This window comes from Silene latifolia, chromosome 6 (genome assembly GCF_048544455.1).
Source record: "Silene latifolia isolate original U9 population chromosome 6, ASM4854445v1, whole genome shotgun sequence".
NCBI classification, from domain to species: Eukaryota; Viridiplantae; Streptophyta; class Magnoliopsida; order Caryophyllales; family Caryophyllaceae; genus Silene; species Silene latifolia.
The window spans coordinates 83,627,011-83,699,099 of record NC_133531.1 but is presented as its reverse complement, the minus strand read 5'-3'; the positions used below and the strand labels follow the sequence as shown (position 1 = coordinate 83,699,099).

Genomic DNA, 72,089 nt, shown 5'->3' with positions numbered 1-72,089 from the left:
CTCCTGTTTTCTATATTTCAAAACCTGAGCATACCCGTTTCCCTCGCCAATAGGCTCGCGCCCCTATTGGGCTGCCTGGCACTATTCTTCCTCGTTTTTAGCACTTGTCTAGGACGATCCCGATTATGGTTAATCCGAATACATGACGGATCAGATTGACAAGCTTACAATTTTACACTTTGTCATTTGACACCCTATTTCAAATAATGGATCGTGTTAAGCATCATAACCCGAATTTGGTAAATGGATGTTTAATTTCCATTTTCACATGCAAATCAATCTAAATCCAACTCGACATTGTAGATACCCAGTATCTGCTGAGACTCCAACAAACACCCGATGATTATCGGACTATAACATGCTTCGGAATTGCGGCGTTTGATCGACAGTTTGTGTACAACTTTACGTCGGAAAACTTAAAACGATTTCGAAAATAAAACATTTCAAAACTTTTCAAAAGTACATGGAGTATTTAATGCACGACGACGGGGTCGCAATGACACTAACTAGTGTCAAAACCGACACCGGACCAAAAACCGACTCAAAAATTCAGATCCCGACTCCAACAACGAGTCAAACCGAGTCAACCACCAAAAACAAAACATTCAAAGCCTTCTATGTTAAGGTTTCCCGGAATCTTACATAGTCAAATATCAAACATGTTCATCTAAAACCTAGGATAGAACAAATCATGATTGCTCTTGTGTGAAAGTGACAGGACAACTCGAAGAACCGCGATGTGGCTCGCGCCTCTTTGAGCAGCCCAAGTGGCCACGTCGCTCAAAACTCACACAACCACTCTGATACGGTCGTTTTGTACCAAAAATAAATACCTAAGTTACTACTAACAGAAGTCAGCGGTAAGTAGGGTCGATCTCCACAGGGAAGCTAAATTGCTATCTATCTGTTTAATTCGGTCTGTCAGGGTGTCACAGAAATGAGGGTTTTAATTGTTGAACTAAGCTAATGAAGCTAAGGCAAGAGAGAAATGAATGTAAGAAATTAACAGAAAGAGAAAGGAATATGCTAGGAGTCGGTCTACCGTGGCAGCTACACTGTCGGGTCAACTGAGTCGATTAAACTATTGATAAGAAGAGCTATAGTCGTCACCTTTCGGTCCTTAAACCGCCCTAGGGTCTCCTAACTTAGCTTTCGCCCTAATTAGGTATTACCCATTGTAATTAAGCAAGCCTTCCCTTCCAATCTTTCGATCCAGGTCGGGGTTAACTAGATAAATTGGTTTCCTGCATGCATACATTCAACCGAATAACAATTAAATTGCCTAATACAATTCTTATCGCAAGACTAATCTAATCAAGTCAAACCTATCATATTACTACCACGGCTTCCCTAATCCTAACATACAAAGGGGATTTAGCTAGACATGTAAATAAGGAGAACTAGAATAAAAGAAATGAGAACAATAAACATTAAATTAAAGAGAGAAGGGAAGAAAGAATTACTAAATTAAAAGATCCGGAAATGAAGAACAAAAGTAACAGTAGCCAAAGTAACGTAATAAAAATGTCAGGGGAGAAAAAGAGAGAGTTTTTTTTGTCGTCCTAATCTTCCTATTTATAAGAAAATAGGATTTGTTAAACCTAATTAACGGAATTAAAGCTAAAAAGCCCAGCCCATAGCGAATCCACTCGATCGAGTGGAATAAAACCACTCGATCGAGTAAACTCACCTATAACCTGCTCGATCGACTGAATTAGTTACTCGATCGACTAAAGGCTATTATTGAACTGGTCGATCGACCAGAAAAACTACTCGATCGACTATTTATTCATCCTAAAACCACTCGATCGACTAGAAAAGCACTCGATCGAGTGGATCTTGACTTCAGCAGCTCATAATTCACGTTAGCTTGACTTTGACTCGTCCTTTTAGCTCCCGAAACACCTTCACGCAACCCAAGACAGCTATAATTCCCGCTCCAAATCCACTCTTCCTCCAAATGCATGCAAAACGGACGGTAAATGGCTTGATTTCTTTACTTTATGGTCCATTCCTGCAATTAAGACAAAATACACCAAAGTAGCATATTCGGGGCATTTCGTAGCATAAAACCACGATGAAAGCATAGAAATACGTGCATAAAATAGGCTAAAAAGACTATATAAAATGCACGTATCAAATCTCCCCAAACCAAACCTTTACTCGTCCTCGAGTAAACTAAAATGCAACTAATGGAACGGAAAAAGATAACTCAGAGCTAGCTACAAATGCCCACTTAAGCCAATTTAATCCAGACAAACTAACACTTATAGCTAAATAGTCAAATGCAAACGAGTTGTATGATGTTTATAATAAAGCTGAACCGTCGACCTTGCAAGACCTTTAACAATGGACTCTCACGGGTCACTCTTCTCTCATGAAGCAAAGGGTGAACATATATATGTAAGAGAGAAAGAAAAATAGTCGCTCACCTAGACTACGACCCACATAAACATGCATGCAACTAATATGATAAACAATTCTAGCTACCGTACACACATTCCAACCCAACAAGGTCCTGTCACAGCCGAGGGCTTACAAAAATATGGTAAAGTGAGGCAATGGGTAAGAAAAGACAAAACATTTATGGGAATGTGGAGGTATAGGCGGCCAAGCTAGTACCTAAACAAAACCATATGAAACATATCCAATTCCAACTCAATTATGAATTAAGCACATGCCCTTTGTTTGGCAAAAAATCTCACCAAACCAAACTGAACTTACTCCTCAAATGATATAAGATAGATCATAGGAGCAGAAACCGTCAACCAAACAACATTTTTTTCAAATTTTTTTTTTCTATTTTTCGGTTTCTTTTCTTCACATTTTTTTCGAATTCTTTTTCATTTTTCATGTCTTTTTTCATCAAATAATTCATCCTCCTTTTTTTTCTTTTCTACCAACTCCAAATCAACAGAATAAGCGCCAAAATTTGATACGAGAGACAATATACCGCAGAACAATCTAAACTAGCTTGACAAGGCAGGCTAAATTTGGAATGTAGCTAAGGGTCAACAGACAAATTTGGCTAATGTGGAGTTTATGGGTAAAAACGAAAGAAAAGGGAAATGTAAGCACCTCCCTGCATGTGACACCAACCACTAACCCGAATGTATGACGGCAAAAAGCAATTGAATTTCATATATGTGCAAATTAATGATACATGATATGCAAGGAGTAACTACTCACAATCCTACATGAAACTGGTCACAAATGACACCAGTTTATAAGGCTCTAAATCTTAGAAATTATAAGTAGGTTGCCAAAATTTCAGGTCGAGTCTATTCGTTCAGCTAAATTAAACATTAACTCGTAGATATGCAATAAGACAAAGCTAAAAAGTTAACAGTTTAATGCAAGGCTTTAAGCAAAAAGACACACATAGTGCAGTTTCATCATGGAAATCTTCCGTTCCGACTCAACCTATATGCTGAAATAAACGTGAATTTTTTTTGAATTTTAACAAATTTTCAATTTTATTTAATTTTTTTTTGAATTTTATAATTTTTTTAAGAATAAAAGACAATGCATACATAAATTAGACGTGATAACAGAAATGCAATAAAAAACAATATGCAGACACAGATATGGATGCATAACCTCCCCAAACCAAACCGTACAATGCCCTCATTGTACCAAAACATGGAAAGGAAATGCAAACTGAAAGAAAAAGAGAGTAAATGCGGAAAACTTACAAGATACACGAATAAGGGGACCTCCCCAAACCGACCATGAATATGGGAGGTTGCTAAAAGGCCCGGAAAACCGTCTCAGGAAGCTAATCCAAGTCAAAAACACTCGATAGCAGATGAACAGTAGTCGATCGAGTGAAAAGGGCATTCACAACTGCTCGATCGAGAGGAAAAATAGTCGATCGAGTAGTTCTCTTTTTGCAGTTGCTCGATCGAGTAGAAAAACTACTCGATCGAGTGGGTTTATCAGCAACAGTGCTCGATCGAGTAGAAAAACTACTCGATCGAGTGGTTCTCAGCGTATACCTGCAAAACGCAATGAAAAACAGCCCGCAAACTAACTAAACAAGCATACTTAGAAAGTCTATGGTATAAAAACCATTTATTACAACTAAGATTAAATAAAATGCAAAAAAAAATTCTCCGGGTTGCCTCCCGGTTAGCGCTAGCTTCAGTTAGGTCCCAGCTCGACCTTCTTTTTCTCATCCAACACCACAAATCATTGGCCCACTACTAGGCCTCTGACTGGACGCGGTAGCTTCAGCAATCGTCAAGCGGACATCCGGCCTCCACAGCTTGGCAATGTAAGAACAACAGCTTCCCACAGCATTTGGGTCCCAAACTATTGTCTCATTACGCAGCTTCCTCCTAGACGGTGTAGCCTTATCAACACCTCCTCCTGGGTCGTCTATCCTGGCAGTTCCGGATTCCAGACTCGGAGCCCCCATCTCACCTCCCTGGTCTTTGAACTTGTCGCGACCTGTAGAAAGAGAAACAAACAAATGTTCCTCCAATTTGCTCCCAGAATGGGGTGGAGGTGTCATAACAGCTGCAATAAGTGACACACTAGGAATATCAGACAGAATATCAATGGAGTCTACAAGGGGAATATCAATGCAAGGTATGATAGGTATGGATTCCCTAGGGTCATCGAACTTAGTAAAAACCAAGTCCTCTCCTCCGACCTGAAAGGTAAGTGTCCCAACCCCGACATCAACAATTGCGCCAGCAGTGCACAAAAATGGTCGTCCCAAAATAACGGGAACATTGCGGTCTTCGGGTATGTTTAAGACAATGAAATCTGCGGGAATATAGAAATTCCCGATCCTAACAGGTACGTCATGTAAAGCTCCTTTGACCCGTACATAAGAATGGTCAGCTAGCTGAACAGTCATTTTAGCGCGTGTGAAATTAGTCAACCCAAATTTCAAGGCAAGAGACAAAGGTAAAATGTTGACATTAGAATTGAGATCACGTAAAGCATTATCAAACGAATGGGTCCCTATTAAACACGGAATAGGAAAACGACTTGGGTCAGACATATTAGGAGGGGTCCCATTCCGAAGAAGTGTGATACACTCTTCAGTCATAGCTACATTCATTATCGTCTCACTAGCATCCTTCTCGGACCAATCAATTTGAGAAATAAAATTAGCATAAGTAGGTACCTGAGTGATCATCTCATCGTAATGAGCAGCGACATTGAAAGCTCGTATGCGGTCCAGAAATCTACGGTGTGGCAGCAATCGTTGTGGATAAGGAACTTGAACAGAATAGGAGTTGACCGTATGTTCCTTTGTATCGTCACTTGGAATAGGCGTTGGTGACAATTTAACAGTTTCCGCAGCTTCTGGGGTTGATCGAGCATGTCTATTGGTCGATCGAACTGTTTCCCCTTCGTCTTCAGTCGATCGAGCAGAATTGTTGCTCGATCGACCACTTTCCTCCTGAATTCCACTCGATCGAGCAGATTTACTAATCGATCGAGCACCTTCTCCTGGAAAATCACTCGATCGACCAATGTTAGTCACTCGATCGAGTGATCCCTCCTGTACAAGGCTTAAATCTTCGCATAAACTCTTGAAGTACGATAGGAATTCGTCATCCGAGTCATAGAAATCATTCTCAACATTGGGTGACACGGGTTCTTCATGAGACGGAATGGTGTCGGTGTTGATAGCATACACCGTCTCACATTGCTCTTGCTCGGTAATTAATTGATCACACCGAGCTTCTAGCTTCTTCATACGGCTATCAATTTCCGCACCAGAATTATGACACTGTAGTGCAAGTGCCAATATCAGTGACTTAACTTCTTCAGCCTCATCATTCCTAGCAAGTGGGGGAATTGGTTGCGGTGAGAAAGAATAACAAGGTGGTGGGTAACCTTGTTGCAGCAACGGTTGTGGTCTAGGCCTCGTTGGAGGAGCAGCGTCGTAATGATTACCACAACCCCAAGATTATTTCCTCTCCTAATTAGTAGATCTTTCAGTTTGAAGCTCAAACTGGGCAATAAGTCGAGAGACGGACGTCATCTTGGCAAAAGAGTCGAAGGTACTCAAGCCTTCCCTACGACAATCTCTTTCTAAAATCTGTCAAATAGACCTGTAGGACCTATCAAAACAGCACTAAAGAAAAAGATAAGGATGGCCTCAAGGTACGTAGTCTTCCCTTGAGGTGAAAAACAAACAAAATAAAACAGATAAAAAGTGTCGCCTCCCCGGCAACGGCGCCAAAGTTTGATACGGTCGTTTTGTACCAAAAATAAATACCTAAGTTACTACTAACAGAAGTCAGCGGTAAGTAGGGTCGATCTCCACAGGGAGGCTAAATTGTTATCTATATGTTTAATTCGGTCTGTGTGGGTGTCACAGAAATGAGGGCTTTAATTGTTGAACTAAGCTAATGAAGCTAAGGCAAGAGAGAAATGAATGTAAGAAATTAACAGAAAGATAAAGGAATATGCTAGGAGTCGGTCTACCTTGGCAGCTACACTGTCGGGTCAACTGAGTCGATTAAACTATTGATAAAAAGAGCTATAGTCGTCACCTTTCGGTCCTTAAACCGCCCTAGGGTCTCCTAACTTAGCTTTCGCCCTAATTAGGTATTACCCATTGTAATTAAGCAAGCCTTCCCTTCCAATCTTTCGATCCAGGTCGGGGTTAACTAGATAAATTGGTTTCCTGCATGCATACATTCAACCTAATAACAATTAAATTGCCTAATACAATTCTTATCGCAAGACTAATCTAATCAAGTCAAACCTATCATATTACTACCACGGCTTCCCTAATCCTAACATACAAAGGGGATTTAGCTAGACATGGAAATAAGGAGAACTAGAATAAAAGAAATGAGAACAATAAACATTAAATTAAAGAGAGAAGGGAAGAAAGAATTACTAAATTAAAAGATCCGGAAATGAAGAACAAAAGTAACAGTAGCCAAAGTAACGTAATAAAAAAGTCAGGGGGAGAAAAAGAGAGAGTTTTTTTTGTCGTCCTAATCTTCCTATTTATAAGAAAATAGGATTTGCTAAACCTAATTAACGGAATTAAAGCTAAAAAGCCCAGCCCATAGCGAATCCACTCGATCGAGTGGAATAAAACCACTCAATCGAGTAAACTCACCTAAAACCTGCTCGATCGACTGAATTAGTTACTCGATCGACTAAAGGCTATTATTGAACTGGTCGATCGACCAGAAAAACTACTCGATCGACTATTTATTCATCCTAAAATCACTTGATCGACTAGAAAAGCACTCGATCGAGTGGATCTTGACTTCAGCAGCTCATAATTCACGTTAGCTTGACTTTAGCTCGTCCTTTTAGCTCCCGAAACACCTTCACGCATCCCAAGACAGCTATAATTCCCGCTCCAAATCCACTCTTCCTCCAAATGCATGCAAAACGGACGGTAAATGGCTTGATTTCACTACTTTATGGTCCATTCCTGCAATTAAGACAAAATACACCAAAGTAGCATATTCGGGGCATTTCGTAGCATAAAACCACGATAAAAGCATAGAAATACGTGCATAAAATAGGCTAAAAAGACTATATAAAATGCACGTATCACACTCATTTCCCTATAAATACCCCTCAAATGCCCCCATTTGAGAAGTTACGCGAGTGTCCGCCCCCTCTTTTCTCCCTTAAAATTCTCGACTCGACTTCTTAAGTCACAATCCGACGCGTATTTACGACCGACCGATCGTAAATACAAGCCTGACACATTGTTTGGTACCGTCATCGTGCATTAAATCACTTGACCGACCACTTCGACCACTACACCGTCACTAATCTTAAAACACTTTTTTTACTTACCAAAACGGTTTTAAACCGAGTTTTTTCCGACCAAACGAGTTGTTACACTTACGTCGGTCACTCGCCATAACCAAACATGTAAGTATGGGGTGTAAAAATCCTTCTTTTATTATGTTTTTATTTGTTTCATGACTATAACATGCTAAAACATGCATAATATGAACCAAAACATGGAATAAACGAGCCAAAACTGATTTTTGGCCTGAGACAGAAGCCCCATGGTTCGCCGGCTTGCCTGCGCCTCAATGGGGTGTCCAGGTCAGAAATCAACCGTGTTTGTTCTCGTCATTTCCCTTTAATTCATTTTCATATTTACAATCGGTTTTTACTATTTCGAATATTTTCGAACCTTTTTATTTCATTTTATTTGTTTTAACCATAATACATTTTTCACCCTTGGTTCCTCATACCATGACGGTTAAATCCGTATTTCGGTGATAATATTTGGTTAATAACATTTAAAAGGTATTTTAAAGCCTTTTATTTCATTTTTGGGAGGTATTTTAAAGCCTTTCATCATTTCTTTACATTTTCAAAACAAGCATATTAGTCACCTAACACAAAGTCATCCTTGGTTCTATATACCATGCCGGATTTTAACCCGGGTACGATGATGAGTATCGACTAATGATATTCAAATGAACTTAAAACAATTAGTTCATAATTTTTTTCAAAACTATTCATGTCAAGCTTGCCAAGTCGAACCCGACACCGAATATCAACAAAATAATGATGATTATTCGAGTCTCGTTCCTCAAATCAACAAATGCGGTCTAAACGACCCTTCAAACCAAATCGGGTCAAATACCCATTTTTCAATACGTTTTATAAACGTTTTTCAAATGGTCAGAACGCGTCTTAAATTGTTGACTGACCCGTGCCTAAACAGGCCCTTTTCCTTATCATTTTCAAAACCAGGGGAGACCCCCTTGCATCGCCAACAGGCTCGCGCCTCATATGGTCGCCAGTGCGGTCTCATTCCCTCTTCCGCATTAGTCAAGGACGATCCCGACTCCGGTTAGCCCGGATATAGGACGGATCAGATGACTATTTACTCATTGCAAAAATCATATTTGCAAAATGCTTTACTAAGACAAATGGATCACGTTATGCACCATAAACCTAATACGGTAAATGGATGTTTAATTTCCGTCTTGCATGCAAATCAACCGTTAATCCAACTCGACATCTTATGCTTGATACTTGGATTAAATCAACCGACTTAGAAAGCTCTCACATGTTAGGTTTAAATTATTGGATGCGCATTCATGCATTTAAACCGTTTTATCAACTTTTGCATTCAACCAACCAAGATCGATCGGTAGAGGCCGCTACATGGCGGGATTGGGTGTCTGATTAAAGGGCTTCCCAATACGTACCTTCACCTCTTACTCAGAAACTTTGGATAGTGGACGACCTTATCCAGGGCGTACGAGAGTCATTCTAGAGGTAGGATGCTAAAGAGGGACGATTCCTTATCTTTCGTACCTATGTCAAACCCTGCTTTGTGCTTCGTTTGACCGAGGTATAATGTGGATTCGAACGGGTTCCAAGCATCCCACAAATGCTTGGTGGCGACTCCGAACATCTCTAATCGTTTCGAGACCCTTACCGAGACGAAACCGACCGATCTAAAACGATCCGGTCGAAAGCATTTTTACGCCGCCGAGCGTGGCTTTCAAAAGACCGTTGTATGTCCATAGATCGGCTGGGCCTGTAGGTGGCTACGTCCACAGATTGGCGACTCCGATGGGGAAAACTAGGACACTTACGTCTTTGTAATCCCTAGATGGTGAGACTCGAACGAGGTCTTGGTTGGAATGCATTAATTGATATTACGGTCACGGTCGGGTTCCTTGTCCGGGCCCACAACCGAACCCTTTATCGACCAATTGGCTCGTCTCGTCGGCATGAGTTTTTCATCCCCGCGTTTTGAATCCCGATTGAGTCAAGCATACCATTGAAGTTAAACATTTTTGTTTCGTCAAAGAGCTTTCATCACTTTCGAGCACGAGGATAGGGCACCCTCCTTACACATTTTGTTTGGATTGGTATCCCTCTCGCAAATCGGGGTTTGATTGCTTGGTGTGTAACCCACCCTCCTAAGCCAAAACCTGTGTCAGCATAATGCATAATATAATGAACTGTGAGTGCTTATAATGGCCGTTATAATGGCCGTTTCAAACCTCGGTCTTTCGCCGACCGTTGCACGCTTCAACACGCCTTTCTAGGCCGTCGTAATGACGATTTTCAAAACCCGGTTTTTATAACCATTTCAACACGCCTTTCTAGGCCATCGTAATGACGATTTTCAAACCCGGTTTCTATAACCATTTCAACACGCCTTTCTAGGCCGTCGTAATGACGATTTTTAAACCGGTTTTTATAACCATTTCAAACACGCCTTTCTAGGCCGTCTTAATGAAAATTTTCAAACTCGGTTTTTTACAACCATTTCAAATCACCTTTTCACGCCGTTATGATCGCCGCGTCTAGACACGGATTTTAACCCATCTCGCGCCGACAATGGCTCTTTCAAAACCCGAGAAAAGCACACACCCTTTTCTCGAGACACTTTCGAGATCCCGAGGACCATGCACCGTCCCCGAGACCTCTTCAAACATTTCAAACTCGATTTTCAAAACATACAATTTTGAATTTCAAAAACCATCTTGGGAAACAATACACTGTTTTCCGAGCCGATTCAAACTCAAAACCGTCTTTTGCAAATAAACTTAAGACAACCCTTTCAATTGACCGACTTACGGAGATCTCTATCTTCGGAAGCCGTCCGCAAAGTGACAAATGAATCTTTTTGAAAATTTCTATTTTCGAAAACTTCAGTCCACCATTCCAATTCCGCCTCGTGTCTATCGAGTCGAAGCAAACGTACTTATGGATCTTTACTTATGAGTCGTCTCGCCACGAGACCCGTCCAATGGCGTCGCGCCGTTATGTTGGACACGTGTTAAAAGTTCAGTCAACACCGTCACGTCATAAATCGAGTCAGCACCGAGGGACCACACACGATCACCCTCGTCTTTTTAAGTCTGATCTTTGTCTCGTCCTTGTGTTATCTGCGTTCAGTCTTTGAACCGTGTCGGATTGAGTTGTAATGTGAGCCCTTTTTCTGCCTCAGAGTCATGGCCCCGTCTTCAACTTCGTCTGTCAATAACAACAACAACAACAACAACAATGATAACAACAGAGATGTCACGACTAATCAGCTAGCCAGCCTGCTCACCGCTCTTAAGGTCACCATGGATCGCGTCGAGACCCGTATCGACGCCCTGAAAAATAAAGAAGCTGGAGAACATAACACTCCACCTCTGACTGAAATTGAGAAGAGGCTAAAGCTCTTGGAAGAACAGCTCCTAGCCCGGGGTAACAATATCCACCTTGAGAACAACCGAAGGTTCGAACCTGTTGGGGATCAATTACCTGACAACTTTACCCTAACTGATGTACCTAAGTTCAAAGGAGTGGAGGACCCGCTTAATCATATTCGTGCCTTCAAAGAATACATGGCCATTAAAGGGGTCAAACAGGAACTTTTCACCCGGATCTTTCCGTCCTCTTTGGAACCGATCCCTCGTCAATGGTACTACTCCCTTGATCCGAAAAACCTTACTACTTGGGATGAGGTCGCAGTTGAATTCGCCAAACAATACGCCGATAATGTTGAAATCCAAGCCAATACCCGTACTCTCGAGGTTCTAACCCAGAACGATAAAGAGGGGTTCACCAAGTTCTTAACCCGTTGGAGGAGGGTAAGTACTCAGCTGGTCAGCAAGCCGAGTGAATCAACTTTGGTGGAAAAGTTCGTCAACAATCTCCGCCCGGTGTATGCCAACTTAATGAGGTACCAAAATATCAAGACCTTCCAGGATCTACAAATTCTGGGGACACGCATTGAAGTGACCTCCGAAAGGGTGTCTTGGCCAAGACCACTGGCAGAGGCTACCAAGGATCCACCTCAACCGGGTCTCACCCTTACGGCCAAACGAACAAAATTGATGAAGTCAACCTCGTTGAACCATCTGCTAAGAGAGATGAGCGCCCCCAGAGAGTGTTCACAAATATAGGGTCAACTTATGCAAGTGCCCTGAAGAGGCTCATGGACCAGGGAAAGTTGCAACCAATCGGACCCACCCCGGATCCGACCGATGCTAAGAAATCCCGCTTCTGGAACCCCAATGCCTATTGTCAGTACCATCAAGGGAATTGGCATGATACAGAAACCTGCTTCAAACTCAAACACATCATCCAAGACATGATTGAGAAAGGGGAATTGCCTTTACCCCCGCCGACTAAGCCAAACAACAAAACAAATCCTCTGGGAATCCACGCCATCTCCAATGATGAGCCAAATCTGAACTGCTCACACCTCATCCTGCCGGTTGATGATGAGGTGAATGCCTTGGAGAAAGATCCCTCGGACGGGATATTTGTGTTCAGTGCCGCCACTATGCTCACCATGTTCCAACAGGTTGAGGAAGCCATAGCCAGTCTCTCCGAGAGGATCACCCGACTTGACGATGCATACCGTCGACTTATCTTCAATCCTCCACCACCACACCCGAGGGAGAGTCCCCCGAGCGCCCAAAACTCCCTCACCAGGATGGATTGCTCCCGCGACCATTCTGGCATGCACCCCACAATAATCACCCTCACAATAATCAAACCCACAAAAACTACCCTCACAAAAATATCCCTCACAAAAACCGCCCACCAAGAAATACCCCTCCAAGGTGCCTTCGAGATCCTGAAATCAACGGCATCTGGAGAGACAACGTTGAAGATGTCTACCTTGTCCCAGAGAAAGAGAAACGGGCGAAAGAGATCGGACACCTTACCCGGTCCGGACGCCCCTATCAAAACCCGAACAATCCAACGGTCGTTCCAACAACAAACAACAAAGTTGTCCCGGAAGTAGACACTCAACCAAAGGCTCCTGAGAATTCAATCCTCAAGCAGCTTCAGAAGGCAAAAGCCGAGATCTCGATTTGGCAACTGATCGCGACATCCTTTGAGCATCGACAGGCTTTGCTACAGGCTTTGGGAAAATTAACGGTCCCCTCCACCTCTTCCCCTAAAGAAATAGTGGCACATATGACAAGGGATTCCCCTGACTTGAACAACCCAGTCGTCTTCTCTGACGAAGATATCCCTCCCTTCGGAGCCAATCATAACCTTGCCCTGTACATTACCGTACAATGTCTCAAGAAGAATGTACCCATGGTCCTTGTAGATGACGGATTCGCGGTAAATGCCATTCCCCTCAAGACTGCTCACAAGCTGGGTATTAAGGAAGCTGATTTGGTCCCAACAAATCAAGGAGTACGCGCCTACGACGGCACTCGTCGCAAGGTCGCGGGGCTCATCACTCTGACTGTCGCAACCGGACCACTGGAAAGGCAAACCAGTTTTCAGGTGGTCGACATTAACACCTCCTTCAATATGCTCCTGGGACATCCCAAGATTCACGCCATCAAGGCAGTTACCACGACTCTCCACCAGAAAATCAGGGTCCCCTTCAACGGGAAAGCAATCACAATTCCTGCTTCCCCGTTCAGTCGTCATGAGAAAGGGAATAGCCTCCCAAACCATTGAGGAGGATGACAATGAAATGTGGGGTTTCCAAGCTGTGAATGCCATAACTGATAAATAAACACCCTTTGATTGTGACCCATTTGCCAACCTCACAGTCAACCGCATCATGATGCGACAAGGTTACTTCCCGGGTTTGCCCCTAAATCCACTGAAGAGCACCTTACCTCCCTTGAAACAGGCTAAGGTCCCCAACATTCCCTTCGGACTGGGATATGAGCCTACCGATGAAGATATCCAGGAGATGAACCTCCTAGTTCGAAAACGCAAGAAGCACGGAGTTATCCTCTATCCCTATCATCTGACCCTCAATGGATAATTTGTCCCCGAGGGAGAATCAGAGCTCTACCATGGCTTTCCGGAGCCGATCTACGACTCTGTGGCCAAGGCCAGATACCCGGGTGTAGAAGTCTTCCAGGATTGCTACTTCATCCCCGACAACGCCGAAGCTGCATCAACTAAGTCTAAGCCGTCGTCATGCCTCGATGGACAAGTTGTCACCCTCCTCTTTGGAGAGGATAACATTAAGAACCTCGACTATGAGGACATTATCAACATCGCCCTGAAGGACAATCAGTTTGACCCAACTGCCTTGATCTCTGACACTGACCCGGAGAAACCTACGCAATGCTAGAGGAAAACCATCAAGTGGACCGATCGCCAAGGCCGCATTCTCAAGATCACAACTGGAGAAGGTCCTATGTTCAAAGAAGGAAGTGGAGAAGAATCTGAATCTGAGTCGGAGTCGGAGTCAGGGTCTATCATAGCTCCTAACACTCCTGGTGTCCCACTCAAGGTCCCCTTCCCACTGTTTTATCACAAGGTCGTCGCTGATTCAGAGGCTGAGTCTACTAGGGTCACCCCCACTCCCATAAAAGGTGACAACCTAGAGCCTGTTCCAGGGGCCACCTACTCTGTTGCATCGTCTCTGACTGACCATGAGATGTCTGTCCTCTCCGAGCTTTTCGCTCGTGTCAACTTAATGAACGCTAAGTTTGCTTATGACTCGTCTCAATTTAACTGCAATGCAATTCTGAATGATTATGAGGAATTTGACTTGAGTGACTACCCACCTCACCTAGCCAAAGAACTTAACAAACGGGAAACCAGAACCCCCATCATTGGGGAGACCGAGCCTATTAACGTAGGAACCGACAACACACCTCAAGAACTTAGGATAGGGATAACCCTGGACCTCTCGTAAAGACAACAGTTCATTGACCTCCTCCACGAATACAAGGACGTGTTCGCCTAGTCCTACAGAGATATGCCTGGAATTGACAGAGAAATTGCAGAGCACCGGATACCCATTAAGCCCGGAGCTAAACCCGTGAAGCAAAAGCTACGCCGGATGCGCCCTGAATGGGCCCTGAAAATCAAGGAAGAAGTGGACAAACAATTCAAGGCTGGTTTCATCAAAGTGTCAAAATACTCTGATTGGGTGGCCAACATTGTGCCCGTACCAAAGAAAGACGGAAGAATTCGGGTTTGCGTCGACTTCAGGGACCTGAACAAGGCGAGTCCAAAGGACGACTTCCCTTTGCCACATGTTGACATTCTGGTGGCCAATACCGCCGAGCACGCTCTCCTATCATTCATGGATGGGTATACTGGGTACAACCAGATTAAAATGGCTGAGGAAGACATGCATAAGACTGCGTTCACTACCCAGTGGGGTACATACTGCTACACGGTCATGCCCTTCGGCCTTATCAACGCCGGGGCAACCTATCAAAGAACCTCTACCACTCTCCTACATGATATGATGCACAAGGAGGTAGAGGTGTATGTCGATGACATGATTGTCAAGTCAAGAGAACGGGACGGCCACATCAACACCCTTCGGAAATTCTTCGGTCGTCTGCGGAAGTATAACATGAGACTAAATCCTCAGACGTGTGCATTCGGGGTCACCTCCGGAAAACTCTTGGAACATGTCGTCAGCAAAAGAGGCATTGAGATTGATCCAACCAAAATCAAAGCCCTTCAACAAATGCCTCGGCCTAGGAACGAGAAGGAGATTCAGGGATTTCTCGGTCAGGTTCAATACATCAGCCACTCCATTGCCAAGCTCACTATGATTTGCGAACCGATATTCAAGAAGCTTCGCGCCTCCGATCACACTAATTGGGACGACGATTGTCAAAAGGCCTTCGACAGGCTAAAGGAAGTCCTATCCAAACCTCTTGTCCTCATGCCACCTCAACCGGGGATTCCTCTATCCCTATACCTGACTGTTACCAACACGGCCATGGGAGCTATGCTAGCACAAACAGTCGGCATCGAAGAACGAGCCATCTACTACATCAGCAAAAAGTTCATCGAATACGAGACAAGGTACACCCAACTAGAAAAGACATGCCTTGCCCTAGTATGGTCAACAAAGAAGCTGCGGCATTATATGCTCAGCTACACGGTCCACATCTACTCCAAGATGGACCCGGTCAAATACATCTTCGAAAAACCCGTACTAAACGGAAGGCTGTCTAGGTGGACACTCATGCTGTCCGAGTTTGATCTCAAGCTTGTACCCCTCAAGGTTATCAAGGGAAGAGCAGTTGCCGATTTCCTAGCAGAGAATCCCGTCAACGAGGATCCAACGACCGACACATGGTCACTTCCTGACGAAGACATCCTTTGTGCCGATTCCGACGCATGGGACCTATACTTCGACGGTGCATCTAATCTGAGAGGCTTCGGGGTAGGAATCCTTCTAATATCACCGAAGGGAGAACATGTTTCGATCTCGGTCAAGCTGGACTTCGCCGTCACCAAGAATGCCGCTGAATATGAAGCATGCCTCAACGGCCTACAAGCAACCATCACACTTGGCATCAAGACACTGAGGGTCCACGGCGATTCCTCGCTCATCATCAATCAGGTGTCCGGATTATGGAAAATATGAAGTGACAGTTTAGCTCCCTACCGAGCAAAGATCAATCAAGAGGCTAAGTTCTTCGACCAAATCGACTATTTCCACTTGCCACGAGAGGAAAATCAATTTGTTGATGCCCTGGCAAAACTTGTCGCGCTCGTCAACATACCTGACGACATGACATCGATGCCCCTATGTGTCGAGAGAAGGAGTGAGCCAGCTCACATTTGTGCCATCAACGACGACGAGGAAATCCATGATGAACCTTGGTACCAAGCCATCCTTAACTACAAAACCAAAAATGAATTCCCTCCCAACTCTGATCAAAGAGGACAAAGCGCCATCCGTTTACTTGCATCACAATTCGTGATAAACCAAAATCAACTCTACAAAAGAACACCCCAAGGGATTCTCCTCCTTTGCATTGACCATCACAAAGCCAAAAAAGTCATGGGAGAGGTCCACGACGGAGAATGTGGCCCTCACATGAGCGCAATGATGCTTACCCGGAAAATCATGCGGCTAGGTTACTACTGGATCACCATGGAAGCAGATTGCCGTAACTACGTCAAGCATTGCCACAATTGCCAAATCTTCACCAACATACAACACATACCGCCATCCCTTTTATACACAATGACCTCACCCTGGCCTTTCTCAACCTGGGGCATCGACATCATCGGGAAAGTCAACCCGGTAGGCACCAAGGGGCATTGTTTCGTCCTCTTCGCCATCGACTACTTCACCAAATGGGTGGAAGCGCAGTCATATGCAGTCTTGACCACCAAGCCAGTGGCCAAGTTCATCCAAAACAACATCATCTGCCGATATGGGGTACCCCATGAGATCATCAGCGATCAAGGCTCTCACTTCCGGGCGGAAACTCAGGCCTTGCTGGACAAATACAAAATCAAACGACATTGATCATCCCCCTACCGTCCCCAAACCAACGGAGCGGTCGAGGAAGCTAACAAAACTCTTGTCACCATTATCAAGAAAATGCAAGACAATTACCACGATTGGCCGAGCAAGCTCCCATTCGCACTCTGGGGATACCGAACCTCCATTCGAACACCGACACGCGCCACACCCTTCTACCTAGCATATGGTATGGAGGCAGTTCAACCGGTAGAGTTAGAGGTCCCTTCTCTACGCATCCTACTGGAGAGTCAAGTCCCCGAGGAGGAATGGACCTACCGAAGGTACGAGCAACTCACTTTTCTAGACGAACGACGGCTCAACGCCTTGCATAACGTCCAGCTATACCAACGACATATACAACGAGCATTCAACAAGAGGGTCAAACCCAGGAACATTAAGGAGGGAGACTTGGTCCTTAAGTCGGTCCGAGCACCGCTACCCGTCGATCCGAGGGGAAAATTTAAACCCAACTGGGCCGGGCCATACCTGGTCAAGAAGATACTTTCGGGGGGCGCAGTGAGACTGAGTGACCTAGATGGGGAGGATTTTACAAGCCCGACCAACCTAGACCAACTCAAGAAATACTACCCTTGAACCGTAACAACCAACATCCTAAGCCTAGTTCTACAACTAGGAACCACCTCAACCTTTTTCAAGTCAAGTTCCTCAACGCGTTCTGATTTGATATTGCATGTTTTATCGAGTCTAAGTTGCGGCACCTTGCCCGTTTCAAAGGTCCTTTGATCTGTCAAAAGCAACATCCATTTGCACTAAAACAAAAAACCCCTGAACTATGAGCATGGTTTGATTTCACCTCTTAAGGTGGATACATAGGCAGTCCCTCTTATGCATGAGGGATACAACCACAAAATCCAATCAAATCTACAAAACATTTCGAACTACGATCATGGTTTGATTTCACCTCTTCAGGTGAATACGTAGGCAGTCATTTCTTACACAAGAAGGATACAACCATCCCCATAACCAAAAAACAACCATCCCCATAATAAAAAAAAATATCACCCACATACAAAACATCATCCCCATCAAAAAAGAAAGGGAAAAGCATTCCCCTTTCCCATAAAATAAAACAATAAGCCTTTCTCCCTTCCTACAAAAATCCCGCTTTCCCAAGTGCAAACGTTTAGGACGATTCAAATCGAATTGCCTTTACAAAATGGATGGGAGAAACGAGCGTTCACAATTTTTGACACGAGTAATCCTCTTATTTAATTAATAATGGGAGGGATTACAATTTCAGCAACAAATAAAGCTCGACGAGTCTACAACTTGTCAAACCTAAGGTGTCGACTAAAACACCTCACATAATAAAACTAGCACAAAACACACAATAACTAGCTAGTACAACATAATAAAAATTCACAACAATAATACAACTTAATAATAAAATGGGTAATGGAGGTCTTCACTCTTCCATTTTACCCTTGCCTTTTCCCTCGGGGTACATCTTCCCCTTGTTCTTCTTGTTGGCCCGCCTAGCATGGATTTCCTCTTTGAAACGGATCTACAACGGCAACGGCCTCCGGTCTAGTGCAAGACCCCATGTTCGGCCCAAAACGAGCCCATGCACGGCCCACCATGTTCTTGGGACCCGAGCTTCTCCTCTTTGGTGGTCTCATCACATCAGGGCTAGCTCCATCAACATACTCCTCAAAGAAGGCACGGTTGGCCTTGCCAACCTCTCGATACTTCAAGTCGACGACCTCGTCCTTACGAATTTGGACCTCTCTTCCAAGGACGGAGCTTTTGACCACTTGACATAAGCGAGAGTCACCCATGTCGTGGCAACGGGGTCCGATACCTCCCAAAGCGGCCGAGTGGCCCACCATCTTTCGAAGACCTCCACAAGCTCGGAGTTCCGGAAAACATTCTCTTGGACAAGGGTATCTTGAGCGGGCACCTTTTGTTGACGCCCCATTTGCCTCATGAGCCTTTCGGGATAAATGAAGGAAGCAACCTTCAAACCCACCACCATCAAAGAACGAGGACTAGCACCCGAAGCGGGCAACCTCGTGAAGGACCTCAAGTGCCACCATGGCACCACCCAACGGAAGTGAGGACCACCCTCCTCCGCCAATCTTGCGGCCCAATAAGCCTCGGTAGAAGCAAAACTATCCGAGTACAATTTCTTCCTCATGGTGAGGTGACGGAAGGAATGAGAAGAAGAATCAACCGGAGGCTCTACATACCTTAGCCTCTCCAATAGCCACACTTGAAGGATCCTTGGGGATCCGAACGAAGGAGCTTCTCCACAAGAGCCTTCCTTGTCCAAGGCTTGGATGATCTCGCCAAGCACCAACCACGATGGATCTCTACCATGCTCCATTTGCTCAACCACATGAATAAGGGTCATGCTACCATAACATGTTGGCCCCTCCTTCTTCAAAACATCAACAAAGAGGTACACATGGACAAGGCAAAAGGCAAGAGCCCTTCTCCTAGCCACCTCCAAAACATTGACATCTAATCGGTTTGAAAATATGTTGATAAGAGCCAACATATCCACACCATGAGGAGCAAGGAGGAAGTTGACTTGACTCGTCGACAAACCCAACATGGAACGGAATTTCTCCTTATAGCACAACCGAGTAGGAGGAAGCACCGGAACACAACCCGGCCACCCACCAATGGCTCCAACTTCTTCGGCTAGAGGACAAATTTCACCCTTCGGGAAAACGAAAACATGGTGTTTCGAATCCCAAAACCGAGAACATGCTTCGAGAAATGAGGGTAGCACCTTGACTTGACGGAGCACCAACAATTGACCAACTCCCATGCAAACGATTTGATACTTTTCGGGAGGCGACAAATCCCGGCACCATTGTCGCAATGCATTCTCAAAAGCATCCATGAAATATTTTCGTGGAAGAAGAAGAAGAAGAAGTTTTGTAGAGATGTTTTGTGTTTTGGATGATGAAACAATGAAGCGCAAACATCACTATTTATACAAAAATGATCAGCGCGTTTTTCAGAAAAAGGGGAGAGCTGGCTTCCATCGCCAGACAGCCTGCACCTCTTTAGGCCTTCCCTAGGATTCCCGCTTTTGACTTGTCTCTTTCAAGTTGTGTTTTATCCTGACACCTCAAACCTCCCGGCAGGACGCTCGCGCTTCTTCGGGATAATCCAGGACATTTTGTGTTTCCTCACACTCACATTTCCTTATTTTCGCGCTTTACGAAATCCAACACGGTTTCCATGACGCAACTTTAAACATACGGATTTTTCTTTCTTATTTTTAAGGGGGGAAGGGCTAGTCGCCCCGATCCGTGACGGATCGTTTCCATGTCAGTCGAAATTCCGAAAATGTTTCGCTTTTTTTTCAAAAAAAAAAAACGAAAATTGATAACACGACATCAGTTTTCCTCAAAATTCAAGCACTCGCAAATTCGAGTCTTGACCTTAAAAATCAAATACGCTCGTAAAAATATTTTCTAAAAATTCATCCCTGACGGTTTGAGTTTGAATTTTTCGAGTCAGAAATCAATTTCAACATTTCGATGCAATTTAATTCACGACACGAGTTAATTGCTCAATGTTCAAATTAATTCCTTTTATCTAAAGTGACGACTTGTCGCGGAATTTTCAAATATCATATCATTTCAAATTTCAAATTTTAACTTCAAGTCATCTTGGTTAATTTTTGTTTTTCAATCAAATGCTTTTACGTGTTTGCGTTTATGTATATGTGCTATCAAGGAGTACGCGCCTACGACGGCACTCGTCGCAAGGTCGCGGGGCTCATCACTCTGACTGTCGCAACCGGACCACTGGAAAGGCAAACTAGTTTTCATGTGGTCGACATCGACGCCTCCTTCAATATGCTCCTAGGACGTCCCTGGATTCACGCCGTCAAGGCAGTTACCTCGACTCTCCACCAGAAAATCAGGGTCCCCTTCAACGGGAAAGCAATCACAATTCTTGCTTCCCCGATCAAAGCCGTCATAAGAAAGGGAATAGCCTCCCAAACCATTGAGGAGGATGACAATGAAATGTGGGGTTTCCAAGCTGTGAATGCCATAACTGATGAATCAACACCCTTTGATTGTGACCCATTTGCAAACTTCACAGTCAACCGCATCATGATGCGACAGGGTTACTTCTCGGGTTTGCCCCTAAATCCACTGAAGAGCACCTTACCACCCTTAAAACAGGCTAAGATCCCCAACATTCCCTCCGGACTGGGATATGAGCCTACCGACGAAGATATCCAGGAGATGAACCTCCTAGTTCGAAAACGCAAGAAGCACGGGCCTAAATGACCCTTTCAAATCAAATCGGGTTCAAATACCCATTTTTCAACACGTTTTATAATGTTTTCAAAAGGTCAGAACACGGCATATCACCGTAGGTTAACCCTCGCCTAAAACAGGCCTTTCAATTCTCATTTTCAAAACCAAGGGAGGCCCCTTTACACCGCCGGCTGGCTCGCGCCTCATTTAGCCGTCTGGTACAGGGCCTGTTCCCTTTCCAGTATTAGTCTAGGACGATCCCGACTCCGGTTAGCCCGCATATAGGACGGATCAGATGACTACTTGTTTATTCCAAGTCATATTTGCAAAATGCCTTACTAAGACAAATGGATCATGTTATACACCATAAACGTAATACGGTAAATGGATGTTTAATTTCCGTCTTGCATGTAATTCAATAATTAATCCAACTCGACATCTTATACTTGATACTTGGATTAAATCAACCGACTTAGAAAGCTCTCACATGTTAGGTTTAAATTATTGGATGCGCATTCATGCATTTAAACCGTTTTATCAACTTTTGCATTCAACCAACCAAGATCGATCAGTAGAGGCCGCTACCGCGGGCGGGATTGGGTGTCTGATTAAAGGGCTTCCCAATACGTACCTTCACCTCTTACTCAGAAAATTTGGATAGTGGACGACCTTATCCGGGCGTTTAGAGTCATTCTAGAGATAGGATGCTAAAGAGGGACGATTCTTTATCTTTAGTACCTATGTCAAACCCTGCTTTGTGCTTCGTTTGACCGAGGTATAAAGTGGATTCGAACGGGTTCCAAGCATCCCACAAATGCTTGGTGGTGACTCCGAACATCTCTAATCGTTTCGAGACCCTTACCGAGACGAAACCGACCGATCTAAAACAATCTGGTTGAAAGCATTTTTACGCCGCCGAGCTTGGCTTTCAAAAGACCGATGTATGTCCACAGATCGGCAATTATTGTGGGGTTGATTATTGTGGGGTTGATTATGGTGGGGTTGATTATTATAGGGTTGATTATGGTGGGGTGCATGTCATAATGGTCGCGGGAGCAATCCCTTCTGGAATTGGGAGTTCTGGGTGCTTGGAGGACCCTTCCTTGGGCGTGGTGTTGGTGTTGGCGGGTTAAATATCAGCCGGTGGTAAGCATCCTCAAGTAGGGTGATCCTTTCTGAGAGACTGGCTATGGCTTCATCAACTTGTTGAAACATGGTGAGCATGGTTGCGGCGCTGAATACGAACATCCCGTCTGGGGTGTCCTTTTCCAAGGCATTCACCTCGCCCTCAATAGGCAGGATGAGGTGTGAGCAATCCAGGGTTGGCTCATTATCGGAGATGGCGTGGATTCCCAAGGGGTTTGTCTTGTTAATTGGTTTTGTTGGCGGAGGTGAGGGCAATTCTCCTTTCTCAATCATATCTTGAATAGCGTGTTTTAGTTTGAAGCAAGCTTCTGTGTCATGGCCTTTGCTATGTTTATATTGGCAATAGGTGTTAGGGTTCTAGAAGCAGGTTTACCTTGCTTCAGATGGGTCCGAAGTGGGCCTGATTTGATGTAGCTTCCCTTGGTCCATGAGCCTTTTTAGGGCGCTGGGATAGGTTGTTCCCAAGTTGGTTAATGCCCTTTGAGGACGCTCAGTTTTCTTCGTAGTTGGTTCAAGGAGGTTGACCTCGTCAATTTTTTTGTTTGATTGTAGGGGCGAGATCTAGTTGAAGTAAACCCTTGGTAGCCTCTACCTGTAGTTTTGGCTAAAACGCCCTTGCGTAGGTCATCTTCAATATGGGGTCTCGAGGATTTACAGATCATAGAAGGTTTTGATGTTCTGATACCTCAGCAGGTTGACATAAACTGGACGGAGGTTGTTGACAAATTTTTCCACCAAGGTTGATTCACTCGGCTTACTGACCAATTGGGTGCTCAACCTCCTCCAACGGGGTAGGAATTCGGTGAATCCTTCTCTGTCATTCTGAGTCAAGACCTTAAGAGTGCGGGTGTCGGCTTGGATTCGACGTTCTCGACGTATTATTTAGCAAATTCAACGGCAACTTCTTTCCAAGTGGTAATGCTCTTTGGGTCGAGAGAATAGTATCATTGGCGGGGAATCGGTTCGAAGGATGATGGAAAGATCCGGGTAAAGAGTTCTTATTTGACCCCTTTGATGGACATGTAATCCTTGAAGGCCCAGATGTGATTGAGCAGGTCCTCCACTCCATTGAACTTAGGCACATCAGTTAAGGTAAAGTTTTCAGGCAGTTGATCCTCGACGGGTTCGAACCTTCGATTGTTTTCAAGGTGGATGTTGTTTTCACGGGCTAAGAGTTTTTTTCCAAGAGCTTAAGCCTTTTCTCAGCTTCGGTTAAAGGCGGAGTGTTTTGTTCTCCGGTTTCCATGTTTTCCAGGGTGTTGATACGGGTCTCGACACGGTCCAGAGTGACCTTAAGGGCTGTGAGCAGGCTGGCTAGCTGAGCAGTTGTGAGATCTCTGTTATCATCGTTGTTGTTGTTGGATGAAGTAGAAGATGGGACAATGGCTCTGAGGTAGAAAATGGCTCATGTTACATCCCAATCCGACACGATTTAACGACTAAACGCAGAGAACACAAAAGACGGAAAGACACTTTGGACTCAACGAGACGAGGGTAAATGTGTGTGGTGCCTCTGTGCTAACTCGATTTATGGTGTGACGGTGTTGACCGGACTTTGACTCGTGTTCAACATAATGGCGTGACGTCGTTGAACGAGTCTCGCGGTGAGATGACTCATAAGTAAAGACCCATAAGTACGTTTGTTTTGACTCGGTAGACACGAGGCGGAATTGGAGTGGTGGACTGAAATTTTCGAAAATAGAAATTTTCAAATAGATTCATTTGTTGCTTTACGAACGGCTTCTGAAGAGTAGGGATCTTTAAAGAGTCGACAAGTTGAAAAAAGGTTGTCTTAGGTTTCTTTTAAAAAGACGGTTTGAGTTAGAGTTGCGGTGGCTTTGAAAATGATGTGTTGTTTCCGAAGACGGCTTTTGAAATCCAAAATCGTGCATTTTGAAAATCGAGATTTGAAAGGTGTTGAAATTGTTGTGCTCTCAAGGAGGGTGTGACGTCCTCGAGATTTGAAAAGCCTCTAAAAGGTGTGTTATTTTCAGGTTTGAAAGGGCCATTATGTTGGCGCAAAAGTCCATTATGTCGGCGCGAAACAGTTTAAAATATGTGTCTTAAAACGGCCATTATAATGGCGTAAACAAGTATTTTTGAAACGGTTGTAAAAACCGGTTTTGAAAATTGTCATTACAGGGGCCTAAAAAGGTGTTTTAGAAATGGTTGTGAAAAAACAGTTTGAAAATCGTCATTACGACGGCCTAAAAAGGTGCTTTTTGAAATGGTTGTGAAAAACCGGTTTGAAAATCGTCATTACGACGGCCTAAAAAGGTTCTTTTTGAAACGATCGTGAAAAATCGGTTTGAAAATCGTCATTACGACGTCCTAAAAAGGTTCTTTTTGAAACGGTTGTTAAAACCGATTTGAAAATCGTCATTACGACGGCCTAAAAAGGTGCTTTTGAAACGATTGTAAAAAACCGGTTTGAAAATAGTCATTACGACGGCTTACAAAGGCGCTTTTGAAACGGTTGTAAAAAACGGTTTGAAAATCGTCATTACGACAACATGAAAAGGTATGCAACGGTCGGCGAAAGACCGAGATTTGAAATGGCCATTATAACGGCGCAAGGAGGTGTTTTAAAAGGTTGGAAATGACACAGAAGGACTTAAGATCACACAGCACATAAGCACTCGCAGTTCATTATATTATGCATAATGCTGATACGGGTTTTGGCTTAATAAGGGTGGTTACTGATACGTTCATTTTATATAGTCTTTTTAGCCTATTTTTGCACGTATTTCCATGTACTTTTGTACTGTTTATATTGCATTATGCCCCGAAATGGCTACCTTGGTTCGTCTTGTCTATTTTGCAGGAATGAACGTGGAAGTAGTGAAATCGTACCATTTTCGTCCTGTTTTGCATGCATTTTGAGGAGACGGGATTTTCAGAGTGAGATACTGCATTGGGATGCGTGAAGGAATGGTCTACGAAGCAGTCGGCAATGAGTTTGGAGCTGTTTTGGAGAAAGAACACTCGATCGAAGACTTTTATTAGTCGATCGAGTGGTTTCACAAGCTGAGGAGGTCGATCGAGTAATCTACCTTGCTCGATCGAAATGCTGGAATTCGAGGTTACTCGATCGAGTGATATTTTTACTCGATCGAGTGGTTTGCTTGCTGAAGTCCTCGATTGAGCTATTTCAAACTGCTCGATCGAGTGGATTAGTGTTTCACGGGCCTTAATTAGTCCGTGTTACTTATTTTAGTTTATGGACTTAGTTATTTTCTATTTAAGCGTGTGTTAATTAGGTCATTTAGATCTTCTTATCTATCTTTCACTGCTGAACACTCTGGAACGCTGCTTTCTCTTTTCCCCAAACTCTTTCACTGTAACTTTTGCTTTCGGGGTTATCTTGCTTGGATCTTGTGTTCTTTACGCCGGAATTCTCGCGATTGTAATCTTTTACTCTCCTTTAATCTTAATCTTTCATTTGCTTGCATTAATTCTCTTGTTTAATTCTCTTAATTTCTGCCCTAATCTCTTTTATTCAATTTTATTACAATTTCAATATGTTTGCTATTAGTTCATTCATTATTATTAATCTTGACAATATTGATAGTATGAGTAGCTAATTTAATTCATGTTGGGACTAGGGATCTATGGTAGAATTGTGACGATGTAGTGAATAGGCTAGATTGCTTATTTGTGAGATCCTGTACCCATGGCAATTTAATTGTATTTACCTACTTAGTTGAGTGCACGCTTCTAAGTTACCCTTTAATCTGGTTAAATTTAATCCTGGATCGGAAGATTGGCCTAAATAGACCTGCTATAAACAGTAGACTACCCTGACGAGGACGGAAGTTAAGTTAGTGGAAATCTAGGATAGAAAGTGGACTGGAAGGACCTTTCAACATCCGTCTCATAATGAGTTATCTAGACTATTTGCAGTTGAGTCATTAGGCTACCGTAGTGAACCGAAATCCTGACATGTTCTCTCCTTTTTGATATGCTTATTCTTGTTTTCTGCCCTTTTACTGCTCTTATTTATTTCTCTTTCCCTTAAGCCTTTTTAGTTTAGAAAACCAAATTTACAAACCCCATTTTGTGACCGAATAGATGGACCTTTTACAGATATCTTGCCTCCCTGTGGAGATCGACCCGACTTCCCTAGCTATATAGTTAGTTTAGTTGGTTATATTTGATAGGTATACGAGTGCCCTGTCAAATTTTGGCGCCGTTGTCGGGGAAGCAATAGCCCTATCTGTTTTTGTTTCGTTTATTTTATCCGTCTCAGAGAATTTTTATTCCTTGAGACAGTTCTCATTTATCTTTTTCAGTGCTGTGTATGCCCAGGTCGAACAGATCGGAGTTAGTTTCAGCTGATTCTGAGCCAGAGCGACTGTTTAGGCATAGACTCCGTCTGCAAAGAGAATCACGAAAGGAAGACTTGAGTACTTTCGAACCCGAGCTTCAGCATTTCCTATTTATAGAAGACCAGTCTTTAGGAGAAGACAATCTCAGTTATGTAAACCAACAAGTAAAGATGCCGAATATTGCAAGTCATTCGGTGCCTAAAGCATCTTCTATTCCCAAGGGTTTCAACCTCCAGACTGAGGATGGTAATACTTTTGACATCCGTCCGTCTTATATCAATCTGGTGGAGAGAAATATCTATAGAGGTGTGGCAGGTGAAGACCCGAGGAAGCATATGGAGGTCTTTACGGACTACTGTTCTACTATCCCCGCCACAAAGGGGGTAACTCAAGACAAGATTAAGGAGGTGTTGTTTCCTTTTTCTTTGACTGACTCAGCCAGGGAGTGACTGACTGACTTAGACCGTACGGCCGCGGGTATCACGAATTGGGAGACTCTCGCGCTTGCTTTCTATAAAAGGTATTTCCCCCCGCAACGCACTAATCAGCTGAGGGCAAAGATTACTAGTTTCAAACAGGCACCTGATGAGACTTTTTATGAAGCTTGGTGTCAGTTCAAGAGGTTGGTGAGGTCTCTTCCTCACCATGGTTTTGATCCGTGGTTTCTGTCCAATCAGTTCCACAATGGATTGTACGATGACCACAGAGCTATACTTGACGCCTCATCCAACGGAAGATTTCAAAAGAATACTGGTGATGATAAGGGATGGGCCATTATTGAGGAGATGGCGACCCATTGTGCTGAATATGGGAACCCACGAGACGGTATTCGAACAGTTCACGCGGTTGACACGGCAGTTGTGGCTCAGTTGGAAGCCATGAATGCCCGATTTGATAGATTAGAACTGCAACCTGCTGCAGATCAACAGACGGTTCATCTGTTGACTAGACAGGACACCGTCACATGTGAGAGGTGTGGGAGTAATGACGGTCATACTGCTATTGACTGTCTTACGGAGAAAGAACAAGTCTTGCTTTTCAACAATATAGGCAAGGAGGAGGTTCTTATTATAACAACCAAGGGGCTATCCATCCCAATTTGAGGTGGACAAGTCAAAATGTGCTCAATCCCACTCCTCCACCGCAGCAGCAGCAGCAGCTATATGTCCCTCCTCATAAGGTTCAACAAGGCTTTCAAAAGCCTCCTTCCTTTCCTCCTCCCAATCAAGGTGCATCATCTTCAGGTGGGGTAAGTGAGCTATCTGAGTTGAAGACGATGTTGCAGTCTTTGACAAAGCAGTGGCAGCTAAGTGACCAACAAAAAGACGCATCTATTAAGTCACTTGAAACCCAAGTTGCCCAGTTAGCCGCGAACCAGTCCACGAGGAAGTAGGGTCATTTGCCATCACAAGCCGATAAGAATCCACATGAGACGGTAAATTTAATAAATCTGAGAAGCGGTCGTTCATATGAGGTACCCGAGCTGTTGAATTCAGACCCAAGGAAGAGTATTATTGCTGATGAACGGGTTACTGTTGATGAAAACGAGCTGACAACGAAGAAAATACTCGATCGATTAGTTTCTGGGGGACGATCGAGGAAAACATATGAAGAAAGGACTCGATCGAGTGAAAATGTTGCTCGATCGAGTGAACAGGAAATTGAACAGCTCGATCGAGGAATCCAAACCACTCGATCGAGTGATATTGTTGAAGAAAGAGTTCGATCGAGTGGCATTTTTGCTCGATCGACTATTGCTGATAATGAAGACCTCGATCGAGTGCTTAATCCAGCCGACACGTTGGAAGAAAGAAACAAAGGGCTCGAGATACCTATTACCGTGCCCTTCCCGGGGCGACTACAGAACACGAAGGCCAATCAACAGTTCGGTAAATTTGTCGAGCTCCTGAAAAGCTTGCAAGTCACTGTTCCGTTCGCCGAGTTGCTGACACAGGTACCCTCTTACCTTAAATCTATGAAAGAAATTTTATCACGTAATAGGCATATTAATGATCATGAGACGGTAGCTTTGACCGAGGTAGGGACTGCCCTAGTTCAAAATAAGTTACCTCCAAAACAGTCAGACCCGGGTAGTTTCTCGATTCCGTGTCATATAGGTACCCACGTGATTGATAACGCGTTATGCGATCTTGGCACTAGCGTGAGTGTCTTACCGCTGTCTTTTGCTAAGAGACTTGGTTTGACTAAGTTTAATTGCACGAACATGACTGTACAGATGGCCGACCGTAGTATATCACGGCCGTTAGGTGTCATTGAGGACATACTTGTTAAGATCGGGAGGTTCTTTATTCCCGTTGATTTTGTTGTGCTTGACATCCCCGAGGATACTCACACCCCTATTATTTTAGGGAGACCATTTTTATTCACTGCTCGTGCAGTGATAGATGTCGGGGGCAAGACATTGACTTTCCAGGTTGGGGACGAGGAATTGATATTCCATCAGTCTAAGTCTCGAAGGGCTCCCATGCAAGCTCAGCCTTGCAATGCTCTTTCCTCCACTGACCCTCATATTGACACTCCAGATGGAAATTTGGAATTTTGTGCTGCTATTGTGACCCCTCCGCCTCAGCTTGAGAGCAAAAAGGAGGAGAATTCGTCTGTTTTCCTTGCTGCAGGTACAGATGAAAATGCAGGAGATGTCGAAGGTCATGTTGCGATTGAGATCAATCAAGTTGGGAGTGATAACGTTAAAGCTGGTGAGAAAGGAATAAGGACGAGAAAAGTTTGTGCGTATGTGGACGTCAAATATTCTCCTCCTACTGATTCAAGTACAAGCTCCTGGAGAATGAAGAGGACGGTTAATGTTGCTGAAGTGACGTCCTCCAGTCAGAAGCCCTCCGAGGGGCTACTGATTTGTTTTGATAAGTGAGCGGGGAATGCCCCGTGTAACAAATTGTAAAAACTAATTTTTAATTTCCGTTGAATTTGTTTTATTACGTTTATTAGGACAATTAGAATTTAGACATTTTTAGCGTAGTTAGAAAGACTATAGACTGTTACTTTTTGTATTTCGTATATTGGGATATTTTTGCGACTGTTTTTATGCAGGTTTGGGGAAGTTTTAACGCATCTTGATGACATACGCGAGGAAAAGCACTCGATCGATTACTTTTTGTACTCGATCGAGAGGATATTGCATAAAAAGGGTTCGATCGAGGGTTATGCAGCTGTTCGATCGAGTTGGCAAAATAAGGGAGTTCTCAATCGAGTAGATTTCTACTCGATTGAGTGAATTGGAGCTGGAAGTCCTCGATCGAGTAATTTAAAATCACTCGATCGAGTGAAACTGTTTATAACACGCAGGAAGTGTCCCTTAAACTCCCTATTTTCATTCCTTATTTCATTCTTCTTCATTTTTTCGTCTTCATCATATTAGAACCCCCAAATCCTCCATAATCCTTTGCCCATTACCAAATCAAACACCTACAATTTATTCATTGCTAATTAATCGTCAATTCCCCCTTATTTTCCCTCTGATTATTGTTGATTTTTGCGGTCAATTTGAGGAGTTAGGGTTTGCGGTTTCTTGCTCCAAAATCGCCCAATTTGCTATGTTGTTTGTCGATTAATTTCTTCTTTGTAGGTTTCTCTTATCAAGTAAGTAATTCCTTTACTTCATTGTATTTTAATTGCATTAATTTTGCCTTTTATGATGTAATTTTGGAATTATGGTTTCGGGTAGACGAATTTGGTCGAAATTTTCGACTGTTTTTTGCGAATTCCTATCTACATTGTTGCACTTGATGATTATTGCCCTTACCTCACTGCTTTTTACATGTTTGTCTCGAATTTTTGAGAAAATTTCTGATTAGGGTTCATAACAGTCGATATTTTCGACTGAAATTGGGTTTTTTTTTTCTGCTGTTAATGCTTCATTTGATGTCTGATTACCCTCTACCCCGTCACTGATTATCTGCTTAATTCAAAATTTTGAGGTTAAAATTGGGAATTAGGGCTTGTTCAGTCGACAATTTCGACTGTTTGGGGAAATTTGTAGGTGTTTACTTGTCAATTAATTATCGTTTCCCCTACCTTGCTTGATTAGGATGGACAGTGGCTCGATGCCTTCTTCCAGTTCATCTGTTAGTACGTCCTTATCTGAGACGGTGGTCCCTGCTGTCACCACCGTCTCCACTTCCGCTAGTACCGCAGCTGCTTCTCTTGTGTTCCTTATTCTTCTGCTTTCTCTACCGTTTTGCAAATTCTAGCTCTGTTTCGACCTCTACCTCCGTCACGAATCCACTTTGCTAGCACTGTTGCTAGCTCTTCTTCCTCCGTGACGGTCTCTGCTGCTTCTTATGTTGCAGCTACGCCCGATGCCAATTATGGTGACCACCCTGCTGCGTGGTCACCCGCGATCCTGTTGCACGGCGGCTCTAGTTCCTCGTCCCGTCGGAGGACGGGCTTCTACTTCGGGTTCTAGAGGTCGGGGTCGTGCACGAGCTACACCTGTTACTGGCCGTGTTACCATCCGAGGGGACGAATCCCTCGATTCGCACCCCGAATACCCCCAGGTAATTTTTGTTAACGGTATTCATCGCACAAGATTTTTTGCTTTAGCAGACTGTGACTTTCTCCCGACTCGTTTTTTGTGTCGTTCGTCACTTTAGAGGCTTGGTATCTACGAGCCGGTGTATGAGATTCTGAGGGGTACGGGGATGGCTGGACTTGTGACCATGAGTGCCTACACTTTCAGGGAGCTGACCCTTGAGTTTTTCTGCTCCTTTACCTTCTCCTCCGGGGCACACGACGCTGCCCCTACTTGTGCTTCTGTGTCTTTCCGGTTGTACAACCGGACTTTTTCTATGACTTTGGAGGAGTTTGGTACTCGACTTAGCCTTTCCTTTAGGGGCGCCACTGCCGCCCCTAGGAAGGTCCTCCGTCAGCTTTGGCGGACTTTGGCACAGACCTCTTTCGAGGAGCGACGTCTCGCTCAGGTCCACCTTCCCACTGCCCGTTACTTCCTGCGACTGATGGGAAGTACTATTTTTGGCCGAAAGGAGCCAAACAACATCACTAACACCGAGCTTTCTATTCAGGGCGGATACTTGAACATTGACAGCGAGGGCCCCTTTACCCTCAACATTGCTTACTTGACCGCCCAGTACTTCCAGGCTCAGGGGGAGAAGACCACGGGCACCATTGTCTGTGGTGGCATAGCCACCTTCCTTGCTCGTTCTCTCCTCCCTGCCTTACCTCGTGACTTACAGTACATACCAGGAGATAGGTTCCTGGACCGAGCATCTATGTTGTCCATGACTTGGCTGACTTCTGACCACCGGACTTGGAAGATTAGTGGTTCCTTGTTCGTCGACCTTCCTTACACCACCCTTCCTCGTCTCGTCCCCTTGCCCACTGTCGCACGGGGTGTCTTACCACCACCATTACCCATGTACCACCTATCGCTCCGACCACCTACTACCTTGCCCGCTTCTAGGAAGCGGCGTCGACTTGAGACCGGAGAGGGATCCACACCTCCTACGGGTGGCCAGACTTCCACGGCCACTCCTACCCCGATCCCTACTCCTACTCCTACTCCTACTCCTGCGCCCGACCAGGCACAGCCGGTTCTTCCGGCTAATTTTGTTTGTCCCCCACCCTTTGAGGCGTCTGCGGTCATGGACCAAGGACGCCGTGATGCTTGTTGCTTGAGATGGCAGAGAGACAGACTCGTATGGAGAGGGACATAGCTCTCTCTTTGTTCCCTCTGTACGAGTATCACATGAGGCGACACCGTCCGATCCCAGAGGGTTGGCCACACCCTTCCTTCTACCGGTACCCAGCTGAGGGGTACCCGGAGTCTGCTAGTGAGGAGGACGAGGACCTAGTGGCGGCCACAGCGAGAGCTCAGGAGGAGCAGAGGAGGCGGAGAGAGCAGGAGGCGGACCCGGACTACACTATGACGGTGGAGGACGTGACAGAGGAGGCTGACGAGTAGCCACTGGTCTACTCACTTCCCCAGTTTTCAGGCTGGTTTGGGGAAATTCGTGTTTTGTATGTACATTCTCGCTCTTTTATTTCTTTTGTCTCCTTTTTATTTTATTATTTTTCATTTATTGGTTGTATATTCCCGTTCCCCTGTATACATCTGCTGGTGTATGCTGGAGGACAACGAGGGCGTTGTCCGTTTTGGTTTGGGGAGGGTAATGCATCCTTTGAGTCTGCATTTGCATTTGTTTTGCATTCACGTTTCTATTTTCAACTTGCATTGTATTTATTTATTTCATAAAAATTCAAAAATCCAAAAAAAATAGAAAATTTCAAAAATCAATAAAATATTCACGTTTATTTTTGCATATAAGTTAAGTCGGAACGGTTGATTTCCGTGATGATATTGCACTTTAACTTGTCATTTTACTTGAGCCTTGCACTTTCATTGACGGTTATTAGCTGAGTCTTACGCATAATCTACGAGTTTTTGTTCAAATATAGTTGACTGTTTAGACTTGACCTGATAAATTGGCAACCTACTTTACAATTTCTGAGTTTTAGAGCCTTATAACTGGTGACATTCATGACCGGTTTATATAGGAAATGGGAGTAGTACTCCTTGCATAGCATGTTCATCATTTTTGCACTTTTATGACATTCGATTTCTTGTCAAATGCATACATTCGGGTTTGTGGTCGGTGTCACATGCAGGGAGGTGCTTGCAAATTCCCTTTTTCTTACATTTTTCACCCATTTAGCTCCACTTAAACCAAATTTAGCCTTTTTTACCCATTAGCTACATCCAAAACTGAGCATGCCTAGTCAAGCTAGTTTAGTATGTCTTTTGTGGTATGTTTTTCCGTCTGCAAGTTTGGCATGTGTGTATATTATTGGAGTTGGTGGAGGATGAAGGAAAGGAGTATGAGAGTGAAAAAAAAGAAAAAAAAAAAGAGAAAAGAAAAACGTGAAAAGAAAAAAAAATGAAAAAAATGAAAAAGAAGGTGAATCACGTAAGTCAGAGAAAAAGAAAAAAAAAAGATTGAAAAATTTGTTTAATTTCTTTTATTTTATTCATTAAGACGGTATTAAAAAAGGGAAGTTTGTGACCGTCTCACTCCTCTGTTCTTATTCATACATTTTTTAGAAGATAGTGTAATTGGATGGTGAGTTGTGTGCCAAATGAAGGGCACTCGTGTTTATTTTTCAGTCAGTTGAGATTCGGACGGTCTTATATGGTCCTGTTTAGGATCTAGCTTGTCGCTTTTACCTCCACATTTCCATAAATTGTTTTGCCTTTTCTCACCTAAACCTCATTATTCCTATACTATTTGTAAGCCCTCGGCTTTGACGGACATTGTTGGTTGGAATGTGTGCATTAGCACTCGAATCGTCTTTCATTTTTGTTGCATGCATGCTATGTAGGTCGCAGTTTAGGTGAGTGACTGTTTCTCTTTCTCTCTTTTACATATAATTCACCCTTTGCTTCATGAGAGAAGAGTGACCACGTGAGAGTCCGATTTTGTTGGTCTTGCAAGGTCGATAGGTCGGCTTTATTTCTGAACAACTCATAACTCGTTTGCGTATTGACTGCTGTAGCTGTATCCGTTGGTTTTTGTTGAATTAAATTGGTTCAAGTAGATAAGTTATAGCTAGCTCTGGGTTATCATTTCTGTTCCATTAGTTTGCATTTAGTTTACTCGAGGACGAGTAAAGGTTCGGTTTGGGGAGATTTGATACGTGCATTTTATATAGTCTTTTTAGCCTATTTTTGCACGTATTTCCATGTACTTTTGTACTGTTTATATTGCATTATGCCCCGAAATGGCTACCTTGGTTCGTCTTGTCTATTTTGCAGGAATGAACGTGGAAGTAGTGAAATCGTACCATTTTCGTCCTGTTTTGCATGCATTTTGAGGAGACGGGATTTTTAGAGCGAGATACTGCATTGGGATGCGTGAAGGAATGGTCTACGAAGCAGTTGGCAACGAGTTTGGAGCTGTTTTGGAGAAAGAACACTCGATCGAAGACTTTTCTTAGTCGATCGAGTGGTTTCACAAGCTGAGGAGGTCGATCGAGTAATCTACCTTGCTCGATCGAAATGCTGGAATTCGAGGTTACTCGATCGAGTGATATTTTTACTCGGTCGAGTGGTTTGCTTGCTGAAGTCCTCGATCGAGCTGTTTCAAACTGCTTGATCGAGTGGATTAGTGTTTCACGGGCCTTAATTAGTCCGTGTTACTTATTTTAGTTTATGGACTTAGTTATTTTCTATTTAAGCGTGAGTTAATTAGGTCATTTAGATCTTCTTATCTATCTTTCCCTGCTGAACACTCTGGAACGCTGCTTTCTCTTTTCCCCAAACTCTTTCACTGTAACTTTTACTTTCCGGGTTATCTTGCTTGGATCTTGTGTTCTTTACGCCGGAATTCTCGCGATTGTAATCTCTTACTCTCCTTTAATCTTAATCTTTCATTTGCTTGCATTAATTCTTTTGTTTAATTCTCTTAATTTCTGCCCTAATCTCTTTTATTCAATTTTATTACAATTTCAATATGTTTGCTATTAGTTCATTCATTATTATTAATCTTGACAATATTGATAGTATGAGTAGCTAATTTAATTCATGTTGGGACTAGGGGATCTTTGGTAGCATTGTGACGATGTAGTGAATAGGCTAGATTGCTTATTTGTGAGATCCTGTACCCATGGCGATTTAATTGTATTTACCGACTTAGTTGAGTGCACGCTTCTAAGTTACCCTTTAATCTGGTTAAATTTAATCCTGGAACGGAAGATTGGACTAAATAGACCTGCTATGAACAGTAGACTACCCTGACGAGGACGGAAGTTAAGTTAGTGGAAATCTAGGATAGAAAGTGGACCGGAAGGACCTTTCAACATCCGTCTCATAATGAGTTATCTAGACTATTTGCAGTTAAGTCATTATGCTACCGTAGTGAACCGAAATCCTGACATGTTCTCTCCTTATTGATATTCTTATTCTTGTTTTCTGCCCTTTTACTACTCTTATTTAATTTATTTCTCTTTCCCTTAAGACTTTTTAGTTTAGAAAATCAAATTTACAAACCCCATTTTGTGACAGAATAACCTTTTACAGATATCTTGCCTCCCTGCGGAGATCGACCCGACTTCCCTAGCTATATAGTTAGTTTAGTTGGTTATTTTTTATAGGTATACGACTGCCCTGTCAGTTACACACCAAGCAATCAATCCCCAATTTTCGAGAGGGATACCAATCCAAACAAAATGTGTAAGGAGGTTGACCTAGCCTCGTGCACGAAGGAAATGAATGCTCTTTGACGAAACAAAAATGTGTATCACCAACGGTATGCTTGATGCAATCGGGATGAGAAACGCGGGGATGAGAAAATTCACGTCGACGGGACGAGCCAATTGGTCGGAAAAGGTTAGGTCATGGGCTCGGACAAGGAACCTGACTTATGACCGTAATATCAATTAATGCATTTCAACCAAGACCTTGTTCGAGTCTCACCATCTAAGGATCGCAAAGACACAAGTGTCCTAGTTTTCCCCAGCGGAGTTGCCAATCGTTGGACATGGGCCCACCCGCACGCCAAGCCAATATGTGGACATGCGGCGGTCTGAAATCCACGCTCGGCGGCGTATTAAATGCTTTCGACCGGATAGTTTTAGATCGGTCTGTTTCGTCTCGTCAAGGGTCTCGAAATGATGTTAGAGATGTTCGGAGTTGCCACCAAGCAATTGTGGGATTCTTAGAAACCGTTCGAATCTAATTTATACCTGGGTCAATCAAGGCAAAAGCGGTGTTTGACATAGGTACTAAAGATAAGGAATCGTCCCTCTTTAGCATCCTATCTCTAGAACGACTCTCGTTCGCCCTGGATAAGGTCGTCCACTATCCAAAGTTTCTGAGCAAGAGGTGAAGGTACGTATTGGGAAGCCCTTTAATCGGACACTCAATCCTGCCCGTGGTAGCGGCCTCTACTGATCGATCTTGGTTGGTTGAATGCAAAAGTTGAAAAAACGGGTAAATGCATGAATGCGCATGCACAAGTTTAAACCTATCATGTGAATTTTACTATGTCGGTTGTTTGTCCAAATATCAAGTAATTGATGTCGAGTTGGATTTATTGTTGATTTGCATGCAAGACGGAAATTAAACATCCATTTACCGAGTTAGGTTTATGGAACATAACGTGATCCATTTGTCTTAGAAAAGTGTTTTGTAAATGCAAAGTAAAAGGCAGACTTGTCAATCTGATCCATTCTGTATTCGGGTTAACCGAAGTTGGGATCGTCCTAAACGAGTGCTGGAAAGGGAACAGGACCTGTATCAGACAACCTATTGAGGCGCGAGCTATAAGGCAATACAAGAGAGCCTGCGCAGATTTGAAAACTGGAAACCAAAGGGCCTGTTTAGGCATGAGGCAGACGACGACCCAAAGGGGTGCCTCCTGGTTGTTGAAAATGTTTATGAAATTGTTTGTAAAAGGGTGTCAAAACCCGTTTTGTTGAAAAGGTCGTTGAGACCGTTTTTGTGCGAATATGAAGAACGGAACTTGAATAATCGCCATTATGTTGACAATATTCGATGTCAGGTTCGGTTTTGCAAGTTTGACATGAATAGTTTTGTGAGAAAAAATGCAAAAATGTTTATTATGAACTAATTATGTTAAGTTCAATTTTTTGTGATTAGTCAAAGTTTATCATCATACTCGGATTAAACCTATATGGTATGTAGAACCAAGGATGATTATGCATGTATGACTAATATGTTTGTTTTAAAAATGTAAACAAATGAATAAAAGGTTTTGAAATACCCTTTAAAATGTAATTAACCAAATATTATCACCGAAACACGGATTAACCGTCATGGTATAAGGAACCAAGAGTGAACATAATTTATGGTCAAAAAAATTATCATAAAAATGATTTGAAACGGTAAAAACCGATTATAAAATAAAGTGAAAATGAAAACAATGAACTTAAACACATTTGAGTTCTGACCTGAGCAGCCAGTATAGGCGCGAGCCACCTAGTTGTGACTAGGGGCTTCTGTTTCAGGTCAAAACTCGATTTTGGCTCATTCAATCCGTATTTCGGACCATGTTATGCATGTTTTAGCATGTTAAGGTCATAAAAACAGATAAAAGAACATGAAAGAAGAGGATTAATTACACCCTCATACTTAAATGCTAGGTTGCTTGACGAGAAATCGACGGAAGTGTAAAAACTTGTTAGGTCGGAAAACACGGTTTAAAATCGTTTTTGCAAAGTAAAGACGGTTGCTTTGTTTAGTGATAGTGTAGTTGGTTGAAATGGTCGGTAAAGTGATTTAGTGCACGATGACAGTACCAAACAATGTGTAAGGCTCGTATTTTCGATCAGTAGGTCGAAAATGCGTGTCGTTTGTTGACTCGGGAAGTCGAGGTCTAGAATTTTAAGGGAGAAAAGAGGGGGAGAACACTCGCGTACCTTCAAATGGTGGCATTTAAGGGGTATTTATAGAGGATTGTGTGGTTGTGTGCGTTTTGAGCGACGTGGCCGTATAGGCTACACGAAGAGGCACGAGCCTGTTCGCGGGTCTTCGAGCTGTCTTGTCACTATCACGCATTTGGAATCATTGTTTGTTCTATCTTAGGTCTTGAATGTCATGATTATATTACTTGGCCATCAAGTATACCGTGTATACTTAGCATGGAAGGTTTTGTGATGTTTGTTTTTTGTGTTTGACTCGTTGTTGGAGTCGGGATTTAAATTTCGAGCCAGTTTTTGGTCCGGTGTCGGTTTTGACTCTAGTTAGTGTCATTGCGACCCCGTCGTCATGCATAAAACACTCCAAGTACTTTTGAAAAGTTTTGAAAATGTTTTGTTTTCGAAATCGTTTTGAGTTTTATGACCTATAGTTATACAAACTGTCGATCAAACGTAGAGATTCCTAAGCATGTTGTAGTCCGATAATCATCGAGTGTTTGTTGGGGATTCAAGAGATACTGGGTATCTACAATGAGTCATAATTATATACACATTTATGCCTCCCCTTAGTTGCTTATGACACGGTTTTGTGCTATAATATGTTAATTTTATGCCGTTTATATTAGAAATGTCGATACTTCCGCCTTTTGGTGTTTTAATGCAAATTGGATACATTTGTGGAGCAAAAGAGTAAAATGGAGCAACGCGGAGTCGGCAAGATGAAAACAAGAAGAGAAGAAGACACGAAGTTGAAGTTGCTGAAGATACTCGATCGAGTGTGTCAATAGTCGATCGAGTATGACATACTTTTTACGAAACTTTCCTTAAATCTGGTTAATTAATTATTATGTAATAGTATAAATAGGAAACTCCAACACAATAATTAGGTTATGCTTTCACTATTATAAAATCCCTAGTTTACTTTTAGTTTAGCTTTGCTCTCTAAAACTCTTTTATGTAATTGCTTGCAAGATCGTTCATATCTTTCACCATTGTTCGGTATTTCTAATCTATATTCTTGTGTTTTCTTTAATTATGTTTATCGTTCTTTCTATTGTTATGCATAGTTAATTCTCCTTTTAGGGTGAAAAGGGATCTAGGTTGTTAGAAGGAGGTTTAATTAATGAATTAATTGTTAAATTGTTCTTAATTGTTGTTCAATTGTTATCTTCAATCTAATTGATTATTTACTGATCAGAGTTAATTAACTAGTCTTGCGAACTAGGATTTTTACCGACTGGGTTAAGACTAGTATAGGCTGCAACAATTGAATAGATTGACTTAATGATTGTGACCACATGTTAAGGATAGATCTAAAGGGCGTATTGGAATCGACTGATCATATGACCTTAAACAACATAAATTGTTATGTTAATTAATTAAATCACACCCCCGGATAACCATCTAGTGAACTTGATCCCTAGACTTTTAAATCTTATTGAATTCATCTTTTACTTTACTGCAATTAGTTTAGAAATAAAAAAAAACAATCTTCAAGAAAACTGTTACCTTAAGACGAATTTAAATAAAACAAACTAGATAATTATCACCTCCCTGTGGATACGATACCTGTCTTACCGCTAGCTATTTGTTAATAGTATTGTAGATCTACTTTGATTAAGGTGATACGACTTTGGCCTTGTCAAAGAGTTTAAAAAATAAGCAAGACGTTGAACTAGAGCAGACTCGAGGATACGGTCTCCTCAGCTGAGGGTACCATTCCCTTAGGTTCTGGCAGAGTTCAATATCACCTGAGGTAACAGTGTCCTCAAGACCTCAACTGAGGATATCGTTCCCTCAAGTGTTGTTTTAGGTTGTGCATAGTCCGAAAACCTCTTTTTACAAAGTATGTCCTTAATCTTGATCTTGGACTTTTGCGATGACTTTATAAATATGCTCTTGACTTTGATCGTCGTCTTTATGCTTTCTTTGGATCCGAGCATTAGTACCTAAATAATATACACTACAAAATATACCAACCTCATATAAAGCGATATCTTGACATGTTTCAAAACCTAATAAGACCTAGGGTCAACATATACAATAGGATATACACCTGTCAAATTCTGACCCGACCTGAAAACCCAAGTCGGCCCATTTTTCAGGGTCAAGATCTGAAAATTTTAAGCTGGCGACCCGTTCGACCCAAACTCGAAATGACCCGTTATTTTAGGGTTGAATCCCGATCGACCCAAGTGGGTCGACCCATTAAATCAAAGGTAAACCAAGAATTTTGTTAAAATATTAATATTTATGTATTATATTTGAAATAATACTTAAAAAATATTATTTTTAATACTTAAAATTACAAATACAATTATAAATTAAGATGATATTATAAGTAGAACATGTGTAGGAGATAAACTAAGGATTGGTCATTAATGAGACTCAATTTTCAGGGAAAAATTAGGAATATTGAATGAGAGTATAAGAGCATGTTTGGTATAACTTGTTAAAAGTGAGTTTTTGTTTTTCATGCATAGCATGTTTGGCCTAATTTATTAAAATTGAGCTTTTGTTTCCCATACTTAACTTTTCAAAATTACTTTTCATAAGCTAGACGTACCAAATTGATGCTTCTACTTTTAAGGAGAAAATGTTGGTCGTTGAGCTTTTAAGAAGTTATTTTAACTTTTGGAAATTTGTGTGTTTGCCCAATTTGTGAAACATGCTAGTTATTATGTATTTGGCCTAATTTTCAAAGTGTTTTTTGGTTAAAAAAACACAAATTGGCCAAACATACCATATTCTAAGAAACACTTTCAAAAACTTGGCAAAACATGTTAATTATTGTGTGTCTACCTAACTTTTCAAAGTGATTTTTGGCTTTAAAACAAAAATTGGCCAAATAGACCATTTTCTAAAAGGGCTTTTCAAAAACTAGAAGCATCAAATTAGGAGTTCTATTTTTAAAGACAAAAAGATGGTTTTTGAGCTTTTAAAGAATTACTTTTAACTTTTAGAAAAAGTATGTTTGGCCAATTTGTGTTTTTTTGCAAAAAAAAAACAATTTGAAAAGGTAGGCTACTAATTAACATTTGCCACCTATAAAATACAGTCAATAGCTTACATGTAACGACCATGCTAGTACTTAACAGCAAAACTAATTAACGAATTAGTTTTAATGGTCACCGTGTAGAGTTAGTCACGTAGTTTAGGGGTACAACATGTATTTTTTTTTATTTTTTTTAACAGGAGTACAATAAGGAAAGTCAAAATTTGAGGGGTATAACATAGAAAATTCCGACAAAGAAAGAACAAGGTTAAAAGTCTGAAATAATGATCACACAAATTCAAGACTAACAAACAAAAAGAAAGTAAAAGTAAAAAATAACCCATGAATTTCTTAAATGCATCTTCAAAGGAGATGATTGCTACAACAATCAAATTAGCAAATACAGTAAATTATTGGAATTTTTTGCTAAAATGGGCGATTTTGACTAATTATTTAGCGAAATGGGTCGACTTTGAAATTAATTACCCAAAATGGGTCCACGTCATACCCGAACCTAGGTTTGTATTTAAGTCGCCATCTCGGTTGGCGACCATACCCAAATTGCAACCAAACCTAAATTTTGTTGTTTTGATAACTCAGCATGAAAACGCCATGGGGGCTGGCGATTTGGCCTAAAGTAGCCATGCACCTTGGCTACTTGAAATGTGGCAGAATTTGATAATTTGGTGAGTATGTCTCAGATTCAAGTAGCCATGGGGCTGGCGATTTGGCCTAAAGTAGCCATGCACCTTGGCTACTTGAAATGTGGCAGATTTTGGTAATTTGGTGAGTATGTCTCAGATTCAAGTAGCCATGGGGGCTGGCGATTTGGCCTAAAGTAGCCATGCACCTTGGCTACTTGAAATGTGGCAGATTTTGGTGAATTTGGTGAGTATGAATCAGCTTAAAATCGCCATGGAGGCTGGCGACTTGCCCTAAAGTAGCCATCTACCATGGCGACTATGTTATCTACAACTCTCAAAAACAAGATAAATTCATCTTACCCGTAATTGTTTTCCATATCCTTCTTGCATCTCTGTTTTTGGCATGAAAACCTATCATCATGTACAACAACAATGCTCAAATCCGATCCAAACGAGACTTTGAAAACCAAAATAGCTTATATATTACATAGCCCAAATAGTTGAAACATTTTACATAGACCAAAATAACTTAAATTGTCATACAAACCAAACTAAAGTAGCTTAAACTATCATACAAACTACTAACGTAATACTACACTACTTTCTTCTAACTTGACGGCTTCTCTTTGATCTCATTGGTTGAGACGATGATTCGCCCTCATCTTCCCCTTCTTGTATGGGTGTAAGTTGAGTGAGGCATTCCACTTGTGTGTTAGCATGGGGTGGACTTGGGTGAAGAATGTTTTGCGGTTGAATGAGATGTCCATAATTGGCATGTTCCAAACAATTAAGGGAGGTATTTTGCATCTCATATAACAAATTTCTATAGTTAGGATCAATTGTAGGTGGCATAGTTGTCATGTACTCGTTCACTTTATGGTAGATGTAAGAATGACCACCCGCCTATTGAGAAAAGAAGTGGGATGTATTATTTAATGATAATGAAGTAGAAACATAATAAAAATTAAGAGTAAAAAGAGGGACGATGCTTACAAGAGTATCCAAGTCCGATGCACTAGGATTGTAATGATGCTCATGATGGTATTTGTCGGATAAGATCCGATTGTGAGGACTAACAATCCGACGAGTATGTTCCCGATACCATACCATATATGGATCATGGTGTGACATGAAACCACCATATGGAATTCCACTTTCCAACATGTTTTACTTCCTATTATTCCACTCTTCCACATAACCTCTAAACTCGGAAGCATAATTGATGCGTGTCCAATATATGATGTTTTGCACCTCATTTCACACGCATTTCAGAGCTCAATTGAGTAGTTTATGCTACTATTTCCCTTGTTTCGTGTATTTCTTCCTTTTCTTGTGATTTTGTAGGAATATGAAGATTTCAGCGGAAAATAAGCCGAATCCGTCCCTAAGTACTTAGCATTGCATTTGACATAAAGTATTGACTCGAGGAATGAGCTTGGTGCGCGTTTCAAGGCCTAAAGATAGCAAAAGCATGGGTGCGTACGAGTTTAACAAGCAAAGAAGCACTCCACGATATTGCAGCCTGCTTCAGATGGCTATATCTCGAGTTCTAGAGCAGGTAATCGAGTGATTCTAATTGGAGGTGAAAGCTTATCCTCTTAGGTTTCCAACGCCGCGAGAATCGGTTTATTCCGATAAGTAACGAAGAAATGGCAGCTGTTTTAAGGTCGGCGCGCGCTGCAGAATCCGTCAGAATGCAATTCTGTACAGCGCTCTTGGTCGATCGACTGGTCCAAGTGGTCGATCGACCACTCCACGAGTCTGACGAGAATTTAAAGATCGAGAATTAGAAGGCTCAATGTATTCTTAGGTTTAGGAATAAGAGTGCGTGATATTCCTATATAACTAACCTACGTTTTCAGAATAATGATCAGTTTTTAGAGGGAGACATTAGGTCTCGAGTTTAGCATAATTCACATTCATTATTTTTAGTTTATTCAATAAAGTTCTTGTTTGGCTCTCGGATTTGCTTTCTTGCTATTCAATTCGGTATTTTCTTGCTCTTTATTTTCGGTATTGCTTTATTTCATTGTTAGTATTAGAATTGTGTAGTTAGAATCTCGGAACCCTAGATTTAGTTTTATTCACTTTAATTATTCTTGTATTTCAATTATGAATTCTTATGCTTTAATCACGAATTTCATTGTTGTTATTATCGTTGTTATGTCTAGCTAAATCAACCCCGCTAAGATGTAGGGGATATATGGCGTAGATGGCATTATAATAGGTGACCTCGCATTAGGGCTTGGTCGATCGACTGGCTTATCTAGTCGGTCGACTGAGCCGGTTGGTCGATCGACTGGGGTAGCTGGTCGATCGACTGACTTCGCGTCTGGTTTTGCTTTATTTGTTTCGTTAAGTGCTTTATCTTTCAATGAGACCGAGAGGAGACTTGATAGATGCTTAAACTTGACCATCCCGTAGATCGAGATATAGGAATGGACAATAATTAACGAATTAAAACGACTAAATTGCTAAGATCGAGAGATAACGTGATTTAGTTTGCATTAGGAATCATTAATCAAGAACGAGAGTTAGTATTAATGAGACTTAGGGATTAGTAGCATAGACCGAGAGGTAGCTACTATTTAACATGGACCGAGAGGACTTGTTTTCCCCATCCTTCGCGACCGTATTTCGAAGTTACCTAGGATTATGTGCCATCGCAGCTATAGTGAACCGACCGTCTTAGCTTTTCTTCTATCATTGTTCACCTTCTTTATTACATTTATTGCTTATTTAGTTTATGCATTTAGACTTAGATTTACTTCAATCCAAAACCCCTCAAACTGTTACCTTTAAACTAAAATTAAAAGCAACTATTATCTCCCTACCTCCCTGCGGATCGACCCTTACTACCGCTTGCTAGTTGTAGTTTGGAATTTATAAATATTATTTTTGGTACTCACTTCGACAGGTATCAATAATCTCTTGTCTTTCCGCGTTTATCCGTTTTATGAAGTAAGGGATAGGTGTCACAATTAGGTGGTATTGTTTGATGCCATCCAAATTGCCTAACACACCTATTAAGGAGATGCATCTCAATAATCTCAAAGCATATCAAAGGGGCTACAACAATCCGCTCCTCTCTTCACTCATTGCTTTCATGATGCCCTTATGTCTATCAGATATTACACAAAACCCAGTACGTTGTGTAACCAAACATCTAATACATGCCAAAAACCATGACCATGTATCGGTAGTCTCCTTTTCAACTATGGCAAATGCAAGAGGATATAGTTGATCATTGGCATCAACTCCCATGGCAATCATAAGCACCCCTTTGTATTTGCCATATAAATGAGTTCCATCAATTGTAATTATAGGGCGACAATGAGGAAAGCCCTTGATTGATGCTCCAAAAGCCCAAAATACCCGACCAAATATCACAACGTTTGGATCATCCGTTGGATAATTTACAAATTGAACAACGGTACCGGGATTAGCTTCTTTCAAAGCTTCAAAATATCGGGGAAGCAACTGGTACGATAACTCTCAATCACCAAATATGTCGGCAATAGCTTTTTGTTTAGCTTTCCATGCCTTCATATAAGTGATGGTGTAGTTATATTTACCAATTATTATTTCAATTATAGCATTCACCGACAACCCCCAATCTGCCTCCACAATATTTCTAATTACACTACTAATGAAAGTTCTTCGCAAGTTTCGGTGGTCTATAGGCATGGTGTCTCCCAAACATGATGTCTCATGACAACCATTGTATCTCACAATAGTAAATGTTTCGGAAACCCCACTTTTTTGGTTGGCTCTTAAGGTCCACTTACATGCTATAGGTTTTCTCCCACATTTATATGTCACCGTGTGAGGTTTTGACTTATGAATTTTGAAACTTTGATTTACCCTCAAATTATACTCCGTAACTACTTCAGTCAGAGATCTCTTATTAGGAAAAGTTTGACCGACACAAAACTCCCCCCCACCATCATAGGGGACAACCTTTTTCCAATTAACCCAATTATCTCCATGTAATGCATCCAATTTAGGAACACTAGTGAATCCCGGATTTGGGGCACTAGGAGACACAAGATCAATATCTTCCTTATCATCGTCGGCATCACTAGCATTCTCTAATCTTAAATCAAGATCATCCTCAACTTCATCCCCTTCAATATTACCGTCACCTACCTTTACTCCGATATTATTTCTCAACAATGACACATACCGATCATCATTCTCCGACATTATGTTTAACATCCTAGTAAATGACACATTTGGTACGATACTTACATTACTCACTTGAGGTTGTTGAAATGGTATTAACTCAACATAAATATCCATAGAACCCGCCTTTGAATGACGTATACTAGCCCACATCGCTTGTAAAGAACGATCATTATTAAGACTAACAACCTTAAAACATCCAAGACTAGCAAACTTCATCTTCAACATTAATTGATACTTACTATTATCAACACCAATGGTTGTGTATACCTCCTTAACAAGATCATTGTAGCTCATGTTACTACTAACAAAAACAAAAGACTCATTTCCACCAACATAGCTTACACACCCATCTCCTTCAACTACTTCACCATTCCAATAACACAATAAGGGGAAATTACTTCTCTCCATAACCAAATTAAATTAATCTAAAACACTAACAGCAACCTAAATTCAACTAAACTATCAAATAGATAGAATAATAATCATAAACTAAACTAACTAGCTACTCAAATCAATTGCTAATTAAAAAATGTTAGTGATAGCTAATACCTTCAATATGTATGGAAATTGGCCAAGAAATATCCAAATGATTGTTTGATATTACTTAGAGACTAATAATTTGACAATTAATCATTTCAATTGAAAGATTCAGGGTAGTTTTTGGAGGAGAATTAGCGTTTTAATATTTAGGGTTTGCGATTTTTTTTTATGCGATTTGGGTATGAATCTGGGAAGGGAAGGGGGAAATATGTCTTCGAAGTAAGTAGCCAAGCGCTTGGCGATTTGACCTTAAGTAGCCAAGCGCCGTGGCTATTTGACCCTTGACCATAGCTTCGTAAATTCCAAGCCTACGTGGACCCATTTTCGACAATTATTTTGGAAATCGACCTATTCCGTTAAATAATTAGTGCAAATCGTCCATTTTAAAAACGGATTCAAATTATTGTGTGACATAGTAGCAAATAAGGAGTAGAAAAGTTGAACAACGGATGTAATTCGAAATATTGGAACTGGGATTTAATGGTTCCACATAAGCAGTGACAGATTTGCATTAAAGGTCACGGTTTAGAGTTAATAGTAATAATGGATCCATAACATATAACATTTTGAAAGTATAGTGTGGACGAGTCAAGAATTTAGGGCGCAATATAGAAAATCTCCGTGAATTTTGAGAAAGGAACAAGAGGTCCCTTCTATTCTTTTGTTCTTAATTTCAGATTCAGATTCAGTTTTGTTTAGTTTATTTTAGTTTAATCTACTTTATTTTTTTACAAAATTATTATTTCATTTCAATTTAGCTCCATTAAATTCAATTAAACTATTTTCAACTGAAAAGAACAAGGCACGACTATCTTATTACCACCTAAAATTTCCAATATCAATAACTTTTACACTTCTAGTTTGATTCTTATTTCAGACCGTCACTCTTCGTTTGAAGCCTCGGACGAGCATATGTGACCCTTTTATGGTTTAATGTAACAATAATGGTACACAAGTGTTACAGTTTATGATAACTTATTTTTAGTCGTGATAAAATTTAACTGTAAAATGGTTACAAAATTCCGTCTTTTTATTTCAGACTAAAAAGACCGGTCAAAAGAAAGATTAACTGTTTGATTAATGCAATATCTAGACCATGTACTATTCTACAACTCCACGCTAAACAATCTAGACCCGTCTTCATTTTTGACTGAATGCATCACCCGTCAACCACTTTCCATGTGAACTCTCAGCTGAGAGAATGTACTAAACCATTGATCGCCCAAATTGAAATCCACATAAACTGCTCAAAACCCAACAAATTATACTCTCAAATGCTGTCTCTAAAATCAAAAACACCATTAAAATTATGGGCAATCACCCTAATATGGATATCTTCATCTGTGATGGTGGAATCAAAGTGCAAGAAAGGGTGTCCTTTAGCATTAGCATCATACTATGTATGGCAAAAATCAAACATAACATTCATAGCCCAAGTTATGGGTTCTACTGAAAATGATGTGCTCAGTTACAACCCATCAGTTCCTGACAAAGATAGGGTTCAATCATTCTCTAGGATCAATGTGCCCTTTTCTTGTGATTGCATTAATGGCAGTTTTTTAGGTCATATTTTTACTTATAGGGTTATTAAGGGTGATACATATGATTTAATTGCTGGGACTTACTATGCTAATCTTACTACTGTTAGTTGGATTCAGCAACACAACAGTTTTAATCCTAATAGTATCCAACTCAATGCTCTTGTTAATGTTCCTGTTAATTGCTCTTGTGGGGATAGTGGAATTAGTAAGCAATATGGCTTGTTCTTAACTTACCCGCTTCGCCCTGAGGAAAATTTGACATATATTGATCAGCTGACTAACTCAACTCCCAGTTTGCTGCAGATGTACAACCCAAATGTCAATATCAAGTCTGGAAGTGGGATTTTGTTTATTCCTGCTAAAGGTATACCCTTTTTTCATTCCCTGGTTATTGCTTTTTTCCCTTTCTTCCCGGTAAGAAGTTGTTTTATGTTTTGTTGAACCAAAGTGATACTCGTACGGTAATAGTAAGTCTTGTACGTTACAAGCCTCACCATGGGACACCTAACCAATTCTTTATAGTTATAAGGCCAATGGGCTGTTGGCCGAACATGCGAGAGAATCTCGATAATTTTATAAATGTTCCAAGTCTTAGATGGCTTTCCTGTAGAGGCGTGGTCGCTAGTGCCTAGTGGTGCTAGAAAGTACAGTACTATTGGCGTATTGGGTCTATTGCTACCTTCACATTTGAGGAGAATGTTTGCTCCAAATTGAGATGCAAAAGTGGAAAATAGCTATACTTGTTAATGGCGAGGTGTATAAATTAATTATCAACACCAACTCTTTAGGTTTCTTGGCATGAAATTCAGGAAAGAAAGAAAAAAGGGAAAAGGAGAAAAAAAAAATTAAAAATTTTGTTGTTTGGTTTACTTGTACGAACTGAGGCGAGTCCTGTGCATGGTTTTAAGAGTCCTGACTCCTGTGTTTCCGTGGCTTTTGTTACAAGGAACTAAAAGGAAATGAGGCCCTTCTATGTTGCAGCTTCATTCAATTTCCTCAATTTCGTTGGAGTGTTTATTTATTTTACCCATGAAAGAGGTTTTCTGTCAAACCGTTTCTATTCTTTCTCAATTTTTGCAATAGCGAAGATCAGTAACAAGATTTAGTACTCTCCCTCTTTTTAGTTTCCTCACTTCCTCTCAGCTAAACGGGTTAAAGATGGGAAAATAAGCACATGAATGACGTACGGATAACTTGTGTAAATTTTGTTGTTGATGTTAATCTTAAGTCTACAAAGCTACAGGCTGCAAACAAAGCGGTAGATTTTATGAACAAATGTGATTGTGTTATTTGTGTATTGCTGTCAATCAACATTAGACAGACGACACGCATTATTCCTGGAAAGCTGCTTACTTTGGGAAACAATCAAATTGTTGAAATGAGTATCTGCTTTAGTGTCACTCATCTTTATATTCTATTGAGTATATATTTTCCCATTTCTTATGCTTGCTCTGACATATCATTATATATCCATATTATTTCTAGTCTATGCTGATAATATGAACCAGTGAATCGTCATCGGTTTGAATGTTGAAAATTTGCATTTTCTTACGAGCGTTAGTGTTTGTGATTGATTGCATTGCCTTGATGGATAGATTTTGTAGTCTACTCAGTGAACTCTCTAAGCATTTGTACTGATGAATGTTAAAACTTTTGATGCAGACAAAAACGGAGAATATCCTCCTTTCGCAGTGAGGTACGAGTCGATGGTTATACTGGATACATACATTCAGGGAAAATTCTGTCATGATGCCTCTGGTTTCAGATACTCCGTATAATTAGTGGTCCATTAGTTTACACTTTTTTCTGCACATTAGTAATTTTTATCCCAAACTAATTACCCTTATACAGTATTAGCATCGACTGGCCCAATTTATTTTTTTCTCTGTGGCAATCTACAACAAACTAGTGACAGACTTTCTCTAAATGTGTTGCGAAATATTTATTTGAATGGCTATCTCAATAGAATAGATCTTTGAAGGCCAGAATAAAAGAACAATTGGTCTCTCTTGTGACGGTCACAAATTGTGACGGCCCCAAATGTGACCACTTTATGATAAAAAGTAACCACTCATAAAATGTTACCTATATGGTCACATTTTCTCATAAAAATGGTCACATTTGGGCCCGTCACAATTTGTGTCGAAAAGAGCCCGTCATGAATGAGAATTTAACCAAGTGAATGCTAACCAAAGACCCTGTTCTGTTTCATACTTAAATGCCTACTTGATTAGAAATCCAATGGGCCATTTTTGAAACTGAAGTTTAAGACTTTAAGTTCCTTGATATTGTTGATATAAATAAGGGATACTGTTTACGTTGCCATGAGAATTGCAATTTTTTTGTTGAAATAACCCTGAGCGTTTGTAGCTCTTGATAAAGTGTGTTGCCAGCTCTCTTTCACTTTACAGGTTCATTCCATCAACAGCTTCTTTATTCTCTCTTCACATCATCTATCTAGTTTTCTGTATCCCCTGCCCCCATGCCACCTCTTGTTATGCCATTATATTCAAAGGTTTGTCCGGATTTCTAAGGTACATGCTGAAAAAATGTTTCAATGCTGTATACCAATGGTATATAATCTCAGGCTACTAGCCAGTGACACTCCATCACAATGATTTATCAAGGGTTTGAAAGTTACCACAATTGTACTTAAGAGGCAGACCTGGCCATATTTGTAGCGCAACGACCGAGATCAGGCGGCGAAGATAGATACCAGAAATCATGTCTCAAACCAAGACTTAATTGTTTGTACCTAAGATTTAATAACTAGATGTCTAAAACTGTGTAGTGGTGTGAACTATCGAATTTTCCTGAAGAGAACAAAAGAAGCTTTGTCGTTTTGTGTTATTAGTTTGTTGACCCTTTTAATTTGTTTGTCTTTGCAGCACAGGTACTCTGTCTTCTTATTGATTGATCTCATTGCAATTAAAGAGAAACATCCATGAGGTGATACTCCCGAGATTCAGTGTTCTGTGAAGTAAACAGTTTCACTTTATATAAACAGGGCTTTCTGGTGGGGCCATAGCTGGTATAGCTGTTGCAGTGGTAGTTGTCTTGATCGTGTTGGCTGTTGCATATTTTATTCAACGCAGAAGAAAGAACATGAAGGAATCTTCTATACTTCTTGACATGCCTGAAGAACAATCAAAGCGGACTGGTAATGGTCACCTTTTGGCTTTTACAGCTTATCCCCAACCCCACCCATTTGTCAATTAAAAAAACTACATGAAGTATTTAGAAACAAGATGACCAACATTAGGCTTTACTTTCGTACGGTAGGAATAACCATTAGGGTGTGGGTATTGGCCTTTTGGAAGAGATATGTTTTTATGCGAATTATGCTGTTAGACTCTACATGGACATGGACTCTCAGTTGGTACTTTTTTCCATGAATAAACTTCCCGGTTTCTATTTTGGATGTCCATGAATAATTTGTCATTTTGAGATATTTTTGTGTTGTTATAACGGGAGCAATAAATCCGGGTGAAAGAACAATAAAGGAACATGATAGTCGAAAATTTAGGTGGTTCACTAATAACTTGTTAAGTATGTCGACAAGTGAAGGGAGAAATCTTTTCCTATGTCGTTGGTGCGGCCTCTCAAAGATAATACTTTGGAGACATGGTATTCTAATAATCTAGATGACTTGTGACGAAAATTTCTGTAGTGACTAATTCACCTGCATTTAGTATTTTTATATTTTAGACCTGGCAAAACCCGAGACCCGAAAATGACCCGAACTTGCTTGACTCGAATACGTCTCGAAACCCGAATTGACCCGGCTCGGCCCAGATCCAACCCGACCCGAACATTGTCTGACCCAATGTTAACCCGACCCGAGGTGACCCAACCCAACCTGAAAAAACCCGACTTATAATTGACCCGATCCCAAATGATTTGAAGTGACACAAAATAACCCGAAACGACTACTACTAAGTCACATTAATATTTTATATATATCAAAATAAAGTTATAAAGTTTCATTGATTACAACCGTTCTAATAAATAGTTAAATTTGCAAAATAGTATTTCTTAAAAATAGTACTAACTAAAGTACTTAGCCATTAACTCGTAAGCAACCCGACCCAAAATAACACATACCCGAAAATGACCCGACAACAGGTCACCCGAAATTGCCGAAAGTGATCCGACCCAACCCGGCCCGAAATGGACCCGACCCAACCCTTTTGACCTGTTTTGCCAGGTCTTATATTACGATCTTATATTACGGTGTTTGGTTGAGTGTTTTGGAATGCATTGGATCCACGGTAATACAACAACAACAACAACAACAACAACAACAATAACATCAGAGCTTTAATCCCAAAATGGATTGGGGTCGGCCGACATGAATCATCTTTTAGAACCGTCCCTGGGTGAACGCCCACCTCAAAATGCGAATAGAAAATGGAAAAGTGAAACACAAAAGGGAGAGCGAAAATGTAATACAAAGTCAAGGTAAACTTACAAGTTTTAAAATCGAATTCCGGATTTCTTTTATAGTAACTTCAAATTTAAATCGAGAGAAGAGATTAAAACGATTTTGAAAATCGAAATAGAATTAAGGATCTGGAATGCCTTAAAAGTAAACCAAGTAAAATATATAAGAAAGTGGTTGGTAAAAAAGGTGTAATAAAGGAGAGAAGAACAATTTTTTTTTAAAAAAATAAATAAATAAAAACACTAAATAAATATGTCAAAAAACATCAAATACTAAAAATCTACATGTATCATTTCCCTCCATTGTGCCCTCTCTGTCACCATACTCTCCTCAAGCCCCAACAATCTCATATCGTGATCTATCACTCTTAAGTCTTAACCATGCCTGTCTCGGTCTCCCTCTACCTCTGTCTCGGTCTCCCTCTACCTCTAGGGACCTTTTCTGTTCTCCATTCTGTTCTCCAAGTCTCCAGCCTCCTAACTCCTAACTCCTAACTCCTAACTCCTAACTCCTAACTCCCACCTCCTAACTGGTCCGTCCATAGGTCTCCTTCTCACATGGCCAAACCATCTTGGTTGAATTATTTTGGAATGGAGTTAGATACTTAATGAATTTTTATCCCACCCTAACGCCCATTGAATCTCATAAATCACTCTCACTCCATGTTTCTACCTTCATTTCCCCCCCTAAATACAAACTTTATTCCCCTAATACCAAACAAAACAAGTTCAAATGGGTAACTAAATCCATACCTTGATAATATCACATTCTAATTTCATTTCATTCCACCTAGATTGACCAATCTGGTCATCTCAAATTCAGATTCATGTTTGGTGGGCACTTACGGGTGGGACACTTAGGTGAGTGGGTGAGTGAGTGTAACAGGTCAGTGGTCATTTCATTCCAATGGTCGGGGTATGTCGGGTCAAAATGTTTGATTGGGCCCGGCCCTGTTCGGTTTGGTTTTGGATCATTCACGGGTCGTGTGGGTGAGTGAGTGTAACAGGTCAGTGGTCATTCCAATCCAATGGTCGGGGTATGTCGGGTCAAAATGTTTGATTAGGCCCGGCCCGGTTCGGTTCGGTTCGGTTTGGTTTTGGATCATTCACGGATCATGTCAGTTGTATTGTTCGTGTTCGAGTTGTATTGTTCGTGTTCGAGTCTGATGAATTATGTTGGGTCGGGTTGGGTTGGGTCGGTTCGAACAATAAATCGAGTCGATAGGCAGAGTTTAATTTAAATTGGGTCGTTGCTTGGGGGAGTCAATTATGAAATTTGATTATTGGACATTGTGTTAAAATAATGAGACTTTTCTTGATTCATTTAGGTTCATGCACTTAGTTAATACCATGAATCTAGATTATTCACTTAGTTACATATGCAATTATGCATAGTGTATATACTATTTATCTAGATCATTCATGAATCATGCATAGTACTATGAATCTAGATCATTCATGCATATGTATGTACTATGAATCTAGATGATTGATGCATACATCCTAGAATATGAAAGGGTGCGTATCACCTATAAATACCATGTAATCGTAAGGCATTGTAATCAATTAACATATCAATACAATCAATCAATATCAATCAAATCAAACTATTTTAATCACAAACTAGTTCCTTCTCTCAAACTTATTTCTCTCCACTTTCTTACATAAACTATCCCAAATCACATCATTTGGCATCAAAGCCATTAAGGATCTTAAAGGTCCTCTTGAAGTATGGCTTCAAATTCAAGTGTTTCTCTCCCTGCAATCCCAAACTTTGCAGGAGAAAGTTACGATTATTGGAGTGTCAAAATGAAACTATTTTTAAAGTCCTGTGATTTATGGGAGATTGTGGAAAAGGGTTTTGGAGCAAGAGTAGAAGGAAGTGAATATTCCGCTACAAAACTACAACAACTAAAAACTGATGAAATAAAAGATGCGAGGGCACTTTCATATATCCATAGTGCTGTTTCGGACAGCATAACACCAAAAATCATTCGGGCGTCATCAGCAAAAGAGCGATGACACAATCGTTCCAAAGGTGCTAGTAACTCTCAATAGTAAGTTCAATACTATTGCCTCTATGTTTGAAGAATTTAAAGATCTGAGCACTACTTGGTTCTATGCTGGCACACGAGGAAAAATTCATCAACAACGATGAAAGCCATCGCTGCCCAACTGAAGGTGCTTTCCAAACTAAGCACAAATCAAAGTTACCTTATCTAAAAGAAGATAATGGTAAACATGTGGAGGGTAACAATAGTTCATCCACACCTGGAAAATTTCCTCCATGTGGCACTTCCGACAAAAACAATTATTCGGAGCAAAATTGTTGGTTTAAGGGGAAACCCAAACTACAATGTAGATTTTACAAGAAGTTTGGCCATTTTTAGAAAAATTGTAAAATTAAAGCCAGACAAAACTCACAAGCTCACAAGATCACTCCACCCACCAAACCCACCAAGCAATTGAGGATCATCTATTTCAAGTTTGTCAAAGTGAAAATTCTGGCAACAAGCAAAAATGGCTTATTGATAGTGGTTGTACAAGCCATATGACTCATGATAAGAAGATTTTCACTCAACTTGATACTTCAAACAAGTCTCATGTTCGTGTGGGAAATGGAGCCGTCTTAGAGACACAAGGAAAGGGAACCATTGTTGTCCAAACTAAGAAAGGTACTAAATTTATCAATGATGTTCTCTTAGTACCTAATCTTAGTGAAAACCTGTTGAGTATACCTCAAATGATGCTCCATGGCTATTCCGTAATCTTCAAAGATGAACATTGCATCATCTATGATCCACAAAAAAAGGGAAATTGCTATAATCAAAATGCAAAACAAGGCATTTTCTCTATTCTTGGATACATCTTTGGAGCAGGCTAACAAAGTCCAAAGTGTTGAAACATGGCTTTGGCACAAGAGATATGAGCACTTCAACATTGGTGCGCTTAATTTCCTATACCACCAGAACATGGTGCGTGATATTCTCTTTGCCTCCTATCAAAAATCTGTGTGATGCATGTCAACTTGGTAAGCAACATCGCAAGCCTTTTCCTCACACAACCAACTGGAGAGCAAAGGAGAACTTGAGCTTGTTCATACCGATGTTTGTGGTCCCCATAGAACTCCTTTAAGCGAAAATAAGTACTTCATTTTGTTCATTGATGACTATACTCGTATGACATGGGTATATTTCATGCGTGAGAAATCAGATTTGTTCTATGTTTTCAAGAAATTCAGCTCTAGTGGAGACACAAACAGGGTGCAAGATGAAAAGAATGAGATCGGACAGAGGAAAGGCAGTTTGATAAATTTTGTGAAGACGAGAGTGTTCAGCAAACTCACAGTTCGCTATTCACCTCAGCAAAATAGAGTTTCAGAAAGAAAAAGCAGAACAAAACAGAACAGTCATGGAGATGGCTCGTTGCATGCTCGCAGAGAAAAATTTGCCAAAGAAATTTTGGGCAGAGGCCGTGTATACTTCGGTCTATCTATTTGCTAACAGACTCCCAAGATGTTCAAGGAGTGACTCGAATTGGAGTTTGGAGTTTGGAGTTTGGAGTTTGGAGTTTGGAGTTTGGCCCACAGCCAAACATCTTCGAGTATTTGGATTTGTATGTTATGTTCATATTTCATCGCAAAAGAGGACCAAGTTGGATGAAAAAGATGAAAAAGCCGAGAAAGGAATTTTTCTGGGCTATAGCACACCGTCAAAGGGCTACTGAATTTTCAACATCAATACTGAGAAAATTATCATTAGTAGAGATGCGGAGTTCGATGAAAATTTTATGTGGAATTGGGAAGAAGAGAAAGTTGAACGAAGAAGTGTGATATTTGAATATTCTGGTTCATCTCCTCAAGAGCCAGTAGAGTGTATACCAAGCACTCCTCACAGCGCCGGTAACACGCCTACCACCTCTTCTTGTACACCACACAATAGCGATTGAGAGCCATCATCCCCTCATTCTAGTGATGAGAATGCTACAGGTCCACGAGGAAAGAAATCTTTATCTCAGATCTATCAAAATTGTCCTATTGTTCATTTGGATCCCGAGTTGTGTGAATCATGCTATTTTGCAACTAATGAACCAAATAACTATGAGGAAGCTGCCAAGACCAATGGCAGGAAGCCATGAAAAATGAGATGTCAAAATGAGATTGACATGATCATCAAAAATAACACTTGGGAGCTTGTTGATCCACCTCAAGATAGGAAGGTAAAGGTGATCGGTGTCAAATGGGTTTATAAGACCAAATTAAATCTTGATGACACAATCAACAAATATAAAGCGAGAGTGGTTGTCAAAGGCTATGCACAAGAAGCCGGGGTTGATTATGGAGACACTTTTGCTCCGGTAGCAAGACTTGACACTGTCAAAACTCTTATCGCGTTGGCCACATAGAAGAGTTGGAAAATATATCAGCTTGATGTCAAGTCGGCTTTCCTCAACGGTGAGCTTGAAGAAGAAGTTTTTGTTCATCAACCCAAAGGCTATGTTGCCAAGGGAAAAGAAGAGTGTGTACAGATTAAAGAAGGCTCTTTATGGCTTGAAACAAACGCATAGAGCATGGTACACCAAGATTGACTCATTTTTCATTCAGCAAGGTTTTGTGAGAAGTAAAAACAAACACACGCTCTATGTGAAAAGGGGAGGAGACAATGACTTTCTCTTAGTCTCTCTCTATGTTGACGATCTCCTCGTTACTAGGAATAACAACAACATGATTGTTACTTTCAAGGAGGAGGTGAAAAAGATGTTCGAGATGACATATTTGGGGCTCATTCTTGGGATGGAGGTTCACCAATCTCAAGATGGGATCTTTATTTCTCAAGCTAAGTATGCTCAGGATATTCTTAAAAAATTCAAGATGCACCATTGCAAACCAGTAGCAACACCACTGGCCATTAATGAACATATATCCAAATCTGATGGCAACCAGAAGTCAGGTACAAGGCTATAGAGAAGATTTGAAGATTTGATCTTTGCTGCAAGCCTACTATCAAGGTTCATGACTGATCCAAGTGACATTCATATGGGAATAGCGAAAAGAATCCTGAGATATCTAAGGGGAACTTCAAATTTTGGAGCTATGTTTGAATCCAGTGTAGAGCCAAAATTGACAGCCTATTCTGACAGCGATTGGGCCGGTTCAATTGACGACATGAAAAGCACTTCTGGCTATGCTTTCACACTTGGTTCCGGGCTGTTCTCATGGATGTCTAAGAAACAAGGTGTTGTGGCTCAATCTACGGGTTCATTGCATTTCGGGTTCTATCGGTTATCCGTTTGGCTTTCAGGTTGGTTTCGGTTCGTTGCATTTCAGGTTCTATCTATTATCCGTTAGCCTTTGGGTCGATTTCGGTTCATTGCATTTCGGGTTCTATCGGTTATCCGTTAGTTCGGGTTGGGTCAGATTGATTTTAGCTCATAGTATTTTGAGTTCTAGCGGTTCTTGGTTAACCTTACCTGGTTTGGTTTGGGTCAGGTCATGGTTCATCAAATTTTCAGGTTCCATCTTGTCAGTTTTCAGGCGGTTCGTGTCAATAACTCGAGTCGTACAGCTTTTAACGGCTGTAATTCCACCACGAACCAAACGACCCCTTCTCCCTATTCATAAGTAACCTTCCGATGTGGGACAAACCCGCATCTTAAGAATAAGACTCCTAGTCATATATTCTATTAAAAGATTAAACTTCTTGTCATACTCCAATGACCAAAATAAATATCCTAGTTGCATTTTAATAATAGCAATATAACTCATTGTGCCACGCATCTTATTATGTCCTCTTTTTTGTGAAAGAACAAACTAGGAAGTTTATCAACACACAGAGCAAGTACCAGATAAGTTCACTGATTGTTTGTGCCTACAAATGATGTCATAGGTTCATGGAAGTCACGCAATGCATGTTGTTATGCTTGAATTTCATCATTGTAATCATTCAAGGTTGATTTTTTTATGACAGCTCATGGAAGTTCACGTACAACTACAAGTGCTACTGGAACTATGGGAGTTACGGTAGATAAATCAGTAGAATTTTCGTATGAAGAACTTGCGCAAACAACAGATAACTTCAGCTTGGCTAACAAGATTGGTTCAGGTGGCTTTGGTGATGTTTACTATGCAGAGCTGAGAGGAGAGGTTTGCACAGCACTTTAAACTAATTTATTGCTTACTCAGCTATAGCTAGTCTGATAAACATTTATGATTATTAAGTATGAATTATTGATAAAACAATTAGCGGGTAATCTAGTCTGATAAAACATTTATGATTTACCTGTCACGTAAGTTAATTCTGATAACTGGAAGTGATATTATTAAGTATGATCATCTCAATGGTATGCCAATTTTAACAGCATAGTCACACATCTTTCTTTAAGTTGTAAAATTGGATATAATCCACTTATTTAAACAAGAAGCAAAAGTTGTACCCTTCAGCTAATGGAAGGTCAGTCATAGCAGCAATTACAGATATCTTTTGCAGTTTCTTTCCCGGACTTGATTGTGTATGCAAATTTGACATCTCTGTGTACCTTCTATCTTGTAAATACTCAATTTTCACATTAAAATCCTAACTTCTTCTGAGGCTAATGTAGTGATGTCTTTGGTCCTGAGTTTCTGGTTTTGTTTGGTTAAAATTGTTTTTTCTTACAGAAAGCAGCTATCAAAAAGATGGACATGCAAGCATCAAAAGAATTTCTCGCTGAGTTAAAGGTGTTGACCCGTGTTCATCACTTAAACCTGGTAAGGTTCTCGATTCTTTATGATTTATGCATGTTTTGTTACAATGATATTGAATTTATTGGCCTTTTCTACTATAACCAATATTTGTATGTCAACGTTTAAGGCGTTTCCCCGATTCTATATATCTGAATTTATTGTGCCTTGTTTCCTTGTTTAGACTTGTTATTGTTCTGTGTGCTTATGGTGTCTTTTTGTATATGGGTGTCATTTCCTTGGTGTCCTTTTAATGAATACTACTTCCTCCATCCTTCTGTTTTTTCCCCACTTACTCTTTGGGAACAATTTTTTGTCTTCTCAATTCTCTTCCTTTCCTTTGTTGACAACTTATTAAGTGGCTTTTTGTCAAATTGGGTCCTAACCCATTGAAACGCTCCTAACTCAATTCGTAAACAAATTTGCTCACCAGCCTTACTCCCATCTCATCCATTGACAACCGCACATAACTCATCCCACTTGTTCTTCTCCAACAACAGCCATGACCCACTCATCCTATAATCCACATTTTCTCTCGTAAAAAAATAATTCTAAGTCCACTATTGATTTTTCATTGCTTTAATTATCTCCTGAAATATATTGTCCCATCGACTGCAGGTACGCTTGATTGGTTATTGTGTAGAAGAGTGTCTTTTCCTCGTGTATGAATTTATAGAGAATGGCAATTTAAGCCAGCATTTGCGTGGTTCTGGTGAGATTTTTATCCTTACGAATTTTTTTCTGATGCATCTTTGCACATATACAAAACTATATTCTCAGGTAAAAGGCCAATTGCGTAATACAATGATAGAATTTATATGTAGAGGCAGATAATAATGTTTTATTTTTATATCAAACCAGGAAAAGACCCCCTACCTTGGCGTGCTAGAGTGCAAATCGCTCTTGATTCTGCTAGAGGCCTTGAGTACATTCATGAGCACACAGTTCCTGTTTACATTCATCGTGACATTAAATCTGCCAATATACTAATAGACAAAAACTTGCATGCAAAGGTATGATTTACAAATGTCTCATTGTACTCTACAGGGACGAAGTCAGGAAAATATATGAATATGGGTCAGTTTTACAAAATTGGTTGAGATTAAGATATATAATCATGTATAACAGAGCAGACCACTACATTCATGATTCACCTACTTTCTATACAGATTACTCCATCTTCATTCCTCGTAGAACTCCCACCATTAATTTTTAACGCCGACAATATCTATTAGTATCATTATATTAGCAATTAAGATAATTATATGAATTATACAGATTAACAAGTGTTTTTGTTAATTTTCGAATTATAGATGTAGAGAAAAAAAACTAACTCTGTAATTTTAGAAGTGTGTTATCGAAACCTATATGTGATGGAGAAAATAAGTAAAATGCAAAACATTAAACCTTCTGTAAGACATTGTTTTAATAACTAGTGTGCGACTTGCGTCGTAAAATGGTTAATAGTGAAATAGTAACTTAATTGTTCTCTTAATAAAAAGGACCACTCCAAGCCTATAGTATGACCAAACACTGAAAAATATTTATTAGTTAAATGATCACCGTCAAGTTGATGATATATTATTGGCCAATCCATTTGTAAATGTTAGTACAATAAACTAAGAAGAGGAGATCTTTAAGAAAAATAAAGAAATTTGTAGGTAATAAAATAATATCAAGGGTGAATTTTTTACCAAAAAAAAAAAAAAAAAAAAAACAAATGAAAACCATAAAACCGTTGACAATAAGCTTTAGACCTACAACACAACTGCTAAAAGCATTCAGTATTCTAAACGTGCACTTCCTACCGCTATCACGCTAAGACACAATCAGCCCACTGAGGGAGGCTTTGTACTTACTTTTAATAAATCTAACACAGGCCATTGCCCAGTTCAGCCTACCCATAGCTCCGTTTCTGGTACTCTGTAGTGAAAACCTTCAAAATTTTGGTGCCTACTTTCTGATCTTTGCAGGTGGCAGATTTTGGGTTGACTAAGCTAACTGAAGTTGGAATTTTCTCTGCTCCTACGCGTCTAGTGGGCACTTTTGGATATATGCCTCCAGAGTAAGAAACTAGTCTGATACTTGTCTAATATATAGTTGAAATGTCATGTCATTGAAACAATCTCTCGGCTTTCTCTTATGCATAAGTTTTGGACTTTTGTCTTGCTTTGCTCTAAACTGTCACCAAACTTTCTGGGCTACATTTCCTCGGCCCTCCATTACTGTTTCTCAGTTTGCTGAATAGACTTGGGAACTTTGTTGCAAACTCTATTTGTATAATTAATCTGAAAGAATTTGTGGACGGCAATGTTTTCCTTGAATGATTACGCTCATGTTACTACATAAGTTCAGCAGTCATAACTGTCTTTTTTTCGTTGCAGATACGCCCAATATGGTGAAGTAACTCCAAAAGTAGATGTTTATGCATTTGGAGTCGTCCTCTATGAGCTTATATCAGCTAAGGCAGCTGTAGTCAAGGATAATGCATCAGTCACTGATTCTAAAGGCCTTGTTGGCCTGGTAAGTCCTTGTTTCTCACCTTATGGTTTTATAGAGAGAGAAATCTCATTATCTTCTGGTTTCTCACCTTGTTGGCCTTGTAAATCCTCTGAGTTCCTTGCTTTCACCAATCTTAACTACGGATTTTTCTCTCTGTTTTTTAATTTAACTTGTTGGACGGCTTCTTTCCATTTCCAGAGCTAATGACTACTTTTCGATTGTAAATTATGATGGAATAAAGTGGAAACGCACATAAAAGTATGAAACTGTTGGTGTTTCTTTTGTTGATTATGAAATGATAGTCATTTGATGTTATTCTCAACGCAATTTCATTTGGGTCATTTCAAAGCACCGGTTTTATGTTGCTAACTTGGGAGGATGTGTACATCAATCTTCTGTTACCTCCAATTTGCGAGAGCTCTTAAGGCACTGGGGTAGTGTTGTTGTGCCTTATTGCTTGGGTGGCCGTTCTATTGGAAAGCTAACTGAGAATTGGATACGTTTTCAAGATTGTCGGTATTATTATGTTTTTAAGTAAATAAGGACTCACTGGACATAATTTATGACAGAAAGATGCTACATGAAAAGATTCGTTTGATGAAGGCTAATAATTTTTGTTTCCTGCTTTCACAGTTTGAGACTGTTATTAATCAGCACAACCCAACTGAGATACAGAAGCTTGTTGATCCAAGGCTTGGAAATGACTATCCACTTAACTCAGTTTACAAGGTGAATTATAATTTAGCACTCCATCTGACCACCTTTAACGGCTTTAGGCTTCCCAATTTCCTTTTTATATTGACCGTATCTTTATCTTAAACAGCCTATTTGGATCCTTTCTTTTTCTGTGTCATGTGGGCGTGGTTATTTGTGACCCGACATCTTCATCAACTTACTTTGACTCCACAGTCCACATCTATTGATGCTCTTTGATTTTTTTTACCCTAGGAGACCTGATGTTTATCAGTTCTTTGAGGGACTGCTACTCATTTATATAGCTACACTTTCTGGTTCCTTTTTCTTTTCGAAATGTCCAAAATGAATTTCCTACTCGGAATCTCATATATTTTATTTTTTAGTATGTGTGAATTTTATATGATCAGTAGCTTTTTACTTAACTTGCATTTCCGTTCACACCATAGCATGGTATCCGTGTAAAAAGAAATCAAGAAGCTTAGTTTTCGACAAAGGTATATTATCTGGTGGAAGCTTTCTTAATTTTTGGTGGTTAATTATGTTTGAACTTGTAACTTGGTGTGGTGTGGTGCAGATGGCGCAACTTGCTTATGCATGTACCCAAGAAAACCCGCACTTGAGACCGAGTATGAGATCAGTGGTAGTTGCTCTGATGACTATGTCCTCGACGACAGCGGAGTGGGACGTGGGCGCCTTTTACGAAGATCAAGGCCTTGTAAACCTTATGTCAGCTCGGTAAAATAGCTTGTCAGTTGTTATTGCTTTGTGGCCTTGATGATGTCAGTGCATATGATTGATATCCTGGAACCCGGAAAATCAGCATGTAAAAAGGATGAGATGTTAGGTATAATGAAAGAAATCTGAAATTATACATCCTGTATTTAATTGGGGTTCCTAAACACAATTATATATTGGAAATTAAGATAAAATCAAACATAAACTGAGAATGATATGTTTATTTATTTAAATTTCATGTGTGTATAATATATAGTGTATGAAACAAAAATACATATTACGTTTACATAATTCTTTGTAGATTAGATTGAATGCTCGAACCCTTGTGACTCGTGGAGATAATTTCTTCTTGTGGTCATTCCAGCAAAAGCTATACCCGTCCATAGCTAAAGACGGGCCAAATAGCTTGAAAGTGGTGACATTTTTTGCCCCCACCACCCCATTTGTTGTTTGTCCTATTATGAATGTGATATTGTATTTGGTCCGTCCTTACTTATAGACAGATATGTGCCGTCTATAATGAGACAGCACAACCATAAAGCAAAAAACGAGAAACAAAAAACAGCCCACAAATTTGGTTAACGAGGGTATTTATTTACTGAAACAAAAAACGAGAAAGTTCAAGGCGAGACTCCGGGAGAGTATGAGGCAGGCCTTGTAAGTCTAGGTCAATAATTTTGTTGTCAATTGTTAGATTACTACGTACTAGTACTAGTATAGATCATGTGTAATGCATGCACGGTATATAGAGTTTTATATTTTAGTATATCAATTGGTCTTGTTTAAGATCTAGACTATTCGTTTTAAATATAAGACAAGTCAATTTAATACCATATTGTCTGAAAATGGTAAAACCCAGAAAGATCACATTATATGTTAGGGAGAAGTACGCGGCAAGTAGGCTGTGGCATGAGAGATTAGGTGACTGCAAGTCAGAATGATTTGACAATGTATTTTTAAAAAATTCAAACCTGTGAGAGGACTTCCCAATGACATTAACATAGGAAAATTGAACAAACAACCCTTTCAGTATCACAATTTTCCAAAAAAAAAAAGGCTTCCTCTTCAGTCTTCACATTTCTTTTTCTAAAACAAATTCGTCCTTCTACAAATTCATTTACAAGATCATACGCAAAACTCTTTAATATTCTACAAAATCATCTACCAAAACCGTCTAAAATCATCTACATTTTTCTAATAATAGCAAAGAAAACACCATCCAAGAAGAAATTGAAGATCTTACATGTAAATGTAGAAGATGAAAAGGTAACCTCGTTATTTGAAAAATAATTTTAATTAATGCTATATTTGCTTGTAACTGTTGAGTAAATACTCAATATTATCATAATGTTTCATTATAAAGTGTTAAACAAGTGGTAATAATAACGAAATTGAAAGTCAAATGAAAAATGTTGCATTAGGCAAGAAAGTTGTAGAAGGTATAAGAAACGCCTTCGAAAAGGAAAATGCTGCCAGGTGACTTAGTTTTTTCACAAATTCTCATTATAGACGGACACTATCCGTCTATACGTATAGACGGATATCATTTCCCCTCACAAAATACCCATTTGTCATAAAGTGGGAAGCACATGGGTGGTGCCCCACCTTGTCCTCCATACCCATTTTATTAGAGGTCTTTACCCGTTTATACGCCCCATCCGTCTATACCAAGACCTATTGTAGTTTTTTTAATTGTAACCAATTTGGTTAAATTTGTGTCCATATTAATTAACTTGGAAGTTTTTAAATCGCGAAAGTAGTAATTAGGCCCCTTAACTTTGTCCAATTGTGAAATTAGGCCCCATAAGTTTTATTTGAAGCAATCAAGCCCCCTAAGTTTCACCAAAAGTGAAATTCAACCCCATTTTTATAATTTTCACCAAATTCTTATATTAAAATCACTTTTAATACAATTTAACAAATATAAAATGTTTTGTTTTATAATTTTAGAACTTTTATATTTATATTAAATATTGAGAATTGTTTTATTTTGAATTTTATAGTATATAGACATTTTATTATATATGTATGAATATTATATAAATTATAAACAATTTACTAAATATGTATGTAAAAGTGTTCTTCAATGATTAATAAATTATGTAGAAATTCGTAAAGTTGCAATTAGTAATTTTTAGTTATTTAATAAATTATTTAATACTAATATAAAATGTTTTTAATTAAAATTCTTGTGAAATTTTAAAAATGGGGTTGAATTTCACTTTTGGTGAAACTTAAGGGGCTTGATTGCTCCAAATAAAACTTATGGGGCCTAATTTCACAATTCAGTAGAGTTAAGGGGCCTAATTACCACTTTCGCGGTTTTTAAATAAAGAATGAAATATTTTGGAGTGAATTATGTTACCATTTTTGTTCAAATGACAAATGTATTTCTTATGGTAACTGTTTTTGTGCATGATATAAACTAGTGTAGATCCCGCGCAAATGCGCGGTAAATATAGACCTTTTAATTTTTAGTGTATTAGTTATATATTTTAGATTTATATCTCGCGAATTTTTATAAAAAACAACTAATATTAAAATTAATTAAAAGAATTGTATAATTCCATGAATTGTGTTTTTTATGAAAATATTTTAACTGCATCAAATTTATTAAAAAAAAAATTCGTCACGAAGTTAATAATAGGAGATACATTTTTTTTATGTATAGATTATTTTAAATGAAAATTAGTTTAATAAATTAAAATCTAATTTGTTTTCATATATAAGTTTAAACACTTTGGAGGGAAAACTTTAGAGAAGTTGTATTCTCTTAGTATATAGGAGGATTTATACTTTTAAAATTTGCACCTCATTAATATTTATCAGTACACTCCATTATATTTTGATATGAAACAAAAAAATTGAAATGGAAAACTAATAAAAAATTTTATTTAAGTTGTTATTTTTTTTTGGGTGGTGCTCATTCATGTACGAGTTTTACTCATTCATGGACGTAAATGACCATAATAACCCTTTTGTTTTAATGATTTTATTTTACTACCCTTTTTCAATCTCTTTCAATCTTCTTCATTTACTCTTTACTCTAACCATTAACCAATACCCGACAGCCACCATCCACCACCTTCACGGCCTCACCGCCATCTTCTTTGCGCCCTCGGCCGGTCTTAACGACGCTCTTAGACCGGTAACTATTATTTTTGCAGGAAATTCCTCAAACTCATCCGATTCTGAGTCCGAGTCTCAAATTAAAAATAATGAAAATAGTAAATGTTGGTGATTACAAAAAGTAAAGACGCAGTAAAGCAATTGAAAAGTAGAACGATTGCATAAAAACTTGTAAAATGTACATGTGCATTTTCCACTACACAAATTCTTGTTTGTGACGGCACATATTCGTCACTCTTGAGTGAGGGATACCATTTTACCTCACAAAGTACCTACTTTTTCTCTCTCTGCAACACTATTCATGTGGTCCCCTTTCTCCACTAACCCATTTTGTTACCATTTTCACTCACAAAATATCCGCCACAAATGATAACCCGTCACAAGGGAGACCAATTGTTTCCACTAAAGCAATTGAAAAGTAGTACAACTACTTTGATGCGGTAGTTATCCATACATGAATATAAAAGAGCTTGAAGAACTAGCACCGCAACCACGACGCAAGTATCCATACATGAATATAAAAGAGCTTGAAGAACTAGCACCGCAACCACGACGCAAGATTTAGACCATAAATTTTCAATTGACAATTATTTTTACAAACCCTAATTTCATTAGTCTAATTAATCTACCTATAACATCGTTAATGAATTAAATAAAAAAGAGATTATTACTTGATCGACATGAGAACTAGCATGCATAGTTGATTAATCTACGGATTGATTAATTTTGTGTGAAACGGAATTAGAGACTGTTTTTTTTTTTTTTTTTGGGGGAAGGGTAAGGTATGGAAAACAAATTGCAAAAAGTCCGTGAAAAAGTAAAATGCGTACATGAATGAGCAACTACGTTTTTTTTCAATAGGTTTTGGTATAGACTGGTGGGGCGAACAGACGGGTAAAGACCTCTAATAAAATGGGTAGGGGAGACAAGGTGGGGCACCCCCATGTGTTTTCCACTTTATGGCAAATGAATATTTTGTGAGGGGAAATGGTATCCGTCTATACGTATAGACGGATAATGTCCGTCTATAATGAGAATTTGAGTTTTTTTTTTAGTGAATGTTTTTTTGTCACGAAACTAATAGTAAGCATGTGTCAAGTTATTCTGTACAGTAATAATTATTGCATTACTGAAAAATTTAGCAACTTATACTTTATAATGTAATATCAATTTTATATTATTTTAATGAAAAAATCATAATTATGAATTTATTTAAAAAATTAGAGTTTATTTATAAGAATATATTCATTGAAAAGATAATAATGTGATGAAAGAAAATTTTATTTATTACCTTATTTAGCTAGATGTTTTATGGAGGGAAAATTAAGAGAATTTTTATTCTCTTAGTAGTAGAGGGATTACCATTAAAGTGCTAATATATGATTTATCATTTATATGATATTTATGTTGGTTATGAAACCATTTTTTGTAATGTCTCTGTAAATTTTATTGAATTGTTTGATAAGTTATTATTGTCATGACCATTTTACCAATATAATAATGATGTTACCATTTAGGTGAACATATTGCTTAAATCTAATATTGAAGCTGATAACTAGTAACATATTGTTAACTAAATTGTACCATATTTATTATATTGTTTTAGGTTAACGATTAATGATTGAAATATGTTAATATATACTACTGAAATGGATACTTGTAACGGTGAAAATGGTAACACGTTGATAAAGTGCAATGAAAACATAAATGATAACATGATATATTGAAGTGTTAACATAATGTACCATAATGGCAACATATGCAATAAGTAGATTTTTGTTTTCATGTTTAACGAATTTGTTTTCATTAAGCAAGTTTTTTTAAAGTGGTTAATTATTAAAACGTAAATAGTGACACGTTATACCGTAAATGAGACATACTCTATACTGAATATGTATTTTGAGGTATGTTCTGGAGTTTGGGTAAATTTGTGTTTGTTGTTTGATTTTCTGGATTTTTTTTGGGGTTGTTGTTTGATTTTTTTGGGGTTGTTGTTTTATTTTTCTAGGTTCGTTAATTTCCTTGTTTTTTATAAAGGGTGGACGAGAACCAAATGCGGTTCAAAGAAAGGTGAATATGGAGCCGACGAACAGTTTGAAGTTGGAGATGATGCCGACGAAGACCAATTTGAAGGTTGTAAATAATCAGATGAAAGCAGATTTGATTTAAAGTGTAACAATGGTTACATATTTAACAATTATGTCAACAAGTATATAAGTGTAATATGTCACCATTTTAATGATTGTAAAATTCATACCAATGTTGTTTAACTGAGGACATACTAGACAACTATACATTGTTTTTTTTTTTGGTGCGATCATACCAGCACTAATGCACCGGATCCCATATATGTAACCATTTGTGGAGTACATGTTACTAGAATGGTTTTAATCATTATGTTGCTTAAATGGTTACATATTGAACAATTCTTTCAACAAGTTTAAAAATGTAATTTGTTACCATTTTAATTAGGGTTAATTGACAAGAATAATCCAAACTACTGTTCATCTTCTCAAAATAATCCAAACTACATTTAATCTCAAAATAAACTGAACTTTAGTTACTCTCTTCTTAAAATAGACTCGGTGACTGGCAACCTAGCTAAAAGGTAATCATTTCTTATAAATGCTCCATAAACACCTGTTAAGGAGGAAACTTGAAAATAAGTAAAAAAGAGTTCTCCAATTTGCTTAACCATATATGACTAATGACTAATTGATTACGGGGAAGTGGCAAATAAGCTTTATATGTTTGACTCTATGTGCAAATTAGCCCCATAACTTTCGTTTGGTGCAAATTAACCCCATAGTTATACACAATGTGCAATTAAGCCCAATTGAAGATATTCCGGTCATTTTCTCACCGGAAAAAAATGACATGGTACCGGAAAGATGACTAGGATTGAGTTAGATAATTTAAAAAAAGGATTTATAATAAGAAAACTCACTTATTACCAGTTTACCACTGCCTATATTGTTGACTTGTTGTAGGTCTGTCCCCTCGTCGCTCCTTTCTCTCTTTTCCCAACATTTTGAGCTTCATCCTCAAATGAAATTTGGGGAAAATTTTTACTCAAGTACCTGATGAAGAAGATAAATAGACATATTGAAGTAAGAATGATGGAAAACCTAGATTCTCGTCTAATATTTAAAATCATGTTTTTTTCCCCCTTTTTTATATCTAACTCAGCTCAAGTCATCATTCCACCGGGAGAAGGGATGCATTTGTGCTTGCGCAGGTTGTAGTCTCATACTCTCATCAAGATACTGGGATGAATCCCAAATCTTCACTGACTTGTCATTTCCTCCGGAAATTAAAAGCTTCCCTTTTTCATTTAACTTAGTCCTAGTCATCAGTCTGATGCCATGTCATTTTTCTCCGGTGAGAAAATGACCGGAATATCTTCAGTTGGGCTTAATTGCACATTGTGTATAACTTATGGGGTTAATTTGCACCAAACGAAAGTTATGGGGCTAATTTGCACACAAAGTCAAACGTATGGGGGCTTATTTGCCACTTCCCCGTAACCGATTATCATCATCTAAACTACACTGGCCAGTGGCCTCATCAAAGGAACAATTCAACTCTAATTATTGAAGGGGCAAGCGAATCTTAATTATTGGTTGCCAATCCGAACAACATCCGGGTTCGAATCGATCCAAATCAGAGAATCCATAAATGCAGTCAAATTTGAAGAAAACAAACCTTTCCGCACATCATCAAAGGACCCACCGCACCATCACCGAACACAATCGGTCCACCGCGCAACACATAGACCCACAACCGCACACTCCTAACCCACGAAAAGAGCAGATCCGGTCGTTAAAGGTCGAAGATGGTCTGCGACTCGACGATGGATGTTGGTCGGAAACAAAAATCTGATGGGGTCGATGTAGGAGGTGATGGTGAAAAGTGGTGAGAACACATGTAAATATAGAGATCAGAGCAGTAAGTGGGTGCTTTGGCTGGAAAATTATTTGAGTTCGGTAGTGGAGATCGGAGCGGTATGTCGCATGAGATTGATGGGGCTAGATGGTGAGGAAATTGGTTGGTTAGGGGGGAAGGAGAAAGTGTTGTAATGATTCACTACAAGAATTTCTGCTTCGGGCGACTTAAAATGGCTAATGAAAAAAAAATTCGGGCGACTACTAACAGTCGCCAATTTGGCGACTACCAATTTCCTCCCAATTATTAGAGCGGGCGACTGAATTTCAGAAGTGGCGACTGAAATCAGTCGCCAAATTGGCGACTACCGTCTATCGGTCGCCCATCCGTTTATTATATTGAAAACACGGGACTCTTTCTCCCCTCTCTCTTACTTTACTAAAACACAAACACACCTCAAACGCAAACACCTAATTCGACCACTACTCCGACCACCACTCCGATCGACCACCACTCCGACCACATCACTGCGACCACCTCGACGCCGGCAAGCTTTCTTTCTCCCTTATTTCACTTCATCCTAACCTATTTGAAGGTATAATTTCTTTGTTTTAAATTTCAATTTCTTTGTTTAATTTTAGATTAATTTGTTATTGTAATTAGTATTAAGATGATTTGATATGTTTATATAATCATTTGTGTTACATTTGTGTTGATTATTAGGTTTTTAAATGTAATTAATTTTTGGTGAAATTGGGATTAAGGGTTATGTAAATTGGGGGTTTTGATAGTGGTAATTGTGGTTATAGTAGTTTTGTTGATTTTGACTAATATTAGTTTTGTTAGTGTTGTTGATTTTGTTTATTGGTTATATTGTTTAGTGAATTAGTATAATGTTAGTAAGGTGGAAGTTAGTATATGTTAGTAATGTTGAATATAGTAAAATTGTATAAAGTTTGTATTGTTGAAGGTAGTAAATTATTACAATTAGTTTGATGTGGAGTATTCTTAAAGGTAGTAATAAATTAGTATAGTTAGTATAATTTTAGTTAATAAGTATAATTTTAGTTAATTAGTATAGATTAGTATAATTTTAGTTAATTAGTACTCCCTCCTATTTCCTTATATCTTCCCCTTTCTTTTGGGCACAAAAATTAAGAAAGGAGAAGAAAGAAGGAATAAAGTAGAATAAAGTATTGTAAGTTGTGAAATTTATAAGTGGGAGAAAATAACAAAGAATGAATGATGAATAAAGAATAGATAAAGTAATAAGAGTTGTTGATTTTTTAGGAGAGAGAAATTAATAAAAAATGAATGAAACTTACCAAAAAAGGAAATAGGGAAGATAATCAAACTTATGTGAAAAAGGAAAGAGGGAAGATAATAGGAAATTGGAGGGAGTATAATTTTAGTTAATTAGTATAATTTTAGTTAGTTAGTATAATTTTAGTTAATTAGTTTGTATGGATTATTGTTAATGATGGTTCTATGTTTTATTGTTAAAATTATGGTTTATATATTATTTAGATTAAAATGAAGAGATTATAACGTGGATGGATGTACGAAGAAAGAGTAGATAAGAAGAGACGTCACCGCTAGATTTATAAAGGGGGTTCGTGGATTTATTGAATTTGCTAAACAAAATGATGAATATGATTTGGTAGAAAATAAACTCTACAATTATATTATAGGTTTCTTAAACACGTGAAGAAA

At 39.7% G+C, this 72,089-nt stretch overlaps 1 protein-coding gene, 1 non-coding gene and 1 pseudogene across 2 annotated transcripts; 1 reads left to right on the top strand and 2 right to left on the bottom strand.

Moving 5' to 3' along the window:
* Positions 1 to 27,476: 27,476 nt before the first annotated feature.
* Positions 27,477 to 27,582, bottom strand: LOC141588969 (small nucleolar RNA R71). The gene has a single exon (XR_012519932.1). It is a non-coding gene; the product is annotated as a small nucleolar RNA R71 (small nucleolar RNA).
* Positions 27,583 to 45,494: 17,912 nt separating this feature from the next.
* Positions 45,495 to 46,595, bottom strand: LOC141588304 (uncharacterized). The gene has a single exon (XM_074409751.1). It carries the CDS (start codon positions 46,593 to 46,595, stop codon positions 45,495 to 45,497), a length of 1,101 nt encoding a protein of 366 aa, XP_074265852.1.
* A 1,236-nt stretch (positions 46,596 to 47,831) lies between these two features.
* LOC141586961 (lysM domain receptor-like kinase 3) lies at positions 47,832 to 63,635 on the top strand (annotated as a pseudogene).
* Positions 63,636 to 72,089: the final 8,454 nt, after the last annotated feature.

What these genes read in the sequence shown, in the direction of transcription:
- LOC141588304 (XM_074409751.1), bottom strand. Translation starts at nt 46,595, where the DNA reads ATGGAGAGAAGTAATTTCCCCTTATTGTGTTATTGGAATGGTGAAGTA.